Below are 72089 nucleotides of genomic sequence, written 5' to 3' on the forward strand. Positions count from 1 at the left end.
ATGTGAAAAACAAGGTTTGATAACTTCCTGAGTGATTTTAAAAAAAACTCAAAATCGTTGGACTAGAAGTTATATAGTGTCTAAAAACAATTGAATTATATAAAAAGCAATTACTTCGAAAATTCAAATGTTTTCTTGGAATCTGTATATCAGACCCATTTAGTATGGAATGTAAAATTAATTTTGGAATTTTTTCTGAATGGGTCATTTCAGATCTGAAATTATGTTTTTATGTGTTTTTTTTTCAGATCTGACGATATCTATTTCAGATGGGAAAAAAATTAAGATTTGACATAAAACATACGTCAGAAGTATTGAACTGAGATCTTTTTTAAACAATTTATTGGATATAAGCCGTTAGATCAGAAAACATTAAAATTTGGTCAGAAAAAAGTAGCTTGCATAAATTAGTTGACCAAGGAGTCCGGTTAATTGGGGTTTGCACTCAATCAAAAATAACATTGGTTTTGACCTCAATTGTTTAAATGCAACTTATACCGGATTTTTAGAGCTTTTCGGGTAGAGTTCAATCGAGTAAATTAGGTGCGAAAGTTTTTGAAGGATTTACTTCGAGAAGAAGATTCGTCAACATAAGCTTCGAAAACGCAACCTGTAAATTGTTCCAAGTAAACTAACAATCAAAAAATTTTGTCCAATTTGAAACTACAATAAGTCTTAGTTTGTTTTGAGATATTTGGGTTAGTTATTTTGTCTATTCGTGTATTTAATGACTCAATTCAGTATGATGATACAAACAACATTGTACTAGTGATCAATTTCCAACCATGCAAGACTCTCCATTGCGAATTTACTCTCAGTTGCAAACTAAATTATCAGCACACCATTGGATTAACTTTTCACTCACATTTTTCAGGTATGTTGAAAACGAAAAAGTTAAATCATAAGAAATTTTAAGTTAAAGTTAAGTTAATTGATCTTAAAAAAAAACGAGCAATTGTTCGGACAGAGATCCGTGTCTTATGTCGGGACTTGTAATGACTGTGATCCTCTCGCGACCAAAAGCTTCCGCTCGCGCTGAACTTAATTTTGTACAGAGCCGCAATATAAATCTCGCAAAACCGATTCATAGTTTCGTATGAAAGGCGCTACGTTTCGCAACGCAATAATTTCCAAACAAAATTCAAAAAAATATATAAGTCGTGCAAGTTCGCGACATATATCTTTTCGGTTTCGACAGCCGCGACATCACCCTCATTGAATAGCGACGGTCGCTACATAAATTGCGTATCTCGGCCAGGGTGACCTAATTAGAAAAACTATGCGGACGAAAACTAATTTGTTAGACAATTTGGATGTCTCAAAGTTCTCTGGCTGGCAAAAATACTTACCATACTGTTTCTTACTATGGAAAATTGATTATTATACAATTTTAAAACGTTTCCAAAAAAGTGGCATGAAAACTTTTTTCTATACTCAATTAATTTGCTCAAGTTTTGGGAACTGTAAACTCATTAAACTTTATGTTCTGTGTCGTTTTATGTTTTTTGATATTGGTTTTTTTTTGCAAACCATTTTGTTTTGAAATTGATAAGAATATGAATTTTTTTCTGCGCAAAAACTACAAACAAATGGTATCATCGCTTTCCTGGTAAAAAATAAAATTAAAAATGAGAAGCATTTTACACTTTTACAAAGAGGCCTATAACTTTCGGCCAACTTGGAGGTTTATTGACCACGAAATTCAAAATTCTCAAGTTTTTCACCAAGTTTTTTTACTATACTTTTACAGATTTTTTATATTTTGACGACAAAACACATTTCTGAAATTTTGAGTTTTTATGGAAAATGCTATTTATACTTTTGTTATCTATACATTTTGCATGATACGCGTTTTTTAATTTAAATAAAGAAATCATTTTTTGGTGACCAGAAAGCTTCAACGTTGTTAACTAGACACAACTTTTTATTCAGTCCTTAAAAAATTCTCAAAGTTTTTTGTTGTTTGGAAAAATCCTGGGTTGCTGTAAGCTCATTAAACTTTTTATTCTGTGACTTCTTATGTTTTTTGATTTTGGTTTATTTTTCTTTGCAACCATTTTATTTTGAAATTGAAATCAATATGAAAAATTTTTTTCTGCGCAAAAACTATAAATAAATGGTATCATCGCTTACCCTGGTAAAAATTAAAATTTAAATGAGAAGCATTTAACACTTACAGATAATCATTGATAGACTATAACATATTTGAAGGTATATTGACAAAGAAATTCAAAATCATTAACAGTGATTTGTTGCTTGAAAAATCAAATTTGCTTTCAAAATTACTTCAAACTGGCTGACAGATCTTCTTACTTTATTCTATTTATCTATATTTTTTGCAACTTTCTGTATCTATTTTTCTATTTCTACTCGGAGTTAATTTTTTTGGGCTTTGAAAAAGCTCTAAGACGCATATTTTTCTACTTAAAAAAAAGGAGAGAACACCGAGTTCAAAAATTTTATAATAATTAACTCATAATGTCTCTTTCCTTTAAAGTAAAAGTTGAAACAAGCACAATAATTGTTCTAGTTGCCCTTCTTCAGTTGCGTTAAATTATTGTCCCGACCATTAAAAACGTGGAAAAACTTTGTATTTGGGTGTGTTTTAATTTTTTATGTTTTGTTCATGCAAAATCAGATACTACAATTATTCATGGGATTCTTCAATCTGAATTGGAACGCCGAAGAGAAGTTTTTTAAGGTGTCAAAAAAAACTGGATTGAAACTTTTGAGATTTAGTCTAATTTCGAGCAAGTAACCCGATCAAGCAACGTTTGTTAGATGAAAATTGGACATTAAGTTTCAAAACAATAGTTTTTTTTGGAAGCGGAAATCTTGAATTATAACTTCTTTTAGCGCTTCCTTGGCTATAAAAGTTTTCTTTAGGAACAAAAAAATTTTGTGCAAAAATACTGGCACATTTTTTATAAATTCATTTTTTGCCAATGTTCACGATTATCTTTTTTATGATTCTGGCCGCAACATTCTGTGCTACTTGTAGAGCAACCGGCTATCCTTGTTTTTTTTTTAATTCCACTTAAAATCAGTTCCCACAAATAATCAACGTAATTGCTCAAGTAATATACCATAATGCATTTTTTCAGTCGTAGTTCGAACGACATTAAAAATTATCAAAAAACTTCCCAAGTGTCGACAAAACAACTGTTAAAATTTGTGAGGTTTTGTGTAATTTTGTGCTAATAAAACAAAAATAATAGACATAAAATAGGTCTTAAAAAGTTACACATAAGTTAAGTTGTAAAAAGTTAGTTTTCATTCAGTAAAGTTAGTTTTCGAAAAATTTTTAGCGCTATTTTGGGAACAAAAGTTCTGCCAAAAGTTTTTAAAAAGTTTTGGAAAATTTTGTCGATTTCATTTTATTTTGCTTTAATGTTTCTATATCTTCCCTGAGCAAAGTTTTGTAAGTTTGGCATTTTTCTGAACTTTTCTGGATTATTTTTCTCGACCATTTTTTAAAATAGTGTTGCGGCCGTGACCTCGGTGTGGAAGACGTTGGCCAATGTGAAGCCCTCTCTGGTGGAAGAATGGACCCAACTGCCCCAGGACAACATCAGACCCTCTAGTGTTAGTGCACATGTACATTAGACAGCTACAGTTATGAGACAGACAAGATGCTACTATTTATTTTGAAGCCGGAATTTTTTTTTTTCACCTATTTTTAGAGACAGTTTATCGTGAATTACGTAAGTTCTGACACATTGCCGACAAAACTGTTTTATGAAAATCTCACTGTACAAAAACTAGATATAGTTGGTTAATATATTCAATAGACAATAAATCATGGAACGAACAAATTGTATTTTTTTTTGTTTTCAAGGCGGTGAATGCTAATATTCAGATATGGTTCCAAATCAGCATCTCTCCCGATCGGTATTTTGCTGGCAACAAATTTTCAATTTCTTACCATCATACTGAGATAGGGACCAGTTTTAAGTTTATGTAAATGCCATCAATTGTTTTCTTTCTGTCTAGAGACCTGCTCCTTTGACCTTGTGATTTCTAACGTCTGTTCCGATCTGAAATACAACAGTGCAGTAAGATTTCGATTTAATGCTTTACAGTTGGACTAAAATAATACAACTTATTTATTATCTTTTCATACTACAAACATCTGACTTTAACATGGCGCAGCCAGCAGAGAAAAAAGGAGGGGGGAAAAATCCATTGAACATTGTAGCCTTTTGGGAAGTACGAACACCAGAACCTCCGGTCTATTGGGAAGAGTGGATAGTCAAGTTTCACTGGGGGATGATCGCAAAGTACGATATTGATCCCGATGACTTCTATTTTGCGGACACTCTAAATGCGGCGGCCGTCGGTGCGTTGCCTGAAGAAGTAAATGGGAAAAACCGTCTCGATTCAGAAAAGAAGTTAAAGTCTAATCTATATCTATGTATCGGGGACGAGGCGCAAAGAATATTCAAAGCTCGGAAACCGACGGTTAACATCAAAACTGCACGGTACCCACGGGTTCTAGATGAGATGCAAAACGTGTTTCAAAGAGAGAGGAATGTAACACATGAACGGGGTCTTTTCTACGGAAGGAAACAGCGTGAGAACGAAACGTTCGAAAAGTTCCATGCGGAACTAAGCGCCCTAGCAGGTAGATGTGACTTTGCAAATGCGGCCGAAAATGTTCGTGACATTTTCATTATGAACATGCGGGAGTCTGATTGCCAACGAGAGTTATCACGATCAACAAAATTACCTGAAGAAGTCTACAGGATCGCATTGTCATACGAACGCGGGGAGCGCGCATACAAATCGTATACGGGACGACCAGCTTCAACAGCTCCGGCTATCACAATAAAACAAGAACCGGTGAGTAACATAAGGAGGGGACAAGGATTTTTTCGAAGTCGCGGACGCGGGGGACGTGGAGGATACACCCAAGGACCGAGTAGTAGTGGCGGAAGCGGAAATAATCTTAGGTGTTACAATTGCGACGCACCAAATTTTACCCTGGAGCATATTGCGAGCTGTCCTGCAAGAGGAGCAACATGTAATTCATGCCGAAAATTAGGTCACTTTGAACGAACATGCCGAGGAGTTAGAAGAGGTACTAACCATTGGAGGGGACGAGGACGAGTCGGACTGGTTAGGGAGGAGAGTGAGCATCACCAAAGTACACAAAACGTAACTGATTTGAACGAAGATCCAGTGTCGTGGGTCAATCAGCAGGGGTGCGGGGAAAACGAATCCATGACGTCGGGATCGGACGATTACATGGTAATGTCAATACACAGGAAGAGGAATGAATCCGAACTGAAGCTCCCTGGGGCCCGCGTGCAAGTTGAAGTAGCAGGGAAGAAAATGTGGTTGTGGATCGATAGTGGATCCCCAGTAACCATTTTTAGCATTAACGACCTAAAAGCAACGTTGGGAAAGGCAAATATCCAACTAAAACCGTCACAAGACGAATTCCTGGATTATAACAACAATCGAATAAACATACTGGGGAAGATAACAGTGATGATGTCATTAAACGGCTGGGCGGCACCAGCACAAGTGTCGGTTATATCCGGGAACCATCAGTCCATCCTGGGGCGGGATCTTATGGGCACCCTGGGTCTCGAGTTAGTTCAACGGAAGAAAGTGATGGGAATCACAGGGGAAGGGATCAGTCAAGAGGAGGAGAAATATGACGAATTGCATACATACTTCTGTAAGTTGTACCCAAATTTGTTTACTAGGATAGGGAAAATCCGGAATGCAAAAGTAAGAGCCGAATTTTTTGACAATTTGAGACCCATACAGCAAAAAGGACGCAGGGTGCCGATTAGTCTGCAAGATAAGGTGGATAAAGAAATCCATCGGCTAATAAATGAAGGGCATATCGTAAAATTGCAAGAATGCTCAGATAAGTATTTCGTCTCTCCCATCGTAATTACAGTAAAAAAAAGATGGAAGTATAAAAATAGCACTGGAGTCAAGAGAGTTAAACAAGCAGGTACATAAAAATAAGTACCAAATGCCAAATATTGACGAATTAATAGACGGAGTAAGCCAGATAATTGCGGAGAAAAAAGCGGGGAATGTATATTTTACAACATTGGATTTCACATATGCGTATGGACAAGTCGCTTTAGAACAAAAAACGAGCGAACAATGCAATTTCTCGCTTGTTGGGGGGAAATCCACAGGAACTTATCGTTTTAAAAATGGATTTTACGGGTTGACATCAATGCCGGCGGAATTCCAAAAAAGTAATTGATAATTTGCTTAAAGAGTTCCCTCAAGCTAACGCGTTCATCGATGATATTTTAATTTCTTCGAAAGGAACGAAGATCGAACACATCGCATTGGTCGAGAAGATATTGAAAAAGCTGGATATTTCTAATGTTGCTTTAAAGTTGCAGAAATGCGAATTTGCGAAAACAGAGTGCGAGTGGCTCGGATTTCGAATTGGGGAAAGTGGTATTACACCCTTAGTAAAGAAAACACAAGCAATTGAAGACCTGAAAACCCCCAAATCACGAAAGCAGTTGAAATCACTGATGGGTTCACTTCACAGTTTACACAAATTTTTACCCAAACTCGCAGAATTAAGTGCACCGCTAAGACCACTACTAAGCCAAAACAACGATTTTGTTTGGACTAATGTTTGCGAAAATGCATTCCAACATTTAAAATCGCTAGTGAAAAACATCGTCGAGTTACGACATTTCGACATTCACCGGGAGACTAGAATTATTTGTGACGCTAGTCACGATGGTTTGGGGGCCGTATTAGAACAGTATGGGGCCTCAGGGTGGCATCCCATTTCGTTTGCATCGCGTTACCTAAACCCTGCGGAGAAAAAATACTCCACGAACGAATTAGAATTACTTGCGGTAGTGTGGGCTACGGAGCATTTTCGAAATTACATATATGGCCGTTATTTCACAGTTATTTCGGACCATAAGGCTCTGCTAACGTTATTGAATTCATCTCCGAAAGGAAATAAAACGTTTTTCAGCCGACTAACGCGGTGGTACGATCGTTTAGTGCCGTACGATTTTAAAGTTGAACACAGACAGGGGTCAAAAATGGGAATGGCAGATTACTTGTCCCGATTTCCATCTGCAGCGGCACCCGAGACCAGTCGTTACGATGAAAGCTTTGTAGTAGCGAAAATAAAAATGATAAATGAAGCACTAAATCCTAAGGCTCAAATGAAGCCTAGGGGTCAAAACGTGAAATATCTAAAGCCAATACCGGCGGTAGAGGGCGATCAGTCATGCCTTGACATAACGACATTTGTAGCATCCAATGAGAATTCAAGAACAAGTGATTATGCTAATACTCACAGTGAGAGTACACGCTCACTAGAGGGCGTGTTTTCATGCAACCGACGGTTGACCAATCAGATTGAAGAGATTTGCATACCGGCGGAAATATGCAAATATCAAAGAAGAAAATTCAGACATCGTTCTCGCTACGCAATTTCAAGTCGCAAATTACAAGATATGAATAACATGAATAGTAAAAACTCAGTAAATTCACCTGACAAACAAGATCAAATTACTTCTGCTATTGTAAATACCTCGACAAACTCTGGAGACGTTAATCTTAACCTTGTACTTAATCGTTTAAATCAGCCCCCCAGTCTCAGTTCTGTCAGTTCGGACTCGGATATTGAGATAATACCGCCCGAAATTATCGATAGAAAACAAGTTAATTCGAAGAAAACCAACACAATTATCTCATTCCCTCATCAATTCCCAGGGTTATCCTACCCAGTAGTCCAGAACGACAAATGGGTGTACTCCATAATACCGTCGGACAGTAAAGTTGTCCGAAAATTGGAACACCCGGAAATCTTGAGTCTAAAGTTAGTCGAGGCTAATCTGGAGAAGGACCCCATCATGAAGACCATACGTGACGCAATCAAAGACAGAAACCCAGGAGCCCGAGAAATCATCACTAAACTTGGACCATATTACGCTCAACACTACAATGACTTCGCGGTACGGGACAACTGTTTGTGGATGGACGGCCGATTAGCTATACCCAAGGACATGTCTTCCGCAGTTCTCAACAGACTACACTTTCAACACCATGGTCGGGATAAAATGTTCGCGGCCGCAAAGGATGTGTGGATCCCTTTGATGCATCGAAATATTGCCGCAACGGCAAAGTACTGCAAATGCTGCGTAGAAGCAGGTAAAAATCTAAAACCAGACATCCCAAAAAGTGATATTGGGGTAACTTATGTACCTAAAGAACCTAACGACTTGGTTCAATTAGATTTCTGGGGCCCAGTCAATTATGTAAAGGGTAGAAAGAAATATGTACTCGTAGCAGTAGATACTTTTTCGCACTGGCCGTCAGCATATATATGCTCAAGTAATAAATCTAAAAATGTCCTAAAGTTCCTAAGGAAGTACATCAACACTCACGGACACCCAAGGAAGTTGCATATGGATCAGGCAACGGGGTTTTTCTCGAATGAAATTCAAAGTTTCTGTAACTATGAAGGCATTGAACTAATAAAATCTCCGGTTAAGGACCATCGCGCAACGGGAATGGTCGAAAGAACAATTGGGTCGATAAAAAATTACGTGCTCACTTATCTTCAGGAAAATAAAAGTTACAAATTTGGGGAAATGATATCTCGAGCGCTCAGCGCTTTACGTTTTGTGCCACATTCTAAGACTAAATTAACACCCTTTGAAGCATATCATGGAAGAGAAGCAAATACGGCGTTTCGAAACTTAACAAAGACACCATCTTTGAAAAATCTAAATTGGAATAAGGTTGTTAATCAGAAGCTATCTTGTTTAGACAAGGCAAACAATCTCCCTGAGGTGGAGCTGACCCTGGATTGGGAAAAGAGAAGCGACCTAGTATATGCACCTGAGCAAAGAAAAACCCCAAGGATTTTGGATGATAATGAGATAACTGACAGGGATCCCAAGGCCACTGAGATGGCTGATAAAGTTTCAAAACATTCAGGAGGGAAAAAACGGCCCAAGGCTAGCTCAACAACAGTCTACCAGAAAACGGGGAAAACAGACCCCAAGGATCCAAGAAGGTATAAACGTTTACCATTGAAAATCGATAAGTTAACTGACCATACGGTGAAAATGGAAAAAGGGGCGTTATTAAGACGAAGTGGTGTTTCTTTTAGAACAGCGGCTGAGGAAAGCCAAATCAAGGAGTTCTACGAAGCGTGCACCCCGGGTCCGAGCAAGTACCGGAAATACACCCCGAGTTTACGTGATATCGAAAAGAGCACCCCGGGTCCAAGTGAATCCGCTGGAAGCATCCCGGGTCCAAGTGTACCGACGAAACTCAAACGGAAAGCGGAAAAGGATCAACTTGCAATGGGACAGGCGAAAAAGGCGGCAAACCCGAGGATTGTAGAATATAGCGAGGACGAGAGTGAAGAGAATGACATGAGCGATTGGACAGTCGAGGAGGACGATGCGGACAAAACGGCGGCGAGTAAAAACGTAATCGAACCGTCGGATACAGTTGAACCGTCGGATACAGTGGCTACGCGAACGCCAAAGACCGTCGAAGGAAGTCGGAAGAAAAACGCAGAGGGGACAAGAAAATCAACGCGACAGCGACGTGGTGTTGATAAGATGGGGGGTGTTATGATTCATCGTATCCAAAACAAGTAACATAACGCAGACCGAAAAGAAAAGAAAACCTAAACGAGAGGTTTGGCAGGTGGGCCTAAAAACTCTAGTTAAACTGTTTGCCGAAAAACTCAAAGAAAACTGACATTGATCTGTAACATGAATTGGCAAGGATAACATTACAAGTTGATAAATTTTATACAAGTTAAAATTTATTTGTGGTTGCCCGAATGAGATAGGGACCAGTTTTAAGTTTATGTAAATGCCATCAATTGTTTTCTTTCTGTCTAGAGACCTGCTCCTTTGACCTTGTGATTTCTAACGTCTGTTCCGATCTGAAATACAACAGTGCAGTAAGATTTCGATTTAATGCTTTACAGTTGGACTAAAATAATACAACTTATTTATTATCTTTTCATACTACAAACATCTGACTTTAACAATACCATGGTGTTTATGGAGCAAACTTTTTCTACACCTTTTATTTTTAAGTTTTCAGCCAAATTTTGAGCTTCATCTGAGTAAATTTTCTGAGACATCCTGTAACTGGTATATCACGGCAAAGAACAGAATCCGTTTAGGTAAACTTTTTCAAATGAAGGACGAAATTTTTTTTTCGGACTTTTTTTTAAATATTTTTGTTTTATAACCAATATTTTATATTTTATAATCAGTGATTAATATTTAGACTTGGTACTCTTACGGCTACTTCTATGGGTCTGACAGTGCCAACCTGTTCCTCGGAGGACTCGACTCGTCCTTCCTCTTTCTCAACACCCTAGGACTGTTCCTGATTGGACCACTGGGAGACAAGTGGGTTACTAAGATAACAAATTACGGTTATATTAAAAAAGGGTTATTATAACTGAATGGGTAATATTAAAAAGTGACTTCTTGTAGTTTGTTACTGTCAAGAGTGCCTTGTTGGAAGTAAAGAGCATCAAGTTTGCACAGATTCGCGACTGATCATGAGTTTCGTTCTCCCCTAGTAGCGGAATTAGGATGGAGGCGGGGGGGGGGGGGGGTTTGGTTTGCAGTTGTTTGGGAGTTGACTCTTTTCGTGTTCAACCCCCTGACCAGCTAAAGGCGCTAAAACAAACTTTTTATAAGGGGGAGTGCTTCTGGTCAAAGCTTCCAAAAAAGGCCTGAAAAGGTACAATTTGGAGTTTTTTTTTCTCAAAAATTTGCCTGAGGTGCAGAAAACTTTGTTAAAAACGGGTCTGTATAGTCATTTGAGGAGAGAGCTCGGAAGATCAATTTGGTCGCCCAAAAATTTTTGAAAATCCCATCATGCCCATACCCCTTCGATATGATCCCAGATAACGAGTTCAGATATGATCACGTATCTATCTATTTAGGTAAATTTGATGCGCTCTTAACGACATTTACTTACTTTCTTCATGTGTGCACTATTTCTTGTTATGATGATTGAAGACTACCGTATACGCTATGCCATCAAGTATTAGGGCAATATTCAATGGTTGATTAGGGGTGTATTTAAAAAGAAGGAATGTATTTAAAAAGTGTTTTATGGGAATTGAAACTTTACATCGGAATTAATATCAAATTGCTAACATTTTTTTTGAATTTCGATATGTTGACTTATAGTTTTTGTAATTTGGTATTTCAGGCTGAAGTCGTATCGAAAGTGGATGCTGGTCGCAGCTATGGCTTCATCAGTAGTTTTCGTAAGTCAAAGTCCAAACCAGGGACAATTTCTTCAAGAAGAGGGGGATGGGGAGGGGTTATTTTATCAGTTTTTTTTCATAGATAACCACTAGTGATGCAATCTGGGTGATTTATGAGAAGTTTCAAATTTTTAAGCATTCAATTTGAATTACTTTTAAAAATATTTTTTTTAAAATGTTATTACAGAGCATATATTTTGATGCAATTTTTTTTCACTGCCTCAGATGCCAAAAACTCTCTCAAAAAGTTGCGGTTAATCGATCAAACTCTCACAAACTTCTTAAGACTTCGTCTAGTTTTGTCTAATTCTCACAAAATGCGTTAAGAATTTGTGATTATTATTCAAAAATCTTGTAAATTTTTTTAAAATGAAAGTTCTTTGATACCTTATTTTAATGCAATTTTACCTGCTTTCTCTTCAGACGTGTCTGTTTGGAACACTGCCGGACCAGCTCTCCTTCTTCAACCCAGTGTACATGGTGTGTCTGTGGGCCATTAATGGACTAGCACAGTCCCCTGTCATCCCCCTCACTATGGCCATGCAGGCTAACTGGTTCGGAAAACACAGGTGAGTTTGTCCCGATTCGTTCCCAGGTTATGAGTCACGGTTGATAGCTTTAAATCCCAGAGGTGGTGTTCGCGCGAGTCGCCGTTTTGCATTGAGAACCGGCTCTAATTTTGGAATCTAGTCCTGCTCTGTGATGGAAAGCTCGCAACACTAATTTGCTGTTTATGTTTACTCTTTGCGCATTTTTTTTAAATTTAGATTTATGAAGCAAATTTATAGTTCCGACTACCACCCTAGGGATGAAAATGATTTAGGAAGTCAGATCTTGTTTTTGTTGGTCGACTTTGACTACCTTAAAAACGGTCGTACGAAGTTAGAGTGGGGGGGGGGTAGGGATTAGAACTTTTTCCGTCTTCCGGGTTAAGAATATATGATAGGAGGAATATACAAAAATAGCTTCTTAAAAAGCTGCGTCTCAAGTATAATTTATATTATTTTTATAACCTATCTACTAATTTACAACTGAGTTTCAGGAGGGGAATGGTGTTTGGTATCTGGAGTACTAATCTGTCAGTGGGAAACATTATGAGCAACTTAATGGTAAGAATTTAATGAAACGGCAAACAAAAATATTTTATCAAAATATGGACTCTTTTGTCTTCTTTAACTATTTTTGGACCTATTTAACAAGTCCCTTTTTTTATAAAAAAAAGGGAGACTTTAAAGTAGATTTATTAGATGCAATCAGAATGCAGCAAAGTTAAATGCTCAATAGACAGCTCTTGTGCTCATTCACTGTTTTTACCTCGCGGGTGTTGTGATTCAGTATTTTTAGTATGTTATAACCTTGACCTCTATTATCTAATTACGTACCAGTCAATGTTAACTCTACGAAGTCCAGTGGACTTCGGTTCACTAGTTGCTCTTTTTAGACTACAGTCAGTTTTAATTCAACCAATACTTTTATTCTCTTTTAACCTTAGTTAGATACAATAGTTACCAGTGGTACATCTTAAATCTTTATCATGGCGCAGTCAACAACTGATTCGAACCTGAGGGGAATACCCGCCTTTTGGCCGAACCACACGGTAGAACCTCCCACCCAATGGAACAATTGGATAGACCAATTCCATTTGGCTATTATCGCGAAGGAAAATTTAGACATAGATAACCTCAAAGAACCAATGGAAGGGGAGACGACGTTACCGATCCTAGAAGGCGCCCAGGAGTCAGAAACTGACCAACAGAGGAAAGCCAGGGAGGCCAGGAACAAAGAAACAATGCGAGTCTACGAACACGCTGAAGAGAAAAGACTAGCAGAAGAAAAACGGAAATTCGGAGGAATGAGAAGATATGAGGCCGATAAAAAAGTAAGGTCAATCCTATACTTGGCCTTAGGAGCCGAAGGCAAAAGACTTTTCGCCCAGAAACATCCAAGGGTAAAAGTCCTAGGAACCTCATTCAAGGAATTTTATGAAATGCTAGAATTGGCTTTTATCAAACCAACCAACATAACATTTGAACGATATAAATTATTGAGCAGGAAACAAAAGGATAGAGAATCCTATGAACAATTTTGGGGCGCGTTATCAGATTTAGCAAGATCATGTGAAATTGGAATTAATGCAGAACAGGAGTGGATCAGAGACGTATTTATTTTTACAATGAAAAACTGCGACTTACAACGTAGACTACTTTCGGAAACTCTCAATCCATTGGATGCACTAAGCCAAGCAATAATTGACGAAAAAGGCTACTATAACCACCTCAAATTAACCAATATGACTAGATCTTTCAACACGACAGGAAATAGTGGGAGAGGGTATAAAAACTTCAACAACGTAAAAAAGGAACCAAGCTTGAACATAGAAAGATCAAATACTTGTATGAAATGCGGGAATGCGTTTACCAAGGGTCATCTGAGTGTGTGTCCGGCGAAAGAAATTGTGTGTAATATTTGTAAATATAAAGGACATTTCGGAAGACTTTGTAAATCGAAAGGAAGAAAACCCGCTGTAAATATTGTAGATGAAGCTGTAAATAGTCAGAATTGTTCATATTCCCCAGAAGACCTTCAGGTGAGAAGCGAAGAAAATTTTTGCGGAGTTATTAACGCTTGGACCGAAGAGGGGATAAGTGATAACGATGACTATTCCGTTCTCAACATTAGACCAATCTACGATACCAATGGTTTGGAAACCAAGAAACTCGTCAACATCGGTTTGGGAGACGATGCAATAGTCAACTTGAACATTCCAGTGGATTCGGCAAGCCCAGTGAGCTTCCTGAAACAAAATGTATTTCACGAATTGAAGTTGAGAAACCCACAGTTGAAGATACAGCCAGTTGAGAAGAAAACGAGGGAACTATATTGCGGATTCACCAACGACACAATCAACACCATCGGGAAAGTGGTAGTGAGATTACAATCCAATCGATGGATCGCGGACGAAACCCCATTTTTTATCACTTCTGGACATGAGAGGAACATCCTGGGAAACGACAATCTCCCGAGAATTGGATTAGAGATAGCCCAACGACAGCCTCTACTACCCGTCGACAACATATCACGCCCAGAGTTGTGTAAGTTATATAACTATTCAGACACGACCCTTAATCTGTATCATAAGTACAAAGGGTTATTTAACAGATTGGGAAAAATACCATTGGACAGAAAAAATACTCATTTTCACTCCCCAGTCAAACCTATCCAAACCAAAGGTAGAAGAGTTCCCCTACATCTACTCAATAACGTAAAAACGGAACTAAATAGAATGGAACAAGAGGGGCATTTCATAAAATTAAACAAATGCGATGAAGATTGTTTTATAAGTCCAATAGTGATTACAAGAAAAAAAGACGGTAGCATCAAGTTGGCATTAGATTCGAAACTATTAAATAATCAGATATTCAAGAACAAGAACCAGATGCCAAACATACATGAAGTGATCGATAATATTGCACTCCAACTGTCAAGCAAAGAGTCAGGGGAAGTTTGGTTTAGTAGTCTAGATCTAATGAACGCGTACAGCCAACTACAATTATGCACAGACACTAGCAAACAGTGTAATTTTAGTATCGTGGGGGGCGAAACCACTGGAACCTATAGGTTTTTAACTGGATTTTACGGATTGGGCGATATGCCAAACGAATTCCAGAAGGTGTTGGATTCCTTATTGAAAGACATTCCTTTTACTAATTGTTATATTGACGACATTTTAATAGCTTCGAAAGGTTCACTAAATGAACACAAAGCGATACTAACAAACATTTTAAACATTTTGGACAACAAGAATATGGCGGTAAAATGGGAGAAATGTGCTTTCTTCCATAAAAAAATAGAGTGGCTAGGTTTCAAGATATCAAACTCGGGCGTAAAACTATTGGTGGGAAAGTCAGATTCGATCAAAAACCTACCAAACCCAAAAATATATCTGAACTTAGGTCTTTCTTTGGGTCGATCAATCAGTAAATGAAATTCGTCCCGAATTTGTCTGCTCTAAGTTCTCCCCTACGACCACTTCTCGTGAAGAAATCAGTCTACCAATGGAATGACGAACATACTAAAGCATTTGAAGAATTAAAACAACAGATAGTGAACATAACAGAGAATAATCATTTCGACATAAAAAGGATGTCAAGACTGAAGACAGACGCTTCTCATAACGGCTTAGGAGCTACCTTAGAACAATGGGATGGAGAAAATTGGATGACAATAGCATTCGCTTCTCAATTTTTAAACAACCACGAAAGTAAATATTCGACAAACGAACTTGAAATTTTGGGAGTAGTCAGGGCTACAGAACACTTCAAAAATTACTTGTATGGTGCTGAATTTGAAATTGTGACGGACCATAAGGCATTCTTATCAGCATTAAATGCAAATCAGAGCAACAAAATTATGCATAGCAGCTTAAGCCGTTGGGTAAATCGACTGTTACCATTTAATTTCAAGATCAAGCACATTCCGGGAAAAGAAATGGGAATTACAGATTTATTATCGAGACTACCTTCAGGAAAAGCACTCCCTACACCACACTATGATAGCGAATTTGTAGTGGCTACAGTACAAAAGATTGAAGAAAACCTCTCTGTAAATAACGATTGTAAAAAGAATAATTGTAAAAAGAACGAAGTGTATAATCCATTGGATGTAAATACGATCAGTAACTTGGATTGTAATAATCCAATGGGCGGAAAGAAAGATTTATCGCAAAGCATCCAACGGTCGTTCTTCTCGAATATTCTGAACTACGTAAACGACACTATCAGAATTTGTAATTCCAGTCACTCGCGTTCAGAGTCTTGCACAAGCGGTTGTGTTCCATTAAATTTATCAAAATTTGATTTCAATTACTTTCACTTTTCAGACAAAACTTTTTTATTCTTTCTTGCCCAATCAGTATTATTAATCAATCATTCATTAAATTCAGATAAAAAAAAACAGTTACAAGAATTTATTACATCGGTCAACTTGTTAAAAATTTCCCCCAGGGCAGAAAAGAAAGGAATCTTTTTGAATTTTAATAACGATATAATGTCAGACCTACACAAGAAATTATTGGCCAAGTACAAGGGAGATCTCAGATTGCCTGACAACCCGTTATCACTCTCAGATCATTGCTCAAATTAGCTGGTTAAACTCATGACGGACGAAGATAAAATCCTCAAGGAGGTAAAAAAGGCGGTACAGGAAGGCAAACCATTGGACAAATTCGGAGCCTACTTAAAAAACTTCCAGAGGGACATTCACGTGAAAGAAGGACTGTTATTCAACGATAACAAACTGATAGTGCCGGCTGCATTACGATCACCATTCCTGTCACTCCTTCACGAGACTCATCCAGGGCAGTTCGGGATGAAAACCCTGGCAGAAAACATCTGGTGGCCACACCTATACAGAGAGATATACCATCATGGAAAGAATTGCACTCAGTGTATAATGGCCGGTAAGAAACTAAAAGTGTTACTAGGGACGAACAAGACTGAGAAATTACCAATTCTGACCGAACCAAATGAAGAAGTAGATTTAGACTTTGCTGGCCCATTGGACAAGAGTTGGGGTAACGCAAAATACCTTTTGTTATGCATTGATCGCTTTTCAAAGTTTCCGACTGCAAAGGTAGTAAACAACACCTCGACTTCTTCAACTTTAACCTTCATGGCAGATTACTGCCATCTTCACGGATTTCCAAACTCCATTAGAGCTGAGCATGGGTCATGTTTTACTTCGTTTGATTTTAGAAACTTCTGTGAGAAGAACAACATTAATTTAATCCTATGTACGGTTGGTGATCATAGATCCAATGGAGTAGTAGAAAGACTCATTTACACTGTCAAAGCTAAGCTTCTGGCAATGTCGTTCAACGATCCAAAACCATCTTTTAATACGGCTATTGATAAGATTATTTGGAACATACGCTCGACGAAACAATCATCCATTGGATGCTCTCCTTTCTCAAAATATTTTAATAGATCTCCCAATACGTTCTGGAAATCTTTGGTCTCTCACGCAATTAGTTTAGATAAGGGGAAATCAATCTTAACGAAGGACAGAGCACAAGACTGGGGGGCTGACGGCGCGTTCGAAGATGGATATCTGGAAGACAGAGCAATAGATGAAAGAGGGTACGAGAGCGACCCTGCGGACAAAGTAGATAGAAATCTCCAGCGAGCCCCACTGTCAAATCCTTTCAGCCAAAGAGGTAACTGGTTTAGGAAAACAGTTAACAGGAGGGAAGGCGAACCGTATTTTAAGCCACTGGGGAGTAAACCTTTGTCAGACACGAAACATACGGTCACATTAGACAACGGACATGTGATACGAAAATCTGACTTAGCTTTTAACAAAACCCAACCGGCAGCTCCTAGGACATTCTCGGCAAGACCGAATTCGCTAATTAATCGTAATGATTTAGCAGGCAAGCGAAAAAGAAACTCCCCTTCCAAGAGACGAGTCTCAAATATAGGAGGCCCTTCGACGAGTTACACACCAACGGGTGGAAATACTTGCAAAAAGAGGAGAACATTCATCACGAGCTCGAAAGGTTCAAAATTCGACTTAAATAACCTAGATTTAGATCAGCCAAGGAGTACCGTAAAAAGCCAGACAAATACTCAGACAACGGTCACTCTACCAACGGGCACAAGTGACGACCCAATTCGAGTGGATAGCTCTCCGGAGAAGACAGTGGAGACACCAAAGACCCCGATACCCTCAAAACTTCGTGCAAGAAGAAACCCGGGCCCCCGAAATTCTACGGTGATAGGCGGTTTATCGACCAAGTGACGCTCGGAACGGAGACCATTAGTGCAGTAGACTCCGATGACGAACCGCTAATTACGTTTTCCGGCGCAAAGAGTCCAAAACAAAATTTATCATACTGTACGACGTCCCCCTCAGATTATCTCACACCCATTGATGAGATCCCACGTCATACGATCTTGGTTGCTGAAACCACACAAGACCAACTCTCAACACCCTCCTCTCAGGCGACAAAGACCGCATGGGTATCGCCACCATTAGTAGAAGTTACCAGTAATACCCAGGATGACGACGGCAGTGATATATCCTCGGGTATCGATACCGATGTAAGAAGAGAGTCAGATAACTTCCATGCTAGATACAACACTACGGTCATGAACTCTGAAAACTTTTAAACTATGGTAACATGATATGTTACGTATTTGCTTTAGCTTTTATCCATTGGACAACCCAAAACTTTTTTTTATTACCTAGTTAGTGAGTTAGTTAGTTTGTTTTAACTGTACAAATGCTACATTACCCCAATTGTACATATCATTTTGTACATTCAGTGTTGATATCTGTGTAAACCTGTAAGTAGCCTGTATATATTACCATATAATCACCTCCATTGTAATTTGTACTCTCTGTAAAAATCCATTGGTGCTAAAAGTGGCTACGTTTTTTTTCTTCTTTGGCCCTAGTGGAGCGAGGGGAGATGGAGTATATGTGTGATATTGGCTACATCGATGAGCGGGCAGATATTAATTTTTGTGCAGTGGGGAATGTTGTGATTCAGTATTTTTAGTATGTTATAAGCTTGACCTCTATTATCTAATTACGTACCAGTCAATGTTAACTCTACGAAGTCCAGTGGACTTCGGTTCACTAGTTGCTCTTTTTAGACTACAGTCAGTTTCAATTCAACCAATACTTTTATTCTCTTTTAACCTTAGTTAGATACAATAGTTACCAGTGGTACATCTTAAATCTTTATTAGCGGGGTGGAATATCTTTTTAGCAGGTACGATAGGGGGGGGGGGGGGGGGGAGGAGTTTGGTAAGTAGATCTCTATTTGCTGTTTAGGGGGACGATTCCCTATGCGCGTAACCGTTGCATTAGTTTTATATAAGTGTGGCAAATTGTTACTAGATACCTATTTGTGGGGGAATAGTTAAAGAATTCTCTCGTTTGTTTTAGAAAACTCTTCGTTCATGTATCTCATTTTAGCCATGACCAAAAGTAGTTTTTGGTCAAGCATTTTCTATTTCGTAGGATTTGCTTAACCATATCTTTAGATCCAAAAACGTTGGACTGAGTTAATTACTAAATTCTATGCACTTAAAGTTGATCTTCGAACTTTTTTTTTTATCTTTGATTGTTAATGGACAAATAGTTTGTTGCAGTGTCTGTGGTCTCTGCAGTATGGCTACAGCTACTGCTTCACAGTGAACAACTTCATCCTCGCCACTGCCCTCATCTGGGTCATCTCCGGGCTCACCCAGACTCCGGAACAACTGGGTATGGACGGGGAAAATTAAATGTTTAATTGATAGAGCAGAGCGTGCAACTCTTTTCTTTGTTGTGTCCCATTTTTTTAACAAGCTCGTTTTTTTTTAACTCTTAGTTTTTTTCAATTCTTCTTTGAAAAACTGGCTTAAGATTGTCAAAATAAACTGAAATTTTGCATGGTGAATGAATTAACTCTTGTAAGCAGATTTGTTCTTCAAGCAGAACAGACAATTTCTTCCACGTAGTCCGTACCGTACGTACATCGAACTGTAGCACAACTACCACAGGTGATTATGGAAAACGTACCAAGTGAAAAGAACGTTAGGAGCTAAAAGATACAGCTCATTTCTACAGGAGATCGGAACTTTAGTTGCTTAATGAGACCTGTCCATGTTGTCTTATGTGATGTTCAGGTCTGGATCCGGTGGTGGAGTTCGATCAGAAGGACATTGAGGAGAACGAAGAGCAGCACAGCAGCCACGCAGACCCCGACAGAGGTAGAAGAAAAAAGAACACCTCTTACAATTAATTCAAGTCCTGGGTCAATAATTCCACTTTGTGTATTGACAGGCGCGACCAGAAATGCTTACTATTTTTCTAAATAAGGACACCTAATTCAATCGAATCGATTAAATTTTTTAAAATTGATAAACACGTGACAAAGAACAGATTTATCAACAAAATGAATTCATATAAAAATGGGCTAAATAACTCAAGCTGCTATCAAATTTTACATCGCAAATTTCAGTTTGAAATAATTGGATCTAAATTTTCAGAGATTCAAAAATTTGTAAATCTTATTTGAATATTAGACGCAGAAGTCAACTGTTTGATGATCAGTTACTTTTTTGTTGTGTTCTGGCACCGTTTAAATTTTTGTGATGCAATTTCGTTCCAGAAAATCTATTGGACAACTTGCTCTTCATAAACGGAGGGGCTTCCTCGCCATCCGGTGGAGGGTCTCTGGCTGCTTCTGGGGAGCACTCTGGAATCTACAGTGGGACTGGGTTTGCCATCCAGACTCAGGCGTGGAGGAAGAGAGCAATCAAACTAAAGGAGGCCTGGGAGTTCCCCGGAGTGGGAGAGGTTAGTCATAATAGACTCAGATTGAATCATACTAACAATCTTTGGATTCTGAAGAGGAGGAGCCAAGATTTTCTCCCGAATCTGAATGAGGGTCTTCATAGTATTTTGCGAGATTTCGCAAAATCACTTTAGTCAATCTTAAGAAGGTCTCCAGATTTTTTGACAATTTTTTGGGAAAATCTCCTCTTGAAAGTTGTTGCTGAATATGCGATAATGTTTCGAAAGACCATCCTTCCCTGTCCCTTAGTGCTTGCTGTACATGATCCATTTTTTATTCGAAAAAAGTCACCTACCCTTTTTTTTCTAAATTACTTTTTTTGACACCAAATGAGTGCAACATATCTTTCAAAAACTGCAATATGATGAACTCAAATTTTGATGATACTGCTATGTAAAATCAACAACAAAGATATCCTCTGAATTTGGACTATTTTAGTTCACACTTGCATACACAGCAGTGAAGGTGGTGATCTATTCTTTGAATCTGTGGCTGCCATATTACATCACACAGATATATGACACCAGCAATCTCATCGCTATCAGATACGCCGCATTCTTCGACCTAGGATCCATAGCAGGTAGCGAACCAAACTTACGGCTATTTCCCCCTCCCCATTGGAAAAATTACAGTATAAAAATTTATAAAAAATGCTTCATCCTGTAAATTGTAGTTTGTAAAATAGGATCGAAAATGTGCGCTTGGTCACAGGCGCGGATCTAGGAATTTCTCAAGGGAGGAGAGGGGGGGGGGGGCGGAATTTCAAAAAAAAATTTGAAAATTTTGACGACCTTTTTTTTAGGTCGACTAAATTGATTTTCTTCTGAGCTCTCCCAATCCACTATAAAGACCTTAATTAGACCACATTTTTTGCGCCGCAGGCAAAATTTAAAAAAGGCATTTTTAGGCCCTATTTGGAAAATTTCGACCAAAAAATCGCGTTTTTTCGGCGCGCGCTCCCCCCTAAAAATTAGTGTAGATTGGCGCCGAAGGCACCTTTAGAAAAATTTTAAAATCAGTCAGCCGAAAATGGATATCTCAAAATAGTACAAAGGGGGAATTCCTTGGGTCAGCAGGGGGTCGAATCCCTGAGGGAAAAGGGCGTCTGCCCCCCCCCCCCCCCCCAAATTCGCTACTGCTTGGCGATACTGTCAGGTTTTATTTGATTGACATGTAATTTTAATGGCAGTTATGAAAAAAATAATTCAGTAAAACTAAAAAGAACCTAGAAGAAATAAGCGATTAATTGAGTGTAATCAAAGATGGGTTTTCAGGTGGGATTTGCCTGGGTCTGATTGTGGATCGACTGCACTACAAGTCTCTTCTGTTATCCACAGGCATCATCACATCCGCCTTCGTCTGTTTCATATTCTGCAGTGAGTGGGAAAATAAATGGTTTAATTTAGATTGTTCACTTGGTTAAAAGCATTCTTTTTCAGCCAATCAGAATTCAGCGGTTTGCTACACAATTTTAAGGAAGGGGTGGATGGGAGGGATATTGTTTGTTCTCAGGAGCCCAAGTTCCTGCACTTTTTGCAAATTTTGACTTCATCTGAATGTTTTACGTTTTCTTACTCGATATTTTTATAGTCTAAGAAAACCATAATTGTATTTCACTTTCAGTAAATAAATTTTACCTCGGAGAAAACACCTCACAGCAAATGAAAAATTTGGAAACGTTCTCAAAAAAAGTGAAATTGAAAGCTCTAAAAATAATTCTAATTATGATTAGCGATACATTTTTCAGAATTTGCCGAGTCTCAGTTTGTAGTAGCTGTCCTTCTCACGCTCATAGGTAAGAGTGACTGACCTTTGACCTTGAATGACGGCTTGGCCATGCGACCCCCCGTACCTAGAAAATTATTTAGTTCGTCCAAGAAATTCCTAACTTCCGATCGGTAATTCTGGTCAGAAATTCTTTGTTTCTACTCCAACTTTTGATCAGAAATTTGATTTAAAAAGTTTTTTATTTGGGAAAAAAATGGCCCACCTTAACAAATGCTTTTATCTAAAACAAATCATATAAAATTTGCAATTCATGAAAGGGTCGAAAAATATTTGTAATGTTTCGAGAAAATATTTATGTGAGACCAGGGGCGGATTTGGGGGGGAGGCGGGGTGGGGGGGGGCGGACGTTTTCACTTTCTCAGGGATTCGACCCCTGCCAACCCAAAGGGTCCCCCCTTTGGTACTTTTTAAGAAACTCATTTTTGGCCAACCGATCCTAAAATCTTTTTTTAGGTCGACCAAATTGATTTTCCGAGCTCTGCCAAAGCACCAAAAAGAACCTATTTTGGCCGCAGGCAAAATTTTGAAAAAGCATGCCAAAAAAGACTTGTAGGTTCTTTTTGGAAAATGTTGACCAGGAAATCGCGTGTTTTTGGCGCGCGCTCTCCCCTCAAAATTACTATAGATTGGCGCCAAAGGCGCCTTTAGAAAAATTGTATGGTACATCACCAAAAATGGATATTTCAAAATAGTACAAAGGGGGAACCCTTTGGGTCGGCAGGGGGTCGAATCCCTGAGAAGAGGGGGAGGAGGAAGGTCCGCCCCCCCTAAATCCGCCCCTGACTAATATGATTTTCCTAGCTCGGCCATATCACAATGAAGGCTATACCTCGATCAAGTTCTCAGCACAGCAGATTAAATACAAAAACAGAAAAAAAACTCAGGAAAAGCTCTCTCCCCTAAAAAATAGTGCTCTCTTCCCTAAAAATTAGTATATTGGAGCCAAAGGTGCCTATGATACAATTTTAGGGTTAAAAGGGACAAATTTTAGGGACAATTTTAGGGACAAAAAAATTGTGTCCTGAAATAGTACCAAAGAGGGGATCCTTTGGGTGGGCAAGAGGTAGAAGAGACAAGACTGCTCGTAACAGGGCGAAGCTCTGCATGTTCCGACTGACTTTTAAGACCTATGGAACAGTAATAACATGAAAAACATAAAAGTAATAGAATAAAATATAAAAAATTTCTGAGTTTTTTTGTGAAAAAATCCCCCACACGTAATAATAAGTTCAAGGTAATAGATTTTACTAGCTATTAACAAATCAATTATGGCATATCAGCTTCCTCGGGCCAATATGGAACGATTTCTGACACTAATTAAATCTCGATTAAGCGTTGATAGCGCGAAATATATCGCGCGTTAATTGTCCCAAATTGACCAAAATGGCAATCTTTAAACCCCCCACAACTTAACGAAAAAATATCACAGATGAAATATATTTTTTTCAAATTTAAGCTCAGAAAAACAATAGCTTTTGAATGATAATTAAAAATTTCATCAAAAATGTGTAGTTAAAATTCAAAGTTTGTCTGAAGAAAATAAAAAGACACCCCAAGCACAAGTCCTCCGTTACTTTCGTTACGAAAGTCGGAATAACAAGGACAAATTAATCAATAACTAATTTTTGTAGCCAAGAGTGAATCTCAGTTTAATAATTGCAAGGTTCATGCTTTGAGTATATACAGAAAGATTTTGAAAAAATATTTTATACCCATTGTAGATAACGAGTTCTTGAGTTCAGATGTAAAAAGATATGTCACCTCCAATAATTCTTTGTAAAGTTCTGGGGGTTTGAAAATTGCCAAGTTTACCATGTTCTGGACTAAATTATGCGCGCTTTGAAGAGCTCATTCATAATGCTCAGATCGTAATGCGCGTGGCAAATTATCCCGCACAACAAAATCGTTCGAAACTGAATTGAGGCTAGCTAATCGGATCGGTCTTATTAATTTCGTATGACTCAAAATTTTACAATTTGATATTTGTCCAAAATGCATAGGTTTTCAGTATTTTTTTCCCAAAAACTATTCGATATAAGTTAGGGGACGGTATTCACACATTTCGCCCCCTCACGCATTTCACCCTCATAAATTACTGGCACATTTTGCCCCTAAAATGTACATTAAGAAAGCGGCGTTAATTAACTGTGTAATGCGAGGACGAAGTGTGTGAAATTATTAGGGGCGAAATGTGCGAGGGGCGAAATGTGCCACTAGATTTAAGAGGGGCGAAATGTGTGTGGGGCGAAACGTGGGACATTCTTAAGGGACAGTCAGAAAATTCAGGGCTTTGCCCTGATATACGAGCAGTCTTGTTACATTAAAAATTATTGTTTGTCATTTTTTCAATATCTCGAATCAAAGTTTCTGTGTGGCTGAAACGTAGGGAGTTGTTTGAAAGCAAACCAAGAATTATTAACTGACGCCGAATTTAAAGTATAATATTATTATAATCAGTCAGTCTCTTTAGCGCTTGAATGTAAAATAGACTAAAATCATAATGTTTGTATAAATCATAAGCTGTTGATTGATAAATACTAGCCTACTTTTGAAGCAAAAATTAGTGAAATCGTTTGTTTTCTACCACTGGTTTTTTCATCCATTAACTGCTTTTTTTTTATCCTTTTATCCTTTTTAAAATTTCATAGTAGTCGGAGTTTTCTGTACTACATGCACAGCAACCAGTAATTTAAGCTTTATTGTCGCCTTAATCACCAGCTAAAAATCTTTTCATCCAAAAAAAAAATTTTTTTTTTCCAATCTAGATAGCCTGGTTTCACATGGTATAGTTTGTCATATGTTTCCATGAATAACTCTGGGTGGGTGTAACAACCTGCTCTTCGGTCCCATCCGGAGTGAACTGGGAATGCGGATGAAGGTGGGGGGAGGGGGTCACATTCTAGAGGTCAACGAGACACTCGCTACTCTAAGTGGATTGATGGAGGGCACCGCAACTATAGGCGCCGCAATCTCCCAGGTCAGAACCTCACTTAAATCTCAATTTGATTTAATTTTGTTGAAAAACCTCATAATTAACAATCTCATATTGATTTACTTTGGTTGTTTTTTTACAAGGCCAGAGTTTGGTATCTTTGCAACACTTCAACCAAGGCCCCTATGTGCCCCACCCCAATAAAGAACTCACTCATCGGACAAGCATATGTTAATTTTGTACTTAGTAATGACGAATATCTTCCTTTTTCAACGGAGTAGGAGGAGGGGGGGGGGTTGGGGCTGGGGGTATAGTTAACAATATCGCAGAGTTTGAAAAGTGAAGTCATGTTCATTGCACAACAAATTTTTACTGTTGAGATTTCCCTCAGTTGGAGTAGGGAAAACAGGATTGTAAAAATCGAATATTGAATTAAATATGATATATAAATAGATAGAATAGAATATTGTATATATGAATAACGATTCCAGATTGAATGTATTGTTTTGAATAACAAGAATGTTTTATCGACTAGATTTCACACTTAAGGCTTTCGCAAGTGACCGCTTCAGGTTCTCAAGTGACAAACAATTTGGCTGGTGAGATTTGTCCTTGAATCAATTTACTGCACTATAAGTAGATAATTAAGACATAGTTAAATAAGACATACATAAGTAAATAGAATAGAATGAGGTAACGAAGGTCGCCTCATGACAACTGTTATAATTAGTATACTCTCCACTTTGCCCTTCTGTGACCATATATGGCAAGTGTATGTTTCAGTGGGCGGTGGCCCTGTTGAGAAATGGCGGCAATTGGTTCGGCATCACTATCTTCCTCCTCATCATTGTTAGTACTATGTTTCATACTGTTCAATACCATTTTCTTTTCAATTTTAGAAACCCCTGCTCTTGCTCTTACCACCCCTCCCCCCACAAATACACATACACACACACCCCCCCCCACACACACACACACACACACACACACACACACATACCCGTGCTCACAAAAACGCTCATGCGATATTTGGCATGGAATTTTTTTATAAAATTCATTTTGAGCAATTGCTATAAATATTGGTTGGCATGCAAGCTAACATCAGCCAATTACAAGCAAAATTGTCTCTCATTGTTCCAACTTTCGATACAGAAGTAACGGAATATTTGTGCTCGGGTGGGTTTTTTTTTCTTCAGACAAATTTCGACTTCTTAACTCGCCATCGTTCGAAAGGTATTGTTGTCCTGAGCTTAAATTTGAAAAGATATTTCACCTGTGATCATTTTTCGTAAAGTTATGGGGGTTTAAAATTTGGCATTTTGGCCAATTTGGGATAATTAACGCGCGATATATTTCGCACGTTTAACGCGTAAGCGGAGATTTAATCGGTTCTAGAAATTGTTCCAAAATGGTTGAAATAAGCTTCTTTGCCATAATTGATTGTTACTAGCAGCGAAATCTATTCTTTCGTACTTTATATGGCGTGGGGGGATGATTTTCTTTTAAAAAGTTCAATTTTCAGAAAAAAAATTTCATTTTGTTTTATTACATTCAATTTTTTCAAGTTATTATTGCTCCATAAACCTGAAAAGGCAGTCGGAACATTCAGGGCTTCGCCCTGATACGAGCAGTTTTGTTTTTTAAAAATCTACTTGTGCGAATAAAACACAAACTTAGCAAAATAGAGGTCCATGTAGCAAGATGTTATACTCTATCGAGCTCTTTCTGCACTCTTTAGATGTCAACTGTAAGCGTGAATCTGTGTGTGTTTGACCATTTTTCCAATTTTGAAAACAATCAGTTTAAGTATGTCCAATGATATATATAAGTGGCAAACTGATAGTTTTGCCGATTATGCATAAGTCGGATTAGGTTTAGAAATTGAATCGACCGTATGAAAGGCAGCAAATGTTGCAAGTGTTTCAAATAATTTGCAAAATTTTGCACCAGTTATAACTCATTATAGTCTATTATAAACTGAGTCGAGGTCCGCGTTTTAAAAGAACGGCGCGACTCAAACTTGGCAATTCCAGACCGGTGCGACTTTATATTGGCAATTTCAGACCGGCGCGACCGAAACTTGGTAACTGCAGACCGCGACCGGCGCGACCTTAAAAAAAACCACCGCGAACAGCGCGACTAAAACACCGTCGGAAACGACGCAACCTAAGGTAATGGCCCGACCGGCGCGACTGAAAATTTTCAATTTCAGACCGGCGCGACTGAGAATAAACAGTCGCGACATGCGCGACTGAGCAAAATACCAAAATTATTTTCTTAAGTCGAGCCGTCGGTCTTATCTTAAGTCGGGCCGCTTAAGTGTTTTCTTAAGTCGCGCCGTCAGTCTTTTCTTAAGTCGGGCCGCTTAAGTGTTTCCTTAAGTCGCGCCGTCAGTCTTTTCTTAAAACGCGCCGCTTAAGTCTTTTCTTAAGTCGCGCTGCTAAAGACTTAAAGCGGCGCGACTTAAGAAAAGACTGACGGGCGACTTAAAAAAAGACTTAAGCGATGCGACTTAAGATAAGACCGACGGCGCGACTTAAGAAAACACTTAAGCGGCCCGACTTAAGAAAAGACTGACGGCGCGATTTAAGAAAAGACTGACGGCGCGACTTAAGAAAAGATTGACGGCGCGACTTAAGCACGCGGCAGACTGCGAAATCTCGTCTGAAAACGTTAAGCGGCGCGACTTACCAAATCTTTTCTTAAGTCGAGGACCTCGACCCGGGAAGGAATTTTAATGGATTAAAATCTATTCAAATTTCTCAAATTGTTTTTCTCAAGTTGTTTAACGCGGTCTGTTAAGTTTTTAAAATGTATGGAATGCATGGGAATTTGTATGAGAATGCTATCATTTCCCAAGAAGACATTGGTAGGAAGCGGTCAAAAACTACTAAACCGGTTGCCGGCTTAAGACTGTTGGTGGGTCCAATAGGGAAAGTGTTGTTGAGAAAGTGTTGTTGGCCCGGGTTGACAAAGACAAACAATACAAGTCATATGTCAACCACTTTTTGTCAACCCGGGTCAGTTTATGAATTTTTTAACAGATGTTGAGTTGTGTGGTTGTGACTGTTGTTCCGACCTACGAGGATATGAGACGTCTCTGGACCAGATACAAGGAGAAGAAAGAGGTGGACGAAGACATGGACGACTGTGACTGAGAATGAATTGAGTTGAAATTATTGCAAATTGGAAGCACTAACTTCGTGATTAAGTTTTTCCCATTTAATTAGAAGATAAAACACTTCAGAAGATGAGACGAACAGCATTTTTTTGGTTGTAGAGTCGAATTCTTTTTAAGAGTCAAAAAAAATTAGGACTCTAATTCTTTTTCGGTTGAAGAGTCAGTCGTATGTTAGATTTGTTAAGAAGTCAATTTATGTCCTCTGATTTCGTTTTATAAATATTTCTTAGAGCTAAGTCAAATGTTTGAAAATTATATATATTTAGCATAGCTGACCAAAAATATCAGGGGAAACACATCCGTAATCAGTTTTTTGGATTTTTCACTTAATTATGATATTAAAAAATTGTGTTAGAAAAGGTGTGGAACGGCGTTACAGAGTAGATTCATGAAAAAAAAACTTGGTTGGTTCAAATAATCTGTTATATAATTGACTTTTTTGAGGCTTCAGGCTCACCTCAATCAAAATTATGTAGCCAATTTGATTTTAGCATTCAGTTATTAAATTAAATCGATGTGAACACAAAGACAATTGCAATTGCATTCAAAATCAAATCAACATATTCGCGAACACTCGTTAGAGAATCAGAAAGATTTTAAAAAAAAATTTCAAAAGATCTTTACCAGAATCTGCCAAAAAGTCTATGACAATTCGCCGACAAAATGTAGTCCAATTAAATTTTCTTAAGTTTAGTAATTTGTGGTTATTTGAATTGAAGGTTCTTTTGAAATTATGAAGCGCATTAATAATGATTAGCGTTTTATTGTCGTTTTATTGGGACCCGCACATCATTCAAAATTATAGAAGCAAATTTCAATTTTCAGAAGAAAAAAATTTCATTTTGTTTTATTACATTCAATTTTTTCAAGTTATTACTGCTCCATAAACCTGAAAAGGCAGTCGGAACATTCAGAGCTTCGCCCTGATACGAGCAGTTTTGTTTTTTAAAAATCTACTTTTGCGAATAAAACACAAACTTAGCAAAATAGAGGTCCATGTAGCAAGATGTTATACTCTATCGAGCTCTTTCTGCACTCTTTAGATGTCAACTGTAAGCGTGAATCTGTGTGTGTTTGACCATTTTTCCAATTTTGAAAACTATCAGTTTAAGTATGTCCAATGATATATAAGTGGCAAAATGATAGTTTTGCCAATTATGAATAAGTCGGATTAGGTTTAGAAATTGAATCGACCGTATGAAAGGCAGCAAATGTTGCAAGTGTTTCAAGTAATTTGCAAAATTTTGCACCAGTTATTTTATTATAGTCTATTATAACCCGGGTCGAGGTCCGCGACTTATGAAAAGACCGGCGCGACTCAAACTTGGCAGTTCCAGACCGGCGCGACTCAAACTTGGCAATTCCAGACCGGCGCGACTTTATATTGGCAATTTCAGACCGGCGCGACCGAAACTTGGCAATTGCAGACCGCGACCGGCGCGACCTTAAAAAAACCACCGCGAACAGCGAGACTCAAAACACCGTCGGAAACGGCGCGACCGGCGCGACTGAAAATTTTCAATTTCAGACCGGCGCGACTGAGAGTAAACCGCCGTGACATGCGCGATTGAGCAAAATACCAAAAAAAATTTCTTAAGTCGCGCCGTCGGTCTTATCTTAAGACGCGCCGCTTAAGTTTTTTCTTAAGTCGCCCGTCAGTTTTTTCTTAAGTCGCGCCGCTTGAAGTCTTTAGCGGCGCGACTTAAGAAAAGACTTAAGCGGCGCGTTTTAAGAAAAGATTGACGGCACGACATAAGAAAACACTTAAGCGGCCAACTTAAGAAAAGACTGACGGCACGACTTAAGAAAAGACTTAAGCGGCGCGACTTAAAAAAAGACTGACGGCGCGACCTAAGAAAAGACTTAAGCGGCGCGACTTAAGAAAAGACTTAAGCGGCGCGACTTAAAAAAAGACTTAAGCGGCTCAAAATAAGAGAATACTTAAGCTGCACGACGTAAGAAAAGACTTAAGCGGCGCGACTTAAGAAAAGACTTAAGCGGCGCGACTTAAGCAAAGACTGAAGCGGCGCGACTTAAAAAAAGACTGACGGCGCGACTTTAAAAAAGACTGACGGCGCGACTTAAGAAAAGACTGACGGCGCGACTTAAGAAAAGACTTAAGCGGCGCGACTTAAAAAATACTTAAGCGGCGCGACTTGAGAGAATACTTAAGCTGCGCGACTTAAGCAAAGACTGAAGCGGCGCGACTTAAAAAAAGACTGACGGCGCGACTTAAGAAAAGACTGACGGCGCGACTTAAGAAAAGACTTAAGCGGCGCGACTTAAGAAAAGACTTAAGCGGCGCGACTTAAGAAAAGACTTAAGCGGCGCGACTTAAAAAAGACTTAAGCGGCGCGACTTAAGAAAAGACTGACGGCGCGACTTAAGAAAAGACTTGAGCGGCGCGACTTTAGAAAATGCTTCAGCGGCGCGACTTACGAAAAGACTGACGGCGCGACTTAAGAAAAGATTGACGGCGCGACTTAAGCACGCGGCGCGACTGCGAAATCTTGTCTGAAAACGTTATGCGGCGCGACTTACCAAGTCTTTTCTTAAGTCGAGGACCTCGAACCGGGAAGGGATTTTAATAGATTAAAATCTATTCAAATTTCTCAAATTGTTTTTCTCAAAATGTTTAACGCGATCTGTAAAATTTTTAAAATGTATGGAATGCATGGGAATTTGTATGATAATGCTATCATTTCCCAAGACGGCATTGGTAGGAAGCGGTCAAAAACTACTAAACCGGTTGCCGGTTTAAGACTGCCGGTGGGTCCAATGGGGAAAGTGTTGTTGACAAAGTGTTGTTGGCCCGGGTTGACAAAGACAAACAATACAAGTCATATGTCAACCACTTTTTGTCAACCAGGGTGAGTTTTTTAATTTTTTAACAGATGTTGAGTTGTGTGGTTGTGACTGTTGTTCCGACCTACGAGGACATGCGACGTCTCTGGGCCAGATACCAGGAGAAGAAAGAGGTGAACGAAGACATGGACGACACTGACTGAGAATGACTTCAGTTTTTCCCATTTAATTACAAGATAAAACACTTCAGAAGATGAGACGAACAGCATTTTTTGATTGTAGAGTTGCATTATTTTTGGAGCCAAAAAAGAATACGACTCTAATTATTTTTCGGTTGAAGAGTCAGTCGTAATTTAGATTTGTTAAGAAGTCAATTTCTGTCTTCTGATTTCCGCCGTGACATGCGCGATTGAGCAAAATACCAAAAAAAAATTTCTTAAGTCGCGCCGTCGGTCTTATCTTAAGACGCGCCGCTTAAGTTTTTTCTTAAGTCGCCCGTCAGTTTTTTCTTAAGTCGCGCCGCTTGAAGTCTTTAGCGGCGCGACTTAAGAAAAGACTTAAGCGGCGCGTTTTAAGAAAAGATTGACGGCACGACATAAGAAAACACTTAAGCGGCCAACTTAAGAAAAGACTGACGGCACGACTTAAGAAAAGACTTAAGCGGCGCGACTTAAAAAAAGACTGACGGCGCGACCTAAGAAAAGACTTAAGCGGCGCGACTTAAGAAAAGACTTAAGCGGCGCGACTTAAAAAAAGACTTAAGCGGCTCAAAATAAGAGAATACTTAAGCTGCACGACGTAAGAAAAGACTTAAGCGGCGCGACTTAAGAAAAGACTTAAGCGGCGCGACTTAAGCAAAGACTGAAGCGGCGCGACTTAAAAAAAGACTGACGGCGCGACTTTAAAAAAGACTGACGGCGCGACTTAAGAAAAGACTGACGGCGCGACTTAAGAAAAGACTTAAGCGGCGCGACTTAAAAAAGACTTAAGCGGCGCGACTTGAGAGAATACTTAAGCTGCGCGACTTAAGCAAAGACTGAAGCGGCGCGACTTAAAAAAAGACTGACGGCGCGACTTAAGAAAAGACTGACGGCGCGACTTAAGAAAAGACTTAAGCGGCGCGACTTAAGAAAAGACTTAAGCGGCGCGACTTAAGAAAAGACTTAAGCGGCGCGACTTAAAAAAGACTTAAGCGGCGCGACTTAAGAAAAGACTGACGGCGCGACTTAAGAAAAGACTTGAGCGGCGCGACTTTAGAAAATGCTTCAGCGGCGCGACTTACGAAAAGACTGACGGCGCGACTTAAGAAAAGATTGACGGCGCGACTTAAGCACGCGGCGCGACTGCGAAATCTTGTCTGAAAACGTTATGCGGCGCGACTTACCAAGTCTTTTCTTAAGTCGAGGACCTCGAACCGGGAAGGGATTTTAATAGATTAAAATCTATTCAAATTTCTCAAATTGTTTTTCTCAAAATGTTTAACGCGATCTGTAAAATTTTTAAAATGTATGGAATGCATGGGAATTTGTATGATAATGCTATCATTTCCCAAGACGGCATTGGTAGGAAGCGGTCAAAAACTACTAAACCGGTTGCCGGTTTAAGACTGCCGGTGGGTCCAATGGGGAAAGTGTTGTTGACAAAGTGTTGTTGGCCCGGGTTGACAAAGACAAACAATACAAGTCATATGTCAACCACTTTTTGTCAACCAGGGTGAGTTTTTTAATTTTTTAACAGATGTTGAGTTGTGTGGTTGTGACTGTTGTTCCGACCTACGAGGACATGCGACGTCTCTGGGCCAGATACCAGGAGAAGAAAGAGGTGAACGAAGACATGGACGACACTGACTGAGAATGACTTCAGTTTTTCCCATTTAATTACAAGATAAAACACTTCAGAAGATGAGACGAACAGCATTTTTTGATTGTAGAGTTGCATTATTTTTGGAGCCAAAAAAGAATACGACTCTAATTATTTTTCGGTTGAAGAGTCAGTCGTAATTTAGATTTGTTAAGAAGTCAATTTCTGTCTTCTGATTTCCGCCGTGACATGCGCGATTGAGCAAAATACCAAAAAAAATTTCTTAAGTCGCGCCGTCGGTCTTATCTTAAGACGCGCCGCTTAAGTTTTTTCTTAAGTCGCCCGTCAGTTTTTTCTTAAGTCGCGCCGCTTGAAGTCTTTAGCGGCGCGACTTAAGAAAAGACTTAAGCGGCGCGTTTTAAGAAAAGATTGACGGCACGACATAAGAAAACACTTAAGCGGCCAACTTAAGAAAAGACTGACGGCACGACCTAAGAAAAGACTTAAGCGGCGCGACTTAAGAAAAGACTTAAGCGGCGCGACTTAAAAAAAGACTTAAGCGGCTCAAAATAAGAGAATACTTAAGCTGCACGACGTAAGAAAAGACTTAAGCGGCGCGACTTAAGAAAAGACTTAAGCGGCGCGACTTAAGCAAAGACTGAAGCGGCGCGACTTAAAAAAAGACTGACGGCGCGACTTTAAAAAAGACTGACGGCGCGACTTAAGAAAAGACTGACGGTGCGACTTAAGAAAAGACTTAAGCGGCGCGACTTAAGAAAAGACTTAAGCGGCGCGACTTAAGAAAAGACTTAAGCGGCGCGACTTAAAAAAGACTTAAGCGGCGCGACTTAAGAAAAGACTGACGGCGCGACTTAAGAAAAGACTTGAGCGGCGCGACTTTAGAAAATGCTTCAGCGGCGCGACTTACGAAAAGACTGACGGCGCGACTTAAGAAAAGATTGACGGCGCGACTTAAGCACGCGGCGCGACTGCGAAATCTTGTCTGAAAACGTTATGCGGCGCGACTTACCAAGTCTTTTCTTAAGTCGAGGACCTCGAACCGGGAAGGGATTTTAATAGATTAAAATCTATTCAAATTTCTCAAATTGTTTTTCTCAAAATGTTTAACGCGATCTGTAAAATTTTTAAAATGTATGGAATGCATGGGAATTTGTATGATAATGCTATCATTTCCCAAGACGGCATTGGTAGGAAGCGGTCAAAAACTACTAAACCGGTTGCCGGTTTAAGACTGCCGGTGGGTCCAATGGGGAAAGTGTTGTTGACAAAGTGTTGTTGGCCCGGGTTGACAAAGACAAACAATACAAGTCATATGTCAACCACTTTTTGTCAACCAGGGTGAGTTTTTTAATTTTTTAACAGATGTTGAGTTGTGTGGTTGTGACTGTTGTTCCGACCTACGAGGACATGCGACGTCTCTGGGCCAGATACCAGGAGAAGAAAGAGGTGAACGAAGACATGGACGACACTGACTGAGAATGACTTCAGTTTTTCCCATTTAATTACAAGATAAAACACTTCAGAAGATGAGACGAACAGCATTTTTTGATTGTAGAGTTGCATTATTTTTGGAGCCAAAAAAGAATACGACTCTAATTATTTTTCGGTTGAAGAGTCAGTCGTAATTTAGATTTGTTAAGAAGTCAATTTCTGTCTTCTGATTTCGTTTTATAATTATTTCTTAGAGCTTAGTGAAATGTTTGAAAATTATATATACTTAGCATAGCTGTTCAAAAAAAAATCAGGGGAAACACACCCGTAATCAATTTTTTTTGGATTTTTCAGTTAATTATGATTTAAAAAAAATTAAAACACACCAAATTTATAATAATATATCGAAATGGAAGTCGTTAGAAAAGGTGTGGAACGGCCGTTACAGAGTAGATTCATGAAAAATAATATGGTTGGGTCAAATAATCTGTTATATAATTGGCTTTTTTGAAACTTCAGGCTCACCTCAATCAAAAATATGTAGCTAATTTGATTTAGCATTCAGTTATTAAATTAAAACGATGTGAACACAAAGGCAATTGCAATTGCACTCAAAATCAAATCAACATATTCGCGAACACTCGTTAAAGAGTTAGTAAGATTTGAAAAAATTTTTTTCAAAAAATCCTTAACAGAATCTGCCAAAAAGTCTATGAGAATTATGTAATCCAATTAAAATTTCAAAAAATGCTTAACAGAATCTGCCAAAAAGTCTATGATAATTATGTAATCCAATCAAAATGTAGTCCAATTAAATTTTCTTAAGCTTAGATGTTTGTGGTTGTCGTGAATTGAAGGCTTTTTTGAAAATATGAAGTACATTAATAGTGCTTAGCAATTTTTTATCGTTGTATTGGGACCCGCACATCATTCAATATTATAGAAACAAATGCGCGTTAATCTCCACACAAATCGTAAGAACAATCAAAATTCAAACACGTAGATTAACGAGCATTTTCTCTGCAACATAACTCTGAGATTACAGAATACAACTTTTTAAACATGCCTAATCACCGGTTACTTCGGCCATATTCAACTGACTAACCCAAAGCAAATTGCTCTTTTTAACGGTCAGCCTTAACCAAGGCTGAACCGAATTAGATTGAAAAACGCTTTAAAAAGGTCAAATGGGTATTTAACCACTCAATTATACATGTAAAAAGGTTAGCATATGGGGGGATTGGAACCCACGCCACATGACAGTCTGTATAGTCGGCTGTATGTTAGCTTAGGCCGCTCGGCCTTCTGTTCTTATACGATGTTACTTTAAAGCATTTACAACTCGCTTGCATTTGCGCTGCAACACCCTCCGCCCTGAATCAAGGAAGAACGAGAGCGAGCATTACGGTCGGGCGGGTCAGTTGCGCATCCGTCCTTGATGTAGTGCAGTTTGACGATACGTGCGAGTGAGCAGTGTCCACGAGGGCTGTCAGGCTTTATGACCCGAAATAATTAGCCAGTTTTCAACTTGGCATCTGATTGTACTATGCCCTCTTATTGAGGGAAGGAACGTATTCCCGCATCCAACGTGTCCATATTGAGTTATGGTCCAACGCGTACCGCTTCTTATGGTCGAAGTTTTTTTCGAAACTCAGCGGCGGAGAACTCGCTGCGTCTTGATTAAGTATAAATTGATTCAAGGTCAACGCCTCTAAATTTTGCGTGTTGCAAAAAACGGCTGTGATCGGTCGTGCGATTAGTTAATGCTCAACAAGGCAAAGTGTGGTTCCAAGAAACTCCTCCTCAGTTGCTCTTCTGTTGCCTAAGATATCATACAGCACTCGCTTGACACTCCTAGCTGACCACTCTCAGGAGCTGCTATGGTGCGGTGCACTGTGTGGGTTGAGTTTCTACTTGATCCCTTTCTGGACGAATTCAGCGGGAGCGAGCTTGTTTCAACTTTCAATGCATGCTAAGAGCTCTGAGTCGAGCCCCACACCGTGCAATAAACCTCTTTAAGCCCAATACACAAGAGCGTGTGTCGAGAGAAGGGACCAGCTCAATGTGTACTGCTCAAGTGGTGAGGCAATTAAGTAAAAATCCCCATATCTTTTCCGTACTTCTGCGGATCGGAACTAAAAATGGCTCAAAGTAGTCTTCATCTGTGCTAGAGAAAGGAGGCTGCTTGTAACGCAACCTTTTAATGGACAGATCAGACATGATAGGAGTTTCGATCTGCGCTTTGCGTTTTTGGCACGTAACACAGTATTTCGAAGTAACAGCCGCACGCATGTAATCTAAGCCTTGGTAGAAATTTTTAACGTGCAAGTGTCTAATCAAAAACCGAACAGCCGCTTGACGTGCATCAAATAGAATGGGATGCTTGCTGTCGAAATCGGTATTAACCAAACAACCGATGCACCCAGTTGAGCGAAGGATGCCAGCTGGTCCTATGAACGGCGAATACTTGGCGATCCAACTAATCCTTGTGATAACTTTACCGGAACTAAGTAGTTTAAGCTTGCTAGGGAATGTCTCACACTCGGACAGGTAAAAAAAATTCTGCTCGGCAATGTCCATTCACACGTTTCGGTTATTTCCAATGTACTAGACCGGAAATTTCTATGGGATTGCAACCATCTCAACAAAAATGCTACTACCCGTTTGTATTTCACAATTGAGTTGAATCTTCTCCATTTTCCGACTGGAAGATTTTTGTTTGTCAAATAATCGACAAAAAAATTTGACGACTTTGTCTGACAAGTTTCGATATCACTTGAAGGTCCTTTGAGTCTGATCTAAACGATAACCTTTGTATCGGGCTTGAACGTCCAGTTAGTCGTCCTCACTATACTAGGGTTATTAAAGTAGCTGCTTTTCTTAAGGGCTTCCGAAGAAATCTCTCGTGTGCCGGCATTAGCTGGGTTATGACCGCTAAGTATGTGATGTCACTGATCAGTGGTGGTAGACTCCAGAATCTCACCAGTGTGATTAACAACAAAAACGGGTAATTATTTACATGATCCAAGCCACTGAAGAACAGTGGTACTATCTGTTGACATTAAAATGTCTAAAACTTTGAAAATGGGATCTTTCAAAAAATCTTCTCTAGGAAGGTTTGCAAGAGGAGCCGTTTGAAGCTCTAATTTTGGATTAGATAGCCCTTTCATCGCACCAGGCGAGCTTTGCCAAACACAAAGCCTGATTCAAGTTTATGCGAACTAGTAAGTCGCACAAGAAAGAAAGAGATGGCGCCGAACATGTGAAAGTCTATTCGGTCAAAAATTTCAGTGAAATAGCTACGAGGTATTGTCAGATAAGCTAACAAAGGAACTGCTCTTTGATTTCCTCTGCGAGATCCTCGTCCCAGATTTGACCACTGATCCGCAAAAAAATTTTTTTGATAGAAGGCGAGCCTTCACACACAGATACGGAACTACTAATCCAATTGGATAAAAAAAAGAGAAAACAAAAGTCAACACAGTACGCTTAGTGATCGATTTGTCTAGTGGACAATCAACCCCTCTAGTAACGACTATGGTATCTTCTATGTGATCCCATTTAATAACGAGGTTATGCGATGAGTGGTCTGGACTCTTACAAATAGCCTTAACAGAGGAGTTGGTCTCACGGTTGTCCGGATCAAGAGCAGTTGTTACATCGAGCACATTGCTGACACACTTTGTCAGACGGAGCCCACCTAATTTAAGCAACGAGACTAAATCCTTACCGAATTTCATGGCGTCATCACTGTTTTAAAAGAATCCAGATAGTGATCCATATAAAACTGGAAAACAGCAGAAGCAGCTTCGTGCTACTCAGCTTGATGATCAAATGCAGTCGTCTGCAGAGCAAACTCGCACAAGTCGGGAGCGCCGAAAAAGTGAGGCGTGTAATGGTGAACTACCAAACTTCATATGGGGTCTTCCCGCAACAAAAGCAAAGAGAAAATTGATCTTCTTCTCGGATTCCAACCTGTAAAAGCATTCCTAAGAGTATAAAATTTAGGTTCTGAAGGAGATCCGGGCCAACCAACAAAGACTTGTTCAAGGAAGCGCAATAACAGTTCGATGCACCATGGAGGAGTAGGCGCTCCTTACCGGGTTTGTTCGAGTTCAACACTGGATGATGCGGGAGATACAACTCACAATCGGCACATGATTTGGGATCGTGTGCGTTAACGGTAATGACATATCCTTTTTTGCATACCATCTCTAATTCTTTCGGTGTATTTCTCACGCAGCGACGGATCCTTATCTAACCTTCTTTTAAAGACTTTAATTGGGCTAAGGGAGAGTATTAGTTTTTTTGGTAAAATCAACTCAATATCATTCCAGTGCATTGGTACAAGGTACCTCTCACCTCCGTGAGAGGTGCATTTCAAAAAAAAATCGTCAAAGCGCGTTTGTTGTTGGTGGACTGGGCATCTACTTGCTTGAAGGCTCGATACGACTCCAAGTCTTACCAAGTCTTAAGTTTGTCAGCTAAAGAGTTGTCCTCGACAACTCAATTGAAGCAAGACGAGTTTGAATTGAAGGACGGCAGCAACGGACGTACAAGCCAAGCTATCGGAAGACGTACAGTTCACGGTGAATTAGAGTCTTCTCCGTAGAGAGGGTACTTTACGGGTCTTCTTGCGTGGCAGAAATCTTTCCAATGATTATTTCAACTTCCTCATACTTATAAACTATAGGTTTTATCGGAGCCAACTGTGGGTATTTTTCCTGTAATTCAGGAGTACCTATGCTATACGATGCAATACGAATATGATCTTTAACCTCAGCTCGAAAAATAAACAAAAATTAACTTTTATTTGTTTCGGCGAAAACTTCAAAACTTACTTGATGAGTTTCATCAAGCTCGTGGAGGTGAATCGACTTATGGTGAGTTTAACGGGATTAAAAACCAAATTGATACGTTTTACGAGATCAACAGATACCCATGAAAGCGTAGAAGCACTATCGCAAAGAACTAGAGCATTAGTATTCTTCGCATTTGAAGAAACGGCGAGTGATACAATTGGCAAGATGCCTTTAGTTGACTACTGGCTATGAAAATCGCCGACGGCGGCGTTAATCGATACATATTTATTATTTGCCTTAACTGACGACGGGGAATTTTGGAGGAAACTTTTTTCAGTTACTTGCAAGAGCACGTTTTGAGTGCTTTCTCAATCTGGCTTGGGGCAGTTTCTAGCCTTGTTATAATAACGAAAACTTTGATTGCTCTGTAAACACGCAAGCAAAGTTTTTGTACGGCTCGTTGCGTAGCGTTTTTATCTGTGATTACCGCGCAATTCCATAGAGCGTGATGACTTTAAGGCTGGTCTCTGATTTATGCGACTGATGTTTTCCATTTTTTTGGTATAACGAGAAGCTTTTGAATTGCTATAGATATAGTCCTTTTCTGGCACTGCCTCAAAACTTGTTTTATATGTGATAGTTTCTGCAAAACTTTATCGTTACTTGTGTCAAAGTATGAAGCCACATATCCTGTGCCTATCAGGCTGCGCAAAGAAGACAGACCCTCTACTTGAAAACGGAACACAATTAATCAGAGGAGCAAGCGGAGTGAATATGGAAACAAAAACAATTGTGAAAGGAACATTGTGTTGTTTACCTGAGGTTAAGGAGGCAGTAACAGCTAAAATAACGTTCCAAACTAATTTCGTGGATTTCAATCAACTTCTTACTTTTTTACTGAAACTTTAACTTCCATGATTATTAACTTCAGTAAGAAGGAATCGCATAAAACACTTCATTTTCATTCAAGTAAATCCAGCAAAAATGGTTGATACGTGAATAACTTACAAGGGGGAATAGGTTGAAGTTTGAACGCTGTAAGACTATTGTGAATCGCTCTACGACTATTACGTGACAATCAGTTCAGTTTTTTCTCAGTTTTTAGTGTCCCTAGGTCAGCACTGTATCGTCTAAGTAACAAGAAGGTCTCCAAATCAAGGGAAGGGGTTTGGTGTAGCTCTTCATACCCTTCGATAAGTATTTATTGTTTGAGATTAAGTTCTCAATTACGTTAAGAATGAGAATAACTGTCTTTTTCATATCTTTTTCTTCATTCTCAGTACCATTTGGTCGGCAGTTTACAAAAGCGGTATTTTTTTCCTTGTATCTCAAAGGAAAACTCTTAAACTGCTCAATGCTCAAACTACGGTTGTTCTTACTTAAATGTCTACTAATAGAGTTATTTTTGGCGTCGTGCCAAATAACTAGATCTTTGCAGCTCGACAAAAAATGAAGCAGGTAATATTGGATAAGTTTCCGCAAATCGAACCAACCGGGCCTAGTGAAACAGGACTCTGTCACACGCTTTTGAGACGGTGCGGATAGCTTAAGAAGAGCGTGATCTAGAGAGCTGGCTCAGAATAAGAACACTATACGCTTAGAGCCCTTGTTCGCGACGATATTAAAAAGGGGATGGGAATTAATTAGGTCGGTTGAACTCCAGCAACTACGCGGAGAAAACCTGAGGATAACAAATTCAACTTAAGTTACTTAATATCATCGTACCTGTTCCCGTAGGAATAGTGCAAAAAAACAGCGACAATGCGCGGGTGAGTAAACTAATGCGTCGGAGATGGAAACTTAATTTTTAGTTAACCAAGAAGTAGAGAATCAGTTAAATTGTTTGAATTCCAACAACCGCGCGGAAGAAACCTGAGGATGAAAAAACTCAACTTAACTTGCCTGATTTTGCCTTCTTACACCACTTAACATGGGTTGGAATTGGGTTAACCATGGAATCTGGGACTTTTTTGCCGTAATTGTTACTTTTTTTCGACTATTTGGTTAGTTTTTTTGACCCAAAAACAATGATTTATCGAAACTAGTTTATTTTGATTTTAAGTTAAATTTACGCTGTTGCGAATAAAAAAGAATGACTAGCAAAGCATTCTTACAAAAAAGTGATCTAGAACCCTTGTCTATGTTCTGTTTTGTGGATTTTAATCTGTTCACAATTATACCAAAAACTTGTGATATCGAGAAAAAATTACCACTTGGATTTTGCTTTGGGTAAGTGTATACAAAAACCCAATCGTTTGTGTTTTTAATGCAAAAAGTGGTTTTTAAAAAACTAGGTAAGTCCTACAGTTTTTGACGATTTTGGAGATTTTCGGAAACGTAACTTTCTCCCTCACGAGTCTGACCAACTGCACTCACGAGTCCGAGCAGCTACACTCAGCTGTGCTCACGAGGTTGTACAACTGCACTCACAATACTCACACAATAAGTCTGCTGTTGTTTTCGTACTCGACAGTCTGGATGCCTGCCTGAGTTGTTTTCGACATCTGTATGGAGGCTGATTTCGTTTTGCTTTTGATGAAGGCCTCTGTCGTATTGCACTTGGTGAAGGTCTCTGATGCACTCGATACCTGTATGAAGGCCTCTGCCGTTTTGCACCTGTATGAAGGTCTCTGTCGTACTCGACACCTATATAATGGCCTCTGAACAACGCACGCTCTCGAAACTCCTGCTCTGAGAAGTTGAATTCGTCGCTGCAATATTCTCTGTGTTTTTCGAAGAGAACGGCAAAAATTCGAAGTTAAGGAACAAAAGGACATTATCGAGCCTCTTATGGGGCGCCAATTTGTGCGCGCCAATCTCCACACCAATCGTCAAAAAATATCAAGTATTAAATACAAGAATTTACAAGTATTTCTCGGCAAAATAATTCTGAGATTACATAATACTACATATTTAAATATATTTTGTCACCGGTTACATTGGCGATATTCATCTGAAAAACCCAAAGCAAGTAGCGTAAGGGGGATTCAAACCCACGCCGCATGAAGGTCTGTTTAGTCGGCGGTACGTTAGCGTAGGCCACTGGCCCATCTCTTCTTACATGCAGTTACTTTTATGCATTTATAATCTTGCTTACTTTTGCGCTGCAACAGAGCACTGAAAAAATTTTCTACCGTTTACAAATTTGTTTAACATTACTGCAATTGAGCTCTGAGTTTTACCAGTTTTCGATTGTCTATCATCAGTTATGTATAAATCAAGAAAAGCTACTTTTATTGAAAAAAGAAATGATAAAAATAGATGTTTCAAATTATCTGCCCGGTTTGAGCTCGGCCCGCAAAATGTCAGCCAGCAAAAATGAGCTCCGAAACTGAGTAAAAGCATTGATTGGTATTGATGAACAGACTATAACAAAATTCATTTAAATGCTGATTTAGAACTTTTTCAGCGCTGTTATGCAACAAAATTAACAACATAAAGGCGAAAAAAAAATTGTGAGTCTGCAATGCATTTACGCTGTCAAAGGCTCAAAACAATTAATTCGGTGTTGACCCGGCTCTGTGATTCCAAAAAAGAGGAAATTAATCAGTTAATTTTTTCCGTAGCTTCTTAAAAAATCGTTGAGGGGTTTGAATATGCAATTTCAAGTGTTAACCCGGGTTGACCTCCATACACCGAAAATGGTTATCATACAATTCCATACATCAAGTGTATGGAAAAATGCTTGTCAAACAATTTTCATACAATTTCTAAAAATGGTTGAAAACTGGTATAAACTTATTTCTGTGGATGTTTGATTCTTATAAAACAGTCTGGTGATAAAAAACTGAGGTTCGCGTTTTTTGAAAAATGCTTATCATACAATTCCCATATATGGGAATTGTATGACTGGCATTTTTTTGATGGCGACACAAAAAATTTTCAAGTAATTGAAAAAGTTTTTTTGTTTTTTTTTCAACCGCAAATCGAATTTCGTACGCAAACAAACATTTTTCGAAATTTTTTTTTGCATGCAAAATTTAATAATTAATGTGCATAACGTAGTCCTGGATACGATAAAATTGTCTTTTATTTTGTTTTCTTTAAAATTTTTTTTTCAAAAACGCTGAAAATTCCTATTTCTTTTGTATGGGGTGTTAATGTAAGCTTTGATCAATGTCTGATAACTTAAAAAAATCTAAAATTTAAAATAACCATCATTAAGAAATTTTGCCAAAAAATAAAAGTTCGTTACTTTTGTTATATCAATTGTGAAAAACATCCAAATTCAGGTCGTTTGCTATGCATTGTAAATGCACGACCGTCCTACCTATGGTGTTTTGAGTAACCAAGGTCTTTGTCACTTGTGTTTGGTTGCAAACACAACCGAAAATTTTTCAGAAACTAATTTTAGAAAGAAAAAAAAATTTTGGTTCGTGGAAAAACACCTATCATACGATTTTCATATATGGAAAAATGTTTATCTTAGAGATTTCATACAATGTTCTGTACGTATGGCATTGTATGGAATTGTATGACAAGAAATTTTTCAGAAAAGGAAATTGTATGATTAGAAGTTTTGGTCAACCCGGGAAACTTTCGCTCTGGTCGAACAGCATCTCGGCGTATCATATGAAAACAAAAATTATTAAAATACTTTAACTTTTTTTCAAAAAGATTTTTCTCGAAATTTTAGCTCCCAGAGCGAATTGATCCATCAAATACTTCTGAGTTAATGCTGATACTTTTCTGAAACATCGCTGTTTTATCTTTGATAAATTGCTGATAAATTTTTAATTGCTTGGTGTGATTCTTTGGGTACCGCGACACATCGCAACAAAAGACAAATCGCAAAAAGAAAATACGTAAAAGATTTGGAACAAATTTGATTTTTTAAAAATCGAAATGTGAAACAAAAAAGCGGTAAATTATTAAAGCTTTTGAGGCGTCAAAAATTCTTTGAAATAAAGAGTTCTTACGAATCAAAACTACATGAAAAAGATTCAAGCTGCAAAAGTAGATCATTGTTTTGATATTGTTAATGGATTTCTGATATCTTTGTTGCGATCCAAGAAAAGCTATGTATAAATCCAGAAAAACTACTTTTATTGAAAAAAGAATTGATAGAAATAGATGTTTCAAATTATCTGCCGGTTTGAGCTCGGCCCGCAAAATATCAGCCCGCAAAAATGAGCGCCGAACTGAGTAAAAGCATTGATTGGTATTGATGAACAGACTATAACAAAATTCATTTAAATGCTGATTTAGAACTTTTTCAGCGCTGTTATGCAACAAAATTAACAACACATAGGCGAAAAAAAAATTTGTGAGTCTGCACTGCATTTACGCTGTCAAACGCTCAAAACAACTAATTCGGTGTTGATCCGGCTCTGTGATTCCAAAAATTGAGGAAATTAATCAGTTAAATTTTTCTGTAGCTTCTTAAAAAATCTTTGAGTAGTTTGAATATCCAATTTCAAGTGTTATACTTTCGCTCTGGTCGAACTGCATCTCGGCGTATCATATGAAAACGAAAATTATTAAAATACTTTAACTTTTTTTCAAAAAGATTTTTCTCGAAAATTTAGCTCCCAGAGCGAATTGATCCATCAAATACTTCTGAGTTAATGCTGATACTTTTCTGAAACATCTTTGATAAATTGCTGCTAACTTTTTAATTGCTTGGTGTGATTCTTTGGGTACCGCGACACATCGCAACAAAAAAAACTCGCAAAAAGAAAACACGTAAAAATTTTGGAACAAAATTAAATTTTTTAAAATCGAAATGTGAAACAAAATAGCGGTAATTATTAAAGCTTTTGAGGCGTCAAAAATTCTTTGAAATAAAGAGTTCTTACGAATCTAAACTACATCAAAGAGCTTCCAGCTGCAAAACTAGATCATTGTTTTGATATTGTTCATGGATTTCTGATATCTTTGTTGCAATTGTTCATTTTTAGGATTTCATCTCAGCAAAAAAACACCCTTTCACGGACACGGTACGAATTTCCGATTTGAAAGCAGAGTAACAGTTTCTGTTGGCTCTAATAAAGGGTAAAGCTCATGTAACACTCGAAATGCTTGTTGATATTGCTGTTGAGCTTTTCATGGTAGCAAAAAGTAAACCATTGGGAGGGAGCAGTTATTTAAATAACGGCATGTACAGTATAAGTGTATTCTTAATAGAATAATGAGGAACAACTTTTAAATGTTTCCTCGGCGTGCCAAGTTGTGTATTGCTCGAGAATGCCTAATTTCTTTTGGAGTTGCGATGTCCCACACGGTCTTTGGCACAAATCCAAAGTCTCTTCCTCGTTGAGCCGCTCATGTAACCGTCGTAAACTTTGGCACGTTTGTTGCGCACTCTTCAGAGAACGCTCGATACGTTTCGATGAATAGACTTTTTGCATCACACTAAATTGTACTGGAAAATCTAGTTTTTGTCCCCCAAAAAACTCAAAAATAGTAAGGATTATTTCTAGAAACATTTTGTCAAAGTTTGGTTTTATGTTTTTTCACCGACAGATGTTAACTGCCATTGCTTTTTTTTCCATTTTTCAAACCGATTTTCTCTTTTTGAATGGAAAAATGCAAATAAGATCAGACACGAAAACAAAGATATCGGAAATCCATGAACAATATCAAAACAATGATCTACTTTGTGATGATCGCAAACCAAAAAAGATGGAAGTGTAAGTGTAAAGAAGAAACACCATTGAACATTTACTGAACATTTCATACACCTCAGCTATCAATGTTTCAGCTATCAGGGTCTAAGAATGTACCACCCGCAGATACTTATGTGGCATTTTTGGGCTTGATTTGAGCTCGACCATTAAAAGAAAAACGAATCATTCAGAACAACAAGCCTTTATAACTGGGTTGAGGTCTGGAAGCTGCAGTCTGGGACTAGAAGTAATTTGTGCTCAAATGTTTTTCAACTTGTTCATAGTCCTTTGAAGAAAAAAATTGTCTGAAAGATGAATTGTTTTATAATAGAGAGAGAGAGAGAGAGAGAGAGAGAACAAAAATTTTATCTTATTGGCCTGATTTTTTTCACTTATCAGTTTATTTGTAACGCCATAATTTGTCCGAGAAAATAAACCACTTTTATGGCAGCATAAATTAATTTAGGTTAACTGAAATGTCGATAAAGAAATCGGGACCAAACTGGCAAGCAATTATCTAGAGTAAAAAAAACTTACCTATCACGACGAAAAAAGTTACCCTAGTGATCAAAAAAAAAATGCAGAAAATTTAGTCAATGATACATATCGTCTACAAAAACCACGGCCCGGCAAATTTTTTGTAGGCTGAAAACATTTTTCCTGTAGAAAGATGTCCAACACAGCCGTTAATTGCTACTTGGGCAATCATGAATTCCCAGAAAAAATCTAAGCAATTTTGGATAAGGTAGTTACCCAGTTTTTAATGAATTTTTAATTTTAATGTACTCAACTTCTGAAAAACAAAAACAAAATTCATTTTAGGACCCAATAAATTCAGCTATGAAAGGTCTGGCTAATATTAATAAGTTGTGCTGTTGTGCTAAGATTAATAAGTTAGATCTATAAGTTCAATCTGGTCAATTTTCGGTAGTGGGACTGTTTGGTCTGATGTCTAACGAAAAATCATAATGCAAGAAAGCATACACTCATTGCATACCTATAAAAAGAGAAAAAAGACCTCATTACTGCTCCAAACATTTTGTTGTATAGTGAAAAATTGACATCGTCAAGGAGACTATTGTTTAGTTATTCAAAACGTGGTAACTTAAACTTGAACTCCTTAACAAATCTGCCAGGCTGCCAGATTGTACAGTACTTTTCAGCCCAATTTGCTGCACAATTAACCAGTAATTGTTAACCAGTCAATCAACTGCAAAATTATGGTCATTAGGCTGCTCAACCCGCATCCAGTTTCAACCGTTAATTATCGATTATATTACGATTTTAGTACCAGTCTTACTAAAATTGAGAAACAACCGATTTCAATCAATTAACAATCGATTATAATCTCTCTTTTTAAAACCAAATTATATTTGATCATAATCCATTATAATCGATTATAGTCGATTATTTATTCGTCTATTTTTCGATACAATTATAATCAACTAGAATTGATTATAATCCATTATTTTTATTCAAATTTCTAATACTTTAATTTTGCACAAAAATCCATTATGATCAATTATAAATCCTTTAAGCACCTAATTTTAGTAATAACAATCAATTATTATTGTCAAAAAATCATCATAATAATCTGCTATAATCAATTACTTACGCCTAAACTTGGATATGGGAAGTATTTTTATTTTTATTAGAAGAGTTTGAAGGCGTTTACTTCAGACTACAACGAGCCACTTTTGATGGAACTTTTTTATCATGCAAAAACTTTGTTGTCTTGAGCTCAAACTGAAACAAAAACATACGTTTTAACTGTGATCATTTTTCCTAAAATGACAATTAACGCGCGGGGTATTTCGCATTATTACGCGTAGCTGTAGAGATTATAATTCAATCCTTTTTATCCATCGTTTCAAATTAGACTGGGCCTGAATTTTAGAATTCTGCGCAATTTGCTGTACAGAAATATAATTTTTGCACTTTACATGTCGTTTATGTGGATAATTTAAAAAAACGCACAAAAAACTATAATTTTTTTTTTAATAAAAGGTTTTAAAATGAACTATAATCAATAGAATTCATAAGGCAGTAATAAGCTTAAAGGCTGCGCTTTTTATATCAGAACTTAAAAAAAGCGGTCATGATTTATGTTATAACCACGGTTTGACTAGGCTGTGTAAACTGGATTGAGATTCTAAGTCTTGCGTAATCAAATAAGAAGAGTTAGATCAACGTAAATTCATTCTGTTAAACTGTTGTGTGTTGACTTCGGATCTGACCTCGAAACAGCATGTGAGTGCCAGAAACTCATAAAAACTAGTACATAACAGGTTAAATTTAATAATTACGTATTTATAACAGACTTCTATAATTTGTGTATTTATACCAACTCGTTAAGTAGCGCCAAGAGGTTAAGTAAATGTAATACTATGGTTCATGTTCAAGTTTTAGTACGCTTGGCATCTAGTCCCTACAATGGGTTTTCTACTTATATCCAACTGGGTAACGCTCCCCTTTTTTTAAACAAAATTACACTTATTTTTCATTTCCCTCGTTCTGGAATTTTGGTAGCGTCTTTAGATGATGATTGCTTGTTTTGTGTTTCTCGCTCTCATTGGAAAGTAATTGAGTTTTTAATCGGCGATAATTTCTTGTAAAATACTCATTGCTGAATCGAAACTCGGTAGGATCTCGGCGTCAGTAGTGGTTGTTCATGTCGGTCGATCCATTAAATAGCGCGAACTGATTGCTCGTTTTGCGTGAGTACTCAGTGGTGGCGGTTTCTATTGGTGGTTTCCCTGGATTGTGTTTTGTGGCTTGTTGTCTTTTTGTTCGCTTGATGCTCTTATGTATTTTGGTGTTTGTGAGTCCAATTGAATTTCAGTACATTCGACTGATGATGAGAGCGAAATAACCTCATGTGGTTCTTTCCTAGATGTGGCGGCTGTGGTTTTGGTATCTTCTGGTGTTGGTACTATTTGTACTTGGCAGATAACTTTATTGCTTCAGGTCCTTTGGTCTTCGATTTGTGTAATAGGTATGGCATTTCCAATTTTCCCGGCTAAAGTGCTTGTACCCGCCTTACGACACTCTTGTTCAAATTTCTCCGGTGTACGTTGGTGTCTAATTTCTTTGCGGCTGGTTTTTTAGGTGAAGGTGTTTTGCGGTTGAGTTCTTGATTGGACGACAGAAAAAATGACGTATCACATTCAAATTGAATGTCTTCATTTGCTAGTTTGCTCTTTTTCATTGGGCTTCGGTTACCATTTGGCTTGTATTGTAGGTAGTTTTTCTTTGTATCGTCCTTCTTTGCTGTATGTTTGATTTTAGGGTTGGCATTTTTAAATAAACTCTCCGGGCTCAACGCCCGTCGGCTCAGTGATTGTGTAAGTATCTGCTCGAGATTTTTCGGTGTGGTTTTTTCGGGCTGGTCTTGTCCTTTTTTACTTCAGGTACCGTCTGGTTTGTTGTTTGTTTAGGGTTGGTTAGGTCTATGTTCGTTTAGTTTTTTTTGCTGCTGTTATGCCCTTGTTGCGCTGATTTGCACTGTCCCGCGTTTATTTTTGTTCTTTGCTACTGAAACACGAGTTTTTGCCCTAGGCAAGTGTTTATACGCAACAAAATCTTTTATAGCTGCTGGTCTACATTTCCCGTATACGCGTGGATCCGGTACGAATGCGTGAACATCGTGTTTAATTACCCGTGGTTGTTTTCCGTTCTCCCGAACCCAAGCTGTGTGGCGTGAATAATAACAGTAGAACCAATTTCCAAGATTTTAATTTGTGTCCCAAAAACCCCAGGTTTTTTGATTTTGCCTGCAATGGTACCGGTTTTCCAGGCTATTTGTTCAGTTTTTTGTCCAAGTTTTGTGTTGATTGTAGTCTGCGGACCTTTAAAACAATATTTGTGGAATACTAGTGGTGCCCTTTCATTATTTTGTTTTTTCCTGGTTTGTTAGAGTACGAATAGGTTTTCTTGTTGTTATTTGCGATATATCGTTTTTTTTGTGTTTTCTTTTAAGAACATGCGTTTTTCATTTATTAAATCATATGAGATGTTAGATTAAGGTAAGTGCGCACCTATAGAGAAGTTCTACTTTAGTTGACGGTCGAATTCATCATCACTCGTATCCCAACTGTTCGCGCCGGCTGGTTGTTGGTGGGATGTGGTGGTAGTTTTCTGCTTCTTCTTCCCTGATGTCGACGGAGTGTTTAGTTCTCCGTTGTCTTGCTTGTGGCTTCTGAATGCCGTGAGGATGTTGGTGTGGGGTTTATAGTCGTTTCTGGCAGGTGTAGGTGTTGGCAGTACGTGACATCTAAGTCGCCTTTGCTGTTGGCGGCGCGATTCCACATTGCTTCTGCCGTTAGAGCTGGTTTTGTGAGTAGCCTATGGTCTAAACAAGCAATCTTCGGGTTTTCCAAGATAGTTCAGATGATTTAGGAGATGTGGCAATTTTGCTCAACGGCGTGTTTGGTTTTCTACCAAATTGCGCTTCAAATGGCCATATTTTTGAAAGGGCATTTGGTGTTATTCTTAAAGTTTAATGAGCTCGGCCAGATCGGACGCAAGTTTAAATGGTCTGTTCCTATTATCAATTTTCATAACAGAGAGTCGCGTTTTAAATGTCCTTATCAATATTTCCACTATGCCTATAGAGCGGCGATCGTCCACTGGTGCAAAAATTATTTTAATATTATGATTTTTATAATAGAGCATGAATTTTTTCGCCCTAATTTCTTGTGCACATCGAATGTTTCTTGGGACCCCGTGATTGAACATGTGTGCTTGCATAAAACGAATTATTTTGTCTGCTTTATTATTTGTTACTACTGTGGCCGACAGAAATCGAGAGAATTGATCGACGCCTACCAGTATGTAGACATCTTTATTGTTTTCGTCTGGCAGCGGCCCTGCGAAATCCAATTAGATTTCTTCTATGGAATCTACTACTGCGTCTAGCGCCGTGAAATGATGTTTTCCCGAAATGACTTTTAGGTTTTTACCTTTTTGTCGGCACTCCTTGCAGTTTTGAGCAGTGGCCACGATATCCCGGTGCAGGTAGGGATACCACACATTTTAGGCTGCCTCGAGCATCCCGCCTTGTCCCGATTGTGTTAGGTGGAGTGAATCCACAAGAATTTGGCGCAGTTGTTTAAGTATAACGGCTCTGTCATCATACAGGAGTGTTCCATCTCTCACTGACAGTCTGTTTCTGACGTTGTAGAGATACGGGCCGTAGCATGATTTCAGTGTCACAGCATTTTTGTGATCGTACCATGTTTAGTAATGGCTATAGGCTCCGGTCTTTCTTTGTGACGGCCGCTATAAAGTTGCTATCGAAGATTTTTCTCAAGTGTCGTCTATACATTGGTATGTCTTCCTCTTCTGTTGTGGCCGTTGCCAAACAGGCATGCGGGGTCTCTTCCTGGATCGTTTGACACCATTGATTAGTTTTTTCATGAGGTACTCTCCTGAACGTTCGGCTGTCCTCGGATGGAATGACTTGGTAGGATGTGTCGCTAAAAGTTACGTCTTTAGGCTGTTGTCTGAGTGTGTCCAATGATGCGATGTTATTCGGATGGAACGAAATGACCGTTTGTGCTCCGTTGTGGAATTTTCTTAATATTCTTCTGAATGGTGCTAATGACATATCGGACGGTGTTCAATTGTCGGTTCATTATGTTTCAATGAATTGTTTTTTTAGAGATGATTGTTGAATTATCTGGAATATGGCAATTGACTCTTCACAGTGAATACTGTTTGTGTTGCAATCGAACTTGAAGCAAAATCGTTCTCCTTCCAGTTGAGCAATTCCGTGCCTAGAAATCCGTTAGGATTTGAGGTCATTGCTGAATTTGAGCTTGTGCTGTCTTCAAACTCAAAGCACCTTATGAAATCGACAATTAAAGCGACCACGAAATTGTTCGTCCCAGCATGCGGGCGGTTGAGGTTTCCCCACTGGATGTCTCAAAATATGATCAATTAACCCCGTTTTGCTACCCGCTAGGTGTCTTAGATCAAAATCATATGGTAGTAACCGGTCTATCCATCTGGTTAGCCTATTTTGATAAATTTTATGATTTTTATTGCATTGTAGAGCACTGATTAAGGCTTGGTGGTCGGTAATTAGTGTGAATCTTCTGCCATATAGTTAATATTTGAAATCCTCTTTTGCCCAAACTGCTACAAGCAGTTCTAATTCGTTTACCGAGTACTTATTGTCGCATGTATTAGGAAAGCATGAGTCATAGGTAATTCTAGCCCAGCCATCCGGGGTTTCTTGTTCCAACGCGTACCCAATACCGCTTCGACTTGCGTCGCAGACCACTCGTGTTTCTCGACCACTTACGAATTGACACTTTTCTGTTTTATTATGAACTGCGTCTAAAATGTTTTTAAAAGCATTTTCGTGACTGTCGTCCCATGTAAAACTAAATTTATTTGCTGTAGACAGCAATTGGTGGAGCGGCGTGCATATTTGCGCTAAATTGGGAATAAACTTGTTCAAATGGTGCTAAGAGATCTTTTTGCACCTCATCGTTAGACATATTTGTGATAAACAAGTCCCAGATTGCTTCGGTTTCTAAACCCCCGTCATTACAATTAATGCACTTGAAATTCACTTTTACTACAAGTTCCGTTAGCATACAATGGTATTGCTCAAATAATTCTGTCTTTCCTTGTTTCCTTGTAAAGGCTTCGTATCGATAGCAGGTAACGTTACTTTCTTTTACAAAAAGTCTAAAAGTCTTTTTATTCTCTAACAGAAATCTCTGGTCGTAATTTCCTGAATCTTTAGATCTGGGTAGTATTGTGTTACTCTTCTTAGGCCCTCGGCCCCCAAACAAAGGTACATGTAACTTCGGCATTTGATGTCTGCTTTCTCCCACGGGACACTGTGCGCTTTGGTTTTCCCACTCGTTTTATTGAATTTCTTAGATTGCGATCTCGTATTTGTGTATCAGTTTCCCCCTCTATTGGTAGCTCATACCCCGGTCCATGGTGCTTTCATATTAGTGGAGGGTTTTGCAACAGATTTTGTAATTTTATTCCGTCTTTCGGAATAATTGTTGGTTCTATTTGTCCCACTTGAATAATAGTTCCGCTGAGGCAGAACGGAGTAATTCCTAATGGGTTTTCGGTAACTGCTGGCTGCGCCACGTTATACCCACGGTTTGACTAGGCTGTGTAAACTGGATTGAGATTCTAAGTCTTGCGTAACAAAAAAAAAGAGTTAAATCAACGTAAATTCATTAGTTTGTCGATTGTCTGTCGTCTTCGGATCTGACCTTGAAAAGCATGTGAGTGTCAGAAACTCATAATAACTAGTAAATAACTGTTAAGTTTAGTAACTACGTATTTATAATAGAGTTCTATAGTTTATGTGTTTATACCAACTGGTCAAGTAGCGCCAAGAGGTTAAGTAATTATAATTATACGGCTCATGTTCATGTTTTAGTACGCATGGCTTCTAGTCCCTACAATGGGTTTTCTTCTAATATCCAACTGGGTAACATCTTACTCAAACCAAAATAATGTATTAAAAAATTTTTAGCTTTCACACTGCTAAGTTTTTGCAAAGTTCCTTCAAACTTCGACTTTTTTTCGGAAAATCCTTTGCTCAGCAATTTGCACTAGTACTGGTTAAACTTTTGTTCATCAATTTGAAAATGTTCAGTTATTTAAACGGTTTTCATTAGAATTTTTGTCTAGTATATTTGACTATTTACGTTACATACACTATTACTTGTAAAATACTCATTGCTGAATCGAAACTCTGTAGGATCTCGGCGTCAGTAGTGGTTGTTCATGTCGGTCGATCAATAACATAGCGCGAACTGATTGCTCTTTTTGCGTGAGTACTCAGTGGTGGCGGTTTCTATTGGTGGTTTCCCTGGATTGTGTTTTGTGGCTTGTTGTCTTTTTGTTCGCTTGGTGCTCTTATGTATTTTGGTGTTTGTGAGTCCAATTGAATTTCAGTACATTCGACTGATTATGAGAGCGAAATAACCTCATGTGGTTCTTTCCTAGATGTGGCGGCTGTGGTTTTGGTATCTTCTGGTGTTGGTACTATTTGTACTTGGCAGATAACTTTATTGCTTCAGGTCCCTTGGTCTTCGATTTGTGTAATAGGTATGGCATTTCCGATTTTCCCGGCTAAAGTGCTTGTACCCGCCCTACGACACTCTTGTTCAAATTCCTCCGGTGTACGTTGGTGTCTAATTTCTTTGCGGCTGGTTTTTTAGGTGAAGGTGTTTTGCGGTTGAGTTCTTGATCGGACGACAGAGAAATTGACGTATCACATTCGAATTGAATGTCTTCATTTGCTAGTTTGCTCTTTTTCATTGGGCTTCGGTTACCATTTGGCTTGTATTGTAGGTAGTTTTTCTTTGTATCGTCCTTCTTTGCTGTATGTTTGATTTTAGGGTTGGCATTTTTAAATAACTTCTCCAGGCTCAACGCCCGTCGGCTCAGTGATTGTGTAAGTATCTGCTCGAGATTTTTCGGTGGTGGTTTTTTCGGGCTGGTCTTGTTCTTTTCACTTCAGGTACCCCCTGGTTTGTTGTTTGTTTAGGCTTGGTTAGGTCTATGTTCGTTTAGTTTGTTTTGCTGCTTTTATGCCCTATTTGCGCTGATTTGCACTGTCCCGCGTTGATTTTTGTTTTTTTTTGCTACTGAAACACGAGTTTTTGCCCTAGGCAAGTGTTTATACGCAACAAAATCTCTTATAGCTGCTGGTCTACATTTCCCGTATACGCGTGGATCCGGTGCGAATGCGTGAACATCGTGTTTAATTACCCGTGGTTGTTTTCCGTTCTCCCGAACCCAAGCTGTGTGGCGTGAAAAATAACAGTAGAACCAATTTCCAAGATTTTAATTTGTGTCCCAAAAACCCCAGGTTTTTTGATTTTTCCTGCAATGGTACCCGTTTTCCAGGCTATTTGTTTAGTTTTTTGTCCAAGTTTTGTGTTGATTGTAGTCTGCAGACCTGTAAAACAATATTTGTGGAAAACTAGTGGTGCCCTTTCATTATTTTTTTTCCCTGGTTTGTTAGAGTACGAATAGGTTTTCTTGTTGTTATTTGCGATACATCGTTTTTTTTTGTGTTTTCTTTTGAGAACATGCGTTTTTCATTTTTTAAATCATATGAGATGTTAGATTAAGGTAAGTGTGCGCCTATAGAGAAGTTCTATATTAGTTGACGGTCGAATTCTTCATTACTCGTATCCCAACTGTTCGCGCCGGCTTGATGTTGGTGGGATGTGGTTGTAGTTTCCTGCTTCTTCGTCCCTGATGTCGACGGAGTGTTTAGTTCTCCTTTGTCTTGCTTGTGGCTTCTGAATGCCGTGAGGATGTTGGTGTGGGGTTTATAGTCGCTTCTGGCAGGTGTTGGTGTTGGCAGTACGTGACATCTAAGTCGCCTTCGCTGTTGGCGGCGCGATTCCACATTGCTTCTGCCGTTAGAGCTGGTTTTGTGAGTAGTCTATGGTCTAAACAAGCAATCTTCGGGTTTTCCAAGATAGTTCAGATGATTTAGGAGATTTGGCAATATTGCTCAACGGCGTGTTTGGTTTTCTACCAAATTGCGCTTCAAATGGCCATATTTTGAAAGGGCATTTGGTGTTATTCTTAAAGTTTAATGAGCTCGGCCAGATCGGAAGCAAGTTTAAATGGTCTGTTCCTATTATCAATTTTCATAACAGAGAGTCGCGTTTTAAATGTCCTTTTCAATATTTCCACTATGCCTATAGAGCGGCGATCGTCCACTGGTGCAAAAATTATTTTGATATTATGGTTTTTATAATAGAGCATGAATTTTTTCGCCCTAATTTCTTGTGCACATCGAATGTTTCTTGGGACCCCGTGATTGAAAATGTGTGCTTGCATAAAACGAATTATTGTGTCTGCTTTATTATTTGTTACTACTTTGGCCGACAGAAATCGAGAAAATCGATCGACCCCTACAAGTATGTAGACATCTTTATTGTTTTCATCTGGCAGCGGCCCTGCGAACTCCAATTAGATTTCTTCGTTGGAATCTACTACTGCGTCTAGCGCCAAGAAATGATGTTTTCCCGAAATGACTTTTAGGTTTTTACCTTTTTGTCGGCACTCCTTGCAGTTTTGAGCAGTGGCCACGATATCCCGGTGCAGGTAGGGATACCACACATTTTAGGCTGCCTCGAGCATCCCGCCTTGTCCCGATTGTGTTAGGTGGAGTGAATCCACAAGAATTTGGCGCAGTTGTTTAAGTATAACGGCTCTGTCATCATACAGGAGTGTTCCATCTCTCACTGACAGTCTGTTTCTGACGTTGTAGAGATACGGGCCGTAGCATGATTTCAGTGTCACAGCATTTTTGTGATCGTACCATGTTTAGTAATGGCTATAGGCTCCGGTCTTTCTTTGTGACGGCCGCTATAAAGTTGCTATCGAAGATTTTTCTCAAGTGTCGTCTATACATTGGTATGTCTTCCTCTTCTGTTGTGGCCGTTGCCAAACAGGCATGCGGGGTCTCTTCCTGGATCGTTTGACACCATTGATTAGTTTCTTCATGAGGTACTCTCCTGAACGTTCGGCTGTCCTCGGATGGAATGACTTGGTAGGATGTGTCGCTAAAAGTTACGTCTTTAGGCTGTTGTCTGAGTGTGTCCAATGATGCGATGTTATTCGGATGGAACGAAATGACCGTTTGTGCTCCGTTGTGGAATTTTCTTAATATTCTTCTGAATGGTGCTAATGACATATCGGACGGTGTTCAATTGTCGGTTCATTATGTTTCAATGAATTGTTTTTTTAGAGATGATTGTTGAATTATCTGGAATATGGCAATTGACTCTTCACAGTGAATACTGTTTGTGTTGCAATCGAACTTGAAGCAAAATCGTTCTCCTTCCAGTTGAGCAATTCCGTGCCTAGAAATCCGTTCGGATTTGAGGTCATTGCTGAATTTGAGCTTGTGCTGTCTTCAAATTCAAAGCACCTTATGAAATCGACAATTAAAGCGACCACAAAATTGTTCGTCCCAGCATGCGGGCGGTTGAGGTTTCCCCACTGGATGTCTCGAAATATGATCAATTAACCCCGTTTTGCTACCCGCTAGGTGTCTTATATCAAAATCATATGGTAGTAACCGGTCTATCCATCTGATTAGCCTATTTTGACAAATTTTATGATTTTTATTGCATTGTAGAGCGCTGATTAAGGCTTGGTGGTCGGTAAATACTTTGAATCTTCTGCCATATAGTTAATATTTAAAATGCTCTTTTGCCCAAACTGCTGCAAGCAGTTCTTATTCGTTTACCGAGTACTTATTTTCGCATGTATTAGGAAAGCATGAGTCATAGTTAATTGTAGCATAGCCATCCGGGGTTTCTTGTTCCAACGCATACCCAATACCGCTTCGACTTGCGTCGCAGACCACTCGTGTTTCTCGACCACTTACGAAATGACGATTTTCTGTTTTATTATGAACTGCGTCTGAAATATTTATAAAAAAGCATTTTCGTGACTGTCGTCCCATGTAAAACTGAATTTATTTGCTGTAGACAGCAATTGGCGGAGCGGCGTGCAAATTTGCGCTAAATTGGGAATAAACTTGTTCAAATGGTGCTAAGAGATCTTTTTGCACCTCATCGTTAGACATATTTGTGATAAACAAGTCCTAGATTGCTTCGGTTTCTAAAACCCCGTCATTACAATTAATGCACTTGAAATTCACTTTTACTACAAGTTCCGTTAGGATACAATGGTATTGCTCAAGTAATTCTGTCTTTCCTTGTTTCCTTGTAAAGGCTTCGTATCGATAGCAGGTAACGTTTCTTTCTTTTACAAAAAGTCTATAAGTCTTTTTAGTCTCTCACAGAAATCTCTGGTCGTAATACTTAGATCTGGGTAGTATTGTGTTACTCTTCTTAGGCCCTCGGCCCCCAAACAAAGGTACATGTAACTTCGGCATTTGATGTCTGCTTCCTCCCACGGGACACTGTGCGCTTTGGTTTTCCCATTTCACTCGTTTTATTGGATTTCTTAGATTGCGATCTCGTATTTGTGTATCAGTTTCCCCCTCTATTGGTAGCTCATACCCCGGTTCATGGGGCTTTCGTATTAGTGGAGGGTTTTGCAACAGATTTTGTAAGTTTATTCCGTCCTTCGCTATAATGCCTAGGAATAATTGTTGGTTCTATTTGTCCCACTTGAATAATAGTTCCGCTGAGGCAGAACGGAGTAATTCCTAATGAGTTTTCGGTAACCCCTGGCTGCGCCACGTTATACCCACGGTTTGACTAGGCTGTGTAAACTGGATTGAGATTCTAAGTCTTGCGTAAGAAAATAAAAAGAGTTAAATCAACGTAAATTCATTCTGTTAAACTGTTGTCTGTCGACATCGGATCTGACCTTGTGAGTGTCAGAAACTCATAATAACTAGTAAATAACTGGTTAAGTTTAATAATTACGTATTTACAACATAGTTCTATAATTTATGTGTTTATACCAACTGGTTAAGTAGCGCCAAGAGGTTAAGTAATTGTAATACTACGGCTCATGTTCATGTTTTAGTACGCATGGCTTCTAGTTCCTTCAATTGGTTTTCTTCTAATTTCCAACTGGGTAACACCTTACTCAAACCAAAATAATGTATTAAAAAATTTTTATCTTTCAGACTGCTAAGTTTTTGCAAAGTTCCTCCAAACTTCGACTTTTTTTCGGAAAATCATTTGCTCAGCAATTTGCACTAGTACTGGTTTAACTTTTGTTCATCAAGTTGAAAACGTTCAGTTATTTAAACGGTTTTCATTAGAGTTTTTTTCTAGTATATTTGACTATTTACGTTACAAATTATGTCGAAATGATCAGTCTGAATAGAAAATCAAATTGCGCAAACGTTTTAGAAACCAGTCGGATAATGATATTTTGATTGAAAAATTTGGATTGATCGATTTCCTGATTAAAAAACTTTATGCGTACTTTTTTGATAGAGATTTGATACTAAAGTGAATCATATACAAGTATCAAAATCAAAAATTATGCCAAATAAAAAATCAAAAACTATCGGATCATAAAAAAGATTCAAAAACCTAGACGCAAAAAAACCATGGTAACATCAAAGCCGAAACTTTTCAGTTTTTTAATGATGGTTCTTGTTCTTTTTTTTTTAAAAACTAAGGTCACTTTCCGTAATGTTAATTATTTTCGCTCTCTAAACTCTTTGCCTATTTTATTACAAACGAATTTATCGGCCCTAATGAATTCGTTTCTTGAAATTTTTTGACCCTTTCTTTAATCACATGAGTCTCGTTCTTTTTTATTTGCACGAATGGTTTTCTAAGGAGCTGTTTTCTTGCAAAGCTAGTTGGCAATTTATTTTTTCAAAGTGCTAGTAAATGATTATAATTTCTTTTTCAAGTGAAGATGGTCGTCTACGCTATTGTTTTTAATTTTCTCATTAGGAGAATTGAGTGGGCTTTCCAATTGGTTAATCTAGTTATTGGAAAATGATTACGAAAAGGGAAGTATTGATGATTTTTCAAAAGATTCATTATCACCGAAGAGTATATTGTCATTAAACTTCTGTTGTCGTTTCTATTTTAAATTTTGAATATTTCGAACTAGTTTGTAGACATAAAACAATTCTACTTCTTAGGTCATTTTACTTTCGTATTCCAGAAAAAAACAGCTATGGATAATCTTGAGGTAAGATAAAAAGTTTTTAAAAATCTAGCAGGAAACAACCAAAAAATTTATTTACTTTTTTCTCGTTGTTACTTTTTGCCCGCAAGATCAATGGCAATAACTAAAAGCCCTGTGATGTCAAAACTGATCAAAAATGATTTTTTATTTCAGTCATTTTTTGATAGATATTTTGTCAAGAAAAATAAACTAGAGCATTTTATTCGTAGTCAAAATAGCATCGAAAAGCGGTATTCAGCACAAAGCGGCAAATCGATCAAAAACCTTTTAAAAAAAGCTGTAAAAATTATACTTGGTTTGAACTGTTGTCACCTAAAGTCAGTTTTTGAAGCTTTAGTGAGCGTTTACTCTACAATAAGGCTCTGATAATGATTAAGGAAAAAAATGTGGTAATCAACTCTTGTAAAAAACCCGAGGAAATAAAATAATTTTTTTCTTCAACATTTTTTTCAGGCTAGTTTTCGTTTTTCTGGTGAGTTTTTCTCGTAGAACTAAAATTAAGCAAGGAAGCGTTTACTGGTGATCTTTTTTTGTCTTTTTTTGTCTTTCTTCAAAAATATTTGTAGTCTGAAATTTCTGTTCTAATTATTTAGAAAAAAACGTTCTGATTTGTCAGTTATAAAACAACTCCCAAAAACCCGTGATCATTTGACAAAAAGCAATATAGTACATAAAGACTTTTTGGCTGCCCACTCTAATCGCGTTAAAAGTTCTTTTTTGTAAAAATTTGATCACATAGATTTGATCACACAAAATATGCAAGGCTGCCATCTTACAGCATTCTTTAAGGAAGTTCGCCATATGATTCCAAACTCTAAAGTATGATTGTTATTCTTTCGACTTGAAAATTTATGAATCGTTATTATTTTTAACGGAATTTTTCATATAATCGGAAAAACACTAGTGTTTTGAACTCAAGTTCAAACGGTTATTTCAACTGTGATGGTTTTGGTAAAGCTCAAAGGTGGGTGTTTGAAGCGGGTGTTTAAGAATTGCCCCTTTTGGGCTATTTAAGCGTAAGCGACAAAAAAAAATTGTTTCAAATTAATTTGAGGCAAGCAATAATAACTTTTCAATGCGTTGCCAGACTCAATATATGTCACTTTGCACGTTACATAGCGTGATGAGCAGGTGATAAACGCTGAAAAAATGAAGAAAAAAAAATTTTGAATTTTTTTTCCAATTATTTGAACAGATTTTCAAGAAAAAAAAGTTCATTGACTTTAAGCAACAAGCGCAACAAATAACGCTTCAACTAGATTTGAGCAGTCTAACTAGTTTTGTTTTTCAAAACAATAGAAGAATGAATTTGAAATTTTTTTCCACTAATTTTAAAGAAGAATATTGATATATGTTCCCAAAAGTCTATGATACTTTTTTATCAGTATGAAATGATAATGGTTATTTGCAATTTGAATGCTTTGTAATGATATTTTGAGTTTTAGCAATTTTTTCTATTTTCTGGAATTCCGCAATTTGAGTCAAAATTGTTTCAGAAAATATGTTGAATCTCAAAATTGTGCGAAAAAATATATTTGGGTAAAGAAAATTGCGACCAATTAAGTAAAACGGCCTGTCAATTTAGATTGCGCACAATAAGTTGTGGAGGGTAGTTTTCAAAAACTCTGAACATTCAGATCTTTGTCATGAAAGAATAATTTTGTTCAGTCTAAAACAGAAGAATCGTTGATTAATAAGTTTGGTGAAAAATATCCTCTAACGAAATTACGGGAAAATGATAGAGGTCCGGATCTTATATTGAGTCATTTTATCTTTCTCCAGGTTTAGACATGGCAATTTTCTGCCTGCCTGGAAAGCTAAGGTCTATTTACGAAAAAAAAAGAATCTAACTCAAAAAGAAAAGAATTAGATCGAGATCGAAAAACTGGAAAGTTTGTGATGATCGTAATTTTAAAATGAATCTCAACTTAATAACAGAAAAAGTGAGTTCAAGGCAATCAATCGTAACCCCCATCCAGTTTCAAGCGTCAAAAATTGATTATATTATAGTTTTTAGAAGTCTACTAAAATTGCAAAAAAATTGATTTTAATTTATTAATAATCGATTATAATCTCTCTTTTTGAAATTAGGTTATATTAAATTATAATACATTTTAATCGAATATAATCAATTACAATTCATCTAATTTTCGGAAAACTTGCAATTGATTACAATCGATTATTCATACTTACATTCGATTTTTTTCATCCCCAATTTCCAGTTTGATTGTTTTGCCCAAAAAGTCCATTTTGATCGATTATAATTAATTATAATCCCTATGTTTGCCCATTTTGTCTTCGGCCCTGCATCCGATTTGCTTATATTTTATGCGTCTCTAGACATTAGTTTATGTGAAAATGTGAAAATCATTATAGCAATTTTCAAATCAATTCAAATTTATACCAATTTGATTTTTTCATTTCTCGACTTTTTTCAGGATGCACATTTTAAGTTTTTTCTAACCACAAAAATTTTAGGATTTTGCTTCAGCTTCATGGTTTATTTGGAAGATTTATCATTTCTAGAGATCTTGTTATTGACAGAAAAATGTTAACCTTATGGAATATAGTTTAAAAAGTTTTTGGTGTGATAACATTTCGACAAAATAATTGATTTTATCCTACTATAATAGATTACACGAAAATATAAGAAATTTTAATTGATTATGAGACATTATAAGAGAATTTCGGAAAAAGAACTTACTTCAATTTCATGTTCGAACGTTTCGATTGCTATTCTATGTGCCAAAAGAGGAGTGGATTGCGTTAGAATATTTGAACAAATAGAATAGGCCAAAAATGAAACTTAGCAAATAAATATTTGGAAAGCTTACAAATAAATGATGGTTTGAAGTGTCGCGTATGTTATTAAAAATTCAACAAGTTTCCAATAATATCACTCAAAACTATTGTAATTAGTAATAGAAGGGTCTCAAGAAACTGACCGGGCCCCTAATACGAAAAGAATGCCTCAATATTGTTCCTTTCAGTAACTTTGATGATGGCAATTAAACTACCGAATAAGGTTGCGCAAAAGAGGCAGGTTACATACATTTGCGAAAAAATTTTGAAACGATCGAGCGGCGCTCATTGATTAGTAAGGATAATTTGAATGGAGATCAAGAAATTGGTTCCCCGTGTACCACAGTTTTGTAAAAGTGGTCTGAATAATAAAAAACCACCCCTTGCATATTTACTCCTCACTTTTTTCAAATGTGTCGGGAAAAATTGTCTGTGGGAGAAGAAGGGTTCAATTATCCGAACTTTGAAGAATGATTAATTTGGTCTCGTTTTTAGGTAACGAACAACACCGTACTTAAAGAGGATAAAAAGACTTTTTCTGAAATCTACACTGTAGCAGTCGGTCTAAGCAACGGATTTGCTTATATCTTATGCTTCTCTAGGCGTTGGTTTTTGTGAAAAATGTGAAAATTATTTTAGCAGTTTTCAAATCATTCAAATTTAAACCGATTTGATTATTCTATTTCTCAATTTTTTCATGATGCACATTTTAAGTTTTTTCTAACCACAAAAATTGTAGGATTTTGCTTCAGCTTAATGGTTTATTTGGAAAAGTTATCATTTCTAGAGATTTTGCTATTGACAGAAAAATGTTAACCCTAAGAAATATAGTTTAAAAAATTTTTGGCTTGATAATATTTCGACGAATTAATGGATTTTATCCTACTATAATAGATTACACGAGAATATAAGAAATTTTAATTGATTATAAGACATTATAAGAGATTTTCGGAAAAAAAACTTTATTCAATTTCATGTTCGAACGTTTCGATTGCTATTGCATATGCCAAAACTGGAATGGATGGCGTTAGAATATGAGAAGAAATAGAAAAAGCCAAAAGTGAAGCTTAAAAAAACTATTTTGGAAAACTTACAAAAAAATGATGGTTGGGAGTGTTGTGTATGTTATTAACACTTCAACAAGTTTCCAATAATATCACTCAAAACTATTGTAATTAGTAATAGAAGGGTCTCAAGAAACTGACCGGGCCCCTAATACGAAAAGAATGCCTCAATATTGTTCGTTTTAGTAAATTTGATGATGGCAATTAAAGTACCGAATAAGGTTGCGCAAAAGAGGCAGTTTAAATACATTTGCGAAAAAATTTTGAAATAATTGAGCGGCGCTCATTGATTAGTAAGTTGCCGATTTATTTGAAAATTGAGTGTGATAGAAACCTCGCTTGGTTTTTACCGGGACACCTTTATTACATTGGCACTAAATTTTCCAGTGATAATTTGAATGGAGATCAAGAAATTGGTCCCCCGAGTACCACAGTTTTGCAAAAGTGGTCTGGATAAAAAGAAACCTTCCCTTGCATATATACTCCTCACTTTTTTTTAAATGCGTCGGGAAAAAACGTCTGTGAGAGAAGAGGGGTTCAATTATCCGAACTTTGAAGAATGATTAAATTGATCTCGTTTTTAGCTAACGAACAACACCGTACTTAAAGAGGATAAAAAGACTTATTCTGGAATCTACACTGTAGCAGTCGGTCTAAGCAACGAATTTGCTTATATTTTAAATTTCTCTAGGCATTGGTTTTTGTGGAAAATGTGAAAAATTTTTTAGAAGTTTTCAAATCATTCAAATTTAAACCGATTTGATTTTTTTATTTCTCAATTTTTTTTTCCTGATACACATTTAAAAGTTTTTTGAGCCACAAAAATTGTATAGCATATTGTTTCAACTTCATGGTTTTATTTGGAAGAGTTATTTGTCCAAAATTTATCTGTTCTTGTTTTTGACAGAAAAATCATAACCCTAGAGAATATAGATCAAGTTATCATTTCTAGAGATTTTGTTATTGACAGAAAAATGTTAACCCTAAGAAATATAGTTTAAAAAATTTTTGGCTTGATAATATTTCGACGAATTAATGGATTTTATTCTACTATAATAGATTATACGAGAATATAAGATATTTTAATGGATTATAAGACATTATAAGAGATTTTCGGAAAATTTTTTTATTCAATTTCATGTTCGAACGTTTCGATTGCTATTGCATATGCCAAAAATGGAATGGATGGCGTTAGAATATGAGAACAAATAGAAAAAGCCAAAAGTGAAGCTTAAAAAAATATTTTGGAAAGCTGACGAAGAAATGATGGTTTGAAGTGTCGTGTATGTTATTAAAATTTCAACAAGTTTTCAATAATTTAACTCAAAACTGTTTTAATTAGTAATAGAGGGTTCTCAAGAAACTGACCGGGCCCCTAATGTGAAATTGTTCAGTTCTGTGCTTTTGATAATGGTAATTACATTACCGAATAAGAATGCGCAAATGTGACCGGTTAATTACGTTTGCGAAAAAGTTTTCAAACAATCGAGCGGCGCTCATTGATTAGTTAATTGCCGTTTTAATTGAAAAAAGTGTGTGATAGACACCTCGCTTGGACGTAGTTATTTTTCATCACCAGACTGTTGTATTTAGTTCAACTAGTCGGAGAAACTAGATTGAATCTTTTTTCAATGGTTTTTTGAAATTGTATGAAAATTGTATGATTAGCATTTTTCCATACATTTTATGCAGGCAATTGTATGATAAGTTTTTTCGGTGAGGGGAAATTTAAAATAAGCAGTTTCGGTTTATGGATGTCAACCCGGGGTCACATTACCTTTCCAGGCCTTTTTGTTGGTTTTAATCGGTTTTATTTATAAGACCGCTCAAAAACCGCTCAAATCTTGCTTGAAAAACCGTTCAAAAATCACCGCAAGAAATGAGCGGTTTTTGAGCGGTTTTTTAAGCAAAATTTGAGCGGTTTGAGCGGTTTTTTCCAAACAAAACCGCCCAAACCGCTCAAACCGCTCAAATCTTGCTTATAAAACCGCTCAAAAACCGCTCATTTCTTGCGGTGATTTTTGAACGGTTTTTCAAGCAAGATTTGAGCGGTTTTTGAGCGGCATCTCGACCCGGGGGGACACCTTTATCAAATTTGTACTAAATTTTCTAGTGATAATTTGAATGGAGATCAAGAAATCGGTCCCCCGAGTACCACAGTTTTGTAAAAGTGGTCTGAATAATAAAAAACCACCCCTTGCTTATATACTCCTCACTTTTTTCAATTGTGTCCGGAAAAAATGCCTGTGGGAGAAAAAGGGTTCAATTATCCGAAATTTGAAGAATCGTTAAATTGGTCTCGTTTTTTAGGTAACGAACAACACCGCACTTGAAGAGGATAAAAAGTCTTATTCTGAAATCTACACTGTAGCAGTCGGTCTAAAAATAGTCTGCTTTGTCGTCTCATTATTCGGCATAGTGGGAAATCTGCTAACGATGTTCATAATTTCCCAATGGGAAAAAATGTCGTCAGGAGCTGCGTTTATGTTTTCACTGGCGTTTTCAGAGTTGATTTCAGTTACCTACAACGGATTTTTTGAAGTTTTCTTGCCAATGGTCGGCTTTACCCTTGCTTCGGTTAACAGCATCATCTGCCCAATATCGTGGTTTTTCTCCTGGACTACATCTTACACGTCGTATTACTTAACGGTTTTGTTCAGCTTGGACAAATGCATCGCGGTCCTATTCCCATTCAAGTATCGAGAGCTCGGAAAGCCGAAAATTTGTGTCGTTGCAACTATTTGCACTTTCGTTTTTGAAGCTATAATAACCTCGCCGTTGCTTTTCGTATTGCGAGTTAATGATGACGGAATTTGCTACGGATCCGATTTTTCGGTTTTCAGCGAGAAGTTTTTCAAGGATATTCATCCACAAATATACAGCCTTCTGAACGCTGTTTTACCCGTTCTGCTTGTGTTCACGTTTACGTGTATTACCATTTTCAAGGTCAGACAAGCGGGAAAACGGTGTTCGAAAAACCAGCGCGTGATGAAACATTCACGCCGAGAGAACGAAATCACTCGGCAAATGATTGTCGTGTCTCTGCTATTCGGATTTCTATGCTTGACAACTTCAATTTGCGCACTGATTCTGTATCAAATTGACGTGGAAAACCCTTTGCAGTTAGCAATCAGCCAAATAATTTTGGCGTTTCTCTTTTTGTGTATCGTAATTATTAACTCAGCTAACTTCTACATGTATGTCTTATTCGGACGAAAGTTCAGAGCTGATTTCTTTGCTCTTCTAGGGAGTAAATCTGCGAACTTCAACACCCCAACAGCCCCTCCGCACCAGAAAGCAAATCAAAAAAACAGCGAAAACAACAGAGTCAAAACTCACAAGGAAAACAGCGACGACAAAAACTAAACATGAACATCATCGTCTTCTTTCCAAGTATTTATTCTCAAAGAAGCAGGAAAGTCAATTGCACAAATCAAAAACGGTCTTTCTGGTATTTTGGAAAATCAGGGGTAGAATGAAAAATGAAAAAACTAAACTATATGATTGATTGTACACGCTGCAGATTTTCCATCAAACAATGATCAGTAACCTCACAAAATTCGACTTCCTAACTAGCCTTTTAAAGGGATTTTTTTATATCATCGGAAAACTCTTGATGTTTTGAGCTCATGATTAAACAGATATTCCACCTGTGATAATTGTTTGCAAATTTATTGGCGCTTGAAAATTGCGATGATATGATAAGTTTGGGATGATCACCGCGCGAGATTTATCAAAGCTTATGTGGCGTGTTAAATCAACTCAGATTAATTTGGCGCAGGCAATGTGCTTTTGTTCCGTTTTTCGAAGATCGATCCTAGAATCGAGGACAATTACAGAGCGGGTGTGCTTATACTAGCCTAAGTGTGAATGGCTATTGCCCGTTTATTACTTAATACTTTTATTACGCGAAATATTTATGTGTGGTGACTTATCCCATTCATGAAACTTCCAAATTGAATTGAAGCAAACTAGAACGTCCCGGGTTGACCTCCATACACGACAAGTGCTTATCATACAATTACATAAAAGAAAAGTGCTTGTCATACAATTTCCTACCCAAGTGTATGGAAATATGTCTATCATACGATTTAAACTTCTGAAAACTGTATGATAAACAGTTTATACGCTGCTGCCGAAGTAATTTCCAAAGTAAAAAGCAAATAATCAGGGAAAAAATTTTTCAAATTTTTCATCACAACGCCATTTTCATGGTCAAATAAGCATTTTTTTGCGAAAAAAAATGAAGCAAATACTTGTTTTTTTTTAACGTAGTCCAGACTGAAATTTGCATACAAAAGAAACAAAATTGACTAAGAATTTTTGTGTGAATACAAACTTCAATTTTTTCATAGTTATATAATGTAAGATACACTTCAATTTGTAAAAAAAATTCAGGCCACGATTGATTTTCGCCAAGTGATTTCTTTGATTAAAACTTTTTTAGCCAAGTACAAAATAGCAAGGTAATTCATAGTTCTGATTGAACTTTTAAATATTATCTCATACAAACACTACTCAAATGCGAGTACTGAGGAAATTTCTTCCCCTCAATCAATCTTGTGTTGAAAAAATTTTGGTTGTTTTGTTTTCGGACAAAAGACAAAAGTATTTAGCGAAAACCCAAAAATAATAAATTTTGATTTTTGAAAAAAGGCTTGTCATATAATTTTGTGTTATGAAAAAATTCTTGTCTCAGAGTTTTCTCAAAATTTTTTGTACGTTTGGAATTGTGTGAAAATGTATGAAAAGCACTTTCGCTATTTGAAAAAATCATTATAAGCTGCTCTGTTCAACCGAGGTCTTGTTATTCTGTATGCGACTCAAATTTTAGGATTTTTTTGATATTCTGACAACTTTTTGATATGTTGGCGGTACATAATTTAAAATTCATCGCAAAACCTAAAATTTATTGCAAATAAATAATTTAAATTTTACATATCGTGTCGGCTATAAAATAGCGAAAAGAAAATTTGTTGATAAACTAATTTCAAATCATAAAATTCTGCATGCTTATAGTTTACTATCTGATTTAGAATAAAAAGATTCGACGGTTTCATATTCTTTGCCCTCATTTTCCATAATGGCCAAAAACTTATCTCTGTGGTATTTTGGATGGAAGCAGTGCAATTTTTTTTATTTGACATTATTATTAGAATTAATGATTTTTCTTCATTGGAAATGTACAAAGATCATCAGAAAGCGTGAAAGGTCGAACAATTTATTATGATGACAGCATTGTTTGATTTATCAAAACATCTTTGAATAAAATTGTGTTTGCTTAGAGGTTTTTAGAACACATGAGTTTAGTTATACAATGTGGAAATAGCTGCAACAGGTGTCAGTCAGTTAAATAAAAGAATTAGAATTATCAAGAGTTTTCAAATTATCAGACATTCATTAAGGCATATATAAACATACCATACAAAATAAATAGAAGTTTTTAGCCTGTTTGAAAAAAATTATCCAGAAAAACAGAAAAAAAAATCCATTTTTTGTGTATTCAGGACTACATTATGCAGACAAAAAAAATAAAATTTGCTTGCAAAAAATTGTTTTCGGAAAATGTTTGTTTCAGTACAAAATTCGATTTGCAGTTGAAAAAAAAACTCAAAAAAAATTTGGGGCAATTTCAATTTTGGGGTCGCCATCAAAAAATGCTAGTCATTTAATTTTCATGTATGGTAATTACAAAATTGTATGATAACCATTTTTTCCAAAAAAAAACATTTTACTTTCATCACCAGACTGTTTTATTAGGTTCAAATAGTTATAAAAGAATGACTCAAACACGCACAAACAAAAAGTAAATCATAGTGCAAAGTAAATTGTTTCCGCGAAAGTTTTAGACATAATGCTGTTCAAAAATAAAATCAACACCGTGTTGTTCTTAAAGATTTTTAGGTTTTTTTTTTCAGTCTGTTGATAGTTTAAATAGAAGAGTAATACAATCGGCCCAACTTTTAAGACGACGATTTTGCTACCTTTTATGAAAAAATGTTATTCGTAATTATCTGATTATATAGACGTAAAAATTATGTAAAAACCACGCAGTTTAAAAGAGAAGTCTTTCTTCGACGCTGTTGATGAATGCAACGGTCACAACTTAAAATTCTGCAGTTGTTTAATTGGATTCAAACTCAATTTCTCAGGTTAACATTTGTTGCTGGGAAATTGAGTTTTAATAAACAAAAAGTATCTTCTCCAATTGACCTAAATTAAACTTTTCTCAAAAAGTCGGAAACAGGCAGTAAAAGTGAAAAATACAATTTTTGTCTGAGATATCTTTAATCATGAAGTACTACCACGCACAGTTCTTGAACCTATACTTTTCATCCTTTATGTTTATGGTTATCATATTTAGGTGAAAAGTAAAATGTGAGCTGTTCATAATGCTTATGATACCAGTCTGATTAAAAACCAAAACATCCTGAATTACTGAAAAAAAAACACACTTCTTAAAATAGATTAGTCTCTTTTGATCTCGGATTTAAAAATTTTTCATGTAACTGTGTGAAAATATATAGACTCAGATTTTCTTGATAACAAAGAAGTTCAACTTTCGAAGGCATGCATTTATCACAATGTGTTCTTCGAGCAAGGTTTGAGATTTTTATTATAAGTCAACGAATTTTCAAGCAAAGCAATTCAAAGAACCCGTTCACCCTATCGTGTCGGGAACGTACCACTATTAATTTATTCATTTTTTTGGTCTCATCCTATTTTTATATTCTGGAAATTCAACAAAATGCGAATTTCTCCTGAAAACAATAAGAAAACAAACAAGGTAATAAAAACCAAATTTCTACGTAAAAAAAACTAGATAATAGAGCACTCAATTGAAATAATAATCATTAAAAAAATTATTTCCAGTAGAATTGATGATAGCTAAAATTGATTTCTTAGGTCCAAAAATCAAGAAATAAAAAATGTATTGGGAGCATTTATGCTGCATAGAAACAAAAGAATTTCCAGTTTTTACTCCAGCGTTGATCAGTCAGCATAAGAACAAAGATTCAGCGGCAAGAATCTGCATAAAAAAGAAATTCATAAGCTCAAAAAATTTAGACAGGCCCAAAAGAATAAAAAACATCATATTGCAACAAAAAGAAACTCGAACCAGTACCAAGTGTTTTCAAAGAGCTTGCAGCGGAAGTATTTAGATTCAATTTGATCTGTGGTGGTTTTATCTGTCGTTCTTAATGAGCTTTTTGTACTAAAGATTTAGAGTTCGTCGAGAAAATTTAATTGAAAATTTGAAATTGCTGTTGAGGTTTTTGTTGCTCTTGAATTGCTCTAGATTTAATTGGATTTCAATAAAAATCTCAAATTCTATAATTCAGAATTAGTTATTTGAAAAGGGCCCTTGATTTGAAATGACTGGTATTCAACTCTTAAAAAGTTAAACTATGCAAAAAAAATCAAAATTTTTTTAAAAAGTGATTATCAATTGGATTACAATCCTCTTATAAGGTTTTCTGAAAACGTTGGATTTAAATGGAATTAAAATCAATTCCATTCTAAAAGTGTGATTCTATTCAATTACTATCATTTTTTTCTACTGAAAGCTCATTCAGGGTTGGACAATGAGATCTATTGAAACATTTTGCCCCAATTATCGCGCGTGGAGGGGGAGATATCTCAAAAGATACTTTTTTTTTATGAAAACATTTGCCTGAAATTTCCTTTAAATCATCAAATCAAAATAAATTGGTTTCGAATGGTGCTTGTTTTTCGTTGCTTGTTCACAGTTGTCATCCTGTGTTTTTATCTTCAAACATCTCATATTCTTCGAAATATTATGCAAATGGTGTCGAAATTCTAATATCATAGGAGTCAGTTATGCGCGATGAAAGCCCCAGTTAACAGCGTGTGAATTTTTAGAATGCCATTCCAATTGTTTAACCGTCCTCAACGCCGAGGGATCGCCATTTGGATCTTGTGCCTCTGATGCAAATGTTGGTTGCTCTTAGTATAGCGAATGAAATTCTACATCTCACCCAGCACATGACATGACTATATGGGCGGTCCCATTTTGATGCCAGACCATCTGCTAGTCGTTTGAGGAAAAACGTGAACTCCGGTAACAAAACGCCATCTATTGAAGTGACAAGTGGAGTGAAAGACATGTGCTTTTCTTCACAAGCCGGTCCATACTTATTTTTTTTTCAATCTCTGCAGTTTTCAGTACATTCATGGGATTGCGGTTTTGGTAAGACGGAGCGTCAGTGTCTGTAACACGGATGTCGAACGACGCAGCCGACTGTCTATCCCAAACCCCACGAGCTGAAAGATCTGCAATTAGTGCCGGGGTTCCATTTTCTATATCTGGTTCTTTTACGACAGGTTCTCTTTTTACATCTTTCCACAAAATTGAAGCAAGATCGCCCACTGCGTCTCTTATTTCGTTGTGTCGTAGTGTTACCAGTCCGCCCTTCTTGCAAGAAAGTGCATGCTGTAAGTCAAAATCTTGTTGACATCCATCGCATCTTGAGAAAGAACGTTTGAGTGGTTTTCTGTACCTGACACATAGAGCGTCTCTGAACTCTGTGGCTGACAAATCAAAATTATCTTTCAA

The 72089-nt window shown here is 37.5% G+C and overlaps 2 protein-coding genes across 3 annotated transcripts; both read left to right on the plus strand.

Moving 5' to 3' along the window:
- The first annotated feature begins 724 nt into the window (after positions 1-724).
- On the plus strand, positions 725-22436 carry LOC134854719 (sugar phosphate exchanger 3-like). Its single transcript, XM_063871075.1, has 12 exons — positions 725-874; positions 3483-3585; positions 10279-10403; positions 11221-11278; positions 11702-11847; positions 12321-12387; positions 19438-19552; positions 19957-20040; positions 20442-20629; positions 21066-21207; positions 21902-22003; positions 22375-22436. The coding sequence occupies exons 1-12, from the start codon at positions 786-788 to the stop codon at positions 22434-22436; spliced, it is 1281 nt and encodes a 426-aa protein (XP_063727145.1). The 5' UTR covers positions 725-785.
- Positions 22437-25227: 2791 nt separating this feature from the next.
- LOC134854012 (uncharacterized) lies at positions 25228-34766 on the plus strand. Of its 2 annotated transcripts, XM_063870074.1 has the most exons (6): positions 25228-25392; positions 26131-26196; positions 28392-28475; positions 31423-31506; positions 33071-33154; positions 34517-34766. In XM_063870074.1, the coding sequence occupies exons 1-6, from the start codon at positions 25282-25284 to the stop codon at positions 34628-34630; spliced, it is 543 nt and encodes a 180-aa protein (XP_063726144.1). In that variant the 5' UTR covers positions 25228-25281; the 3' UTR covers positions 34631-34766. The 2 variants fall into 2 exon arrangements, with proteins under 2 accessions (XP_063726144.1, XP_063726145.1); XM_063870075.1 differs by lacking the exon at positions 28392-28475.
- Positions 34767-72089: the final 37323 nt, after the last annotated feature.

The sequence above is a fragment of the Symsagittifera roscoffensis genome, chromosome 9, assembly GCF_963678635.1.
Source record: "Symsagittifera roscoffensis chromosome 9, txSymRosc1.1, whole genome shotgun sequence".
NCBI lineage: Eukaryota > Metazoa > Xenacoelomorpha > Acoela > Convolutidae > Symsagittifera > Symsagittifera roscoffensis.

Bases quoted from the DNA above. Each gene is read 5' to 3' on its own strand.
- LOC134854719 (XM_063871075.1), top strand. From the start codon at position 786: ATGCAAGACTCTCCATTGCGAATTTACTCTCAGTTGCAAACTAAATTA. The intron at 12,388-19,437 runs GTAAGAATTTAA...AGTTTGTTGCAG, and splicing joins ACATTATGAGCAACTTAATG to TGTCTGTGGTCTCTGCAGTA. The intron at 19,553-19,956 runs GTATGGACGGGG...TGTGATGTTCAG, and splicing joins CCAGACTCCGGAACAACTGG to GTCTGGATCCGGTGGTGGAG.
- LOC134854012 (XM_063870074.1), top strand. From the start codon at position 25,282: ATGCGGATGAAGGTGGGGGGAGGGGGTCACATTCTAGAGGTCAACGAG. The intron at 26,197-28,391 runs GTTAGTACTATG...ATTTTTTAACAG, and splicing joins CTATCTTCCTCCTCATCATT to ATGTTGAGTTGTGTGGTTGT. The intron at 31,507-33,070 runs GTGAACGAAGAC...ATTTTTTAACAG, and splicing joins GATACCAGGAGAAGAAAGAG to ATGTTGAGTTGTGTGGTTGT.